General features: G+C 44.5%; 2 protein-coding genes across 6 annotated transcripts; both read right to left on the bottom strand.

The window, feature by feature from the left end:
* Positions 1-21,807: 21,807 nt before the first annotated feature.
* On the bottom strand, positions 21,808-50,688 carry gapvd1 (GTPase activating protein and VPS9 domains 1). Of its 5 annotated transcripts, none has more exons than XM_046386813.1 (28): positions 50,521-50,688; positions 45,698-45,916; positions 44,807-45,074; positions 44,122-44,694; positions 43,947-44,030; positions 43,712-43,846; positions 42,262-42,454; positions 41,621-41,701; positions 39,654-39,811; positions 39,194-39,323; positions 38,440-38,565; positions 38,147-38,320; positions 35,062-35,199; positions 33,519-33,650; positions 32,754-32,873; positions 32,327-32,404; positions 31,140-31,486; positions 30,967-31,054; positions 28,842-28,913; positions 28,608-28,736; positions 28,386-28,512; positions 28,149-28,261; positions 27,071-27,230; positions 26,738-26,925; positions 26,222-26,435; positions 25,094-25,166; positions 24,780-24,977; positions 21,808-24,516 (listed from the first exon to the last, which is right to left on the bottom strand). In XM_046386813.1, exons 2-28 carry the CDS (start codon positions 45,880-45,882, stop codon positions 24,376-24,378), a joined length of 4,425 nt encoding a protein of 1,474 aa, XP_046242769.1. In that variant the 5' UTR covers positions 45,883-45,916; positions 50,521-50,688; the 3' UTR covers positions 21,808-24,375. The 5 variants fall into 5 exon arrangements, with proteins under 5 accessions (XP_046242769.1, XP_046242768.1, XP_046242767.1 ...); XM_046386812.1 differs by having other exon boundaries at positions 33,519-33,653; positions 39,654-39,808; positions 50,521-50,687; XM_046386811.1 differs by having other exon boundaries at positions 33,519-33,653; positions 50,521-50,687.
* Positions 50,689-52,471: 1,783 nt separating this feature from the next.
* On the bottom strand, positions 52,472-60,338 carry unm_hu7912 (un-named hu7912). Its single transcript, XM_046386817.1, has 2 exons — positions 60,117-60,338; positions 52,472-57,153 (listed from the first exon to the last, which is right to left on the bottom strand). Exon 2 carries the CDS (start codon positions 57,099-57,101, stop codon positions 53,859-53,861), a length of 3,243 nt encoding a protein of 1,080 aa, XP_046242773.1. The 5' UTR covers positions 57,102-57,153; positions 60,117-60,338; the 3' UTR covers positions 52,472-53,858.
* Positions 60,339-60,948: the final 610 nt, after the last annotated feature.

A 60,948-nucleotide genomic window follows, 5' to 3' on the forward strand; every position in this document is an offset into this window, starting at 1 on the left:
GAAGGAGGGGGAGGGGGGGGAGTCAGGAGACAGATGCTTAACGACTCCCTCAAGGCCACGGCTCCGGCCCTTATCTCATCCCCAGTTTGTGCACGTTGCCATAGTAACTGACCTGAACACTTGAAAGGATGAGTAACACTATGGTATATGTATTGGCCCACAAGCTACTGAGAATTTATTGAACACGAATACCAATAAAAGCCTGACGTAATGTTGGATTAATGTGGTTATAATGCTGACTGCTTGTATCATCACACTAAGATTTGGCCTTTGAATTGATATCAGATTTTGGCTGGACGTCAGTCAGCCAGGTTCTCCACTGAATTGGTGGATCCACATTTTGCATGAAAATAATTTTTTTTTTTAAAAAAAAAAAAAACAACATAATTTTGTTAATATATATTGTGTTCTGCAGTTTTCATTTTTAGTAGATTAAAGGACCTATATGGAGGAATTTTGGTTAAAAAACATTTAAAAATGATCAAAAGAATGCGAAGACAGTGTTGATGTTGTGTCCAGGACGTCTCTGTATTGTGCAGCAGAGACATCCACTGAGGTTAGCATGCTAACCAGCTAGCCCAGGCCCTTCCTGTCTGTAGTACCACGTTGTACCTCTAGAGGCAACAGTGAGCCACACAGTGTCCACACACATAGCTGCCATGAGGACGTATTCTAATAATCCACATCAAACACTTGGTTAAGGTTAGGAAGAGACGTTTTACCTTAACATACTTGGATTTGTCACCCAAACACGGTTGGAAACTTTCGATGTCTGGTTGAAAAACTGGCAGCCGCACAATCACACCACCAACGCCTCCGCCTGGAGATGATGAAGAGTGTTACCTTCAAGTTGTTAAGTGAGAAAATGGACTAGCTCCAATAAACACCACATAAACCCTACATTACCAGGTGAGGTTCTGCCTCTTGGGCTAATAACCCGTGTGCATGAGGGAACCTGCGGTGTCTTTGTCAGCGGAGGGGTCCATTGTGTAGTCACAGACTGGGCCTTGAAGGCGAGTCCAAACTAACAAGGACTGGTTGCACTGTTGCCGGTTGCAGCAGCATGTGCACCATGGTGATCAGACAGGTGTTTTGACATCTCCCTCTCTCCTCTCAGAGAAACATCTGGCACTGCTGCCAGGCCTAATTGTAACAGTGTTTTGCAGGCTGTCAGTAACCTGGACACTAACAAGCAAAACAAAATTAAAATAATGATGCAAGTAAAGCCTTTTGGAAAACTGTTGGCCTGTCCTTCTTATTTCTGAGGGAATGACGATGTATTTGGCTTGGAATTATTTTGTTCTAATTTGACTTTCCCAAACCAGTTTGAATTGTCTGCCTGAGGAAAATCTGTTTATTGCAGATTTTTTTTCCCTTTGGTGAGAGTATTTACAGCCAATTTAGCAGGTACACCTACTCACTTTACTGCATTAACTGCCAGTCGCTTCAAAGGGAAACAACACAAACAAGACTTCCATCTGAGGCTTTTCTGATTCAACACTGTGGATTTCTTCCAATTCTTCCAGAAACAGACCAAACTCTCACTTTACGCTCCATGCCTTCGAGATATGTGCAACATTCAAACGTCTGAAAACCACCAGGGTTCGTGTTATATATTTGCTTGAGGCGAATTGTGTATTTACAATATTCCCCAAAGTGTCGCTGCTACATGGCGATTAAGTATAATTCTTTTACTAATAACAACAACTAAGAAGTCAAATACAGAGATTTGGAACATTTTAGTCTAACCAGGAGGTTAAACCTGATTCATTAAGTCATTTCTTTTCACTGTGTGAACACGTTTTGTGGCGTTTTCAGGGCTCAGTGATGGCTCAGGTAAATGAAACGCTGCCGGTTAACATGTTTGACAGTCATTACTGTATGGTGTAGAAATGACGGCACGTCAGTCAACAGGTGTTTATAGCCGACTGTAAACAAAGCTTCACTTCTGATTGACACTGAACTCGATTATGCCATAAATACTACAAACCCTGCGTGTGTGTGTGTGTGTGTGTGTGTTCTCGGACTCCTCTGACAAAGAGAGAACCAATGGTTTTATAAATGTGGACACAGGGTGCTAAGTAGAACTGTAGCAAAGGAATTAAATGAGCACAATAAAAATGGTATGAGCCATTTTACGAGTGACAAAAGATGCTTACTTTTACAGCGTCCGGAGGACAAATTCCTGTGGCAATTGTAAGGAACAATTACTTAAATAATTGGGCTTTCAAAGGAAAGATTGATTGTCTAAAAGCTGTTTTCTGTGGAGAATCCATTAGGGGAAGCCATTTTTCCTGGCTCCTTGACATAGTGTTTTTATTAATTTCTACTCGCAAAGATGCATGATTCTTTGGGTTTTCTGCTGCTCTGTCACTGGCCTGTGTGATGAACTGTGCTGCGTGGGGAAAAGTCATCAGATGAACAATTTAGATTCAACCTCTGATTTACTGTGCCTATATACATATACATTTCTCAAGCAAAATTTTCCCTTTCGACTCGGGGAAATAATAAATTCGTGCAGAGCTGTCGGATGTGAGCTGAGATGTCCTGACTGGAGGAAAAGGTGCATTACTGTTTGTTTGTTTGTTTTTTCCTGACTGCAACAGTATGGCATCTTCTTTATATTCACAAAGCTTAATTAGCACCTATTCACTACATGCTCTTCACACTGTGCGGAGAGGCGAGGGACGGGAGGCTGCTGAAGGTTATCTCCCAGACAAGCTGCTCAGAGACGCCGCAGCCTCATTCATAGTCGACCACGAGGCACGACGGGCAGGTCATGCCCCGTCATCTTAAACCTGATTTTATTCTGTCTCATTGTGAGGAATATATTTCCTCATCTAGATCCCATTTTTAGGCCTATCTGCGATAGACTCTACCCTTGACTTTAATGTAATACTGTAAGTACCCAGATGATTGATTCAGCATCTCCAGAATAGTGTGATTAGGGGCCGGGGAGGGGCGATGTTGTTAAAAACGTATCACGCTGGCGGGATGATAAGGCGTCTCCCTGAATGCTGTTAATGCGAGGGGGGCCCGTGGCCATCTTGAGTCCCCCTTCTGTTGTGCTGATGGGACGGAGCCGCTGCCATCTGCTTCCCATCCTCCCCGTTCCCCCCACCCATGGACGAGGGCCGCTCTCCGATGCCCTTTCATCCAGCACGCTCGCGTTGTCTTCCATCTCTCCTTGGAGGTCATGCGGTGCGCAAGTACAACAGCCCGAGCAGCGAGAGCGAGCGCGGGCCTTCGTCTCTGGGAGGTGATGAGATCCTGCACACAGAGGGAGGAATGATTAACAGTGAAAACAAACAAACAAACAAACACGACCACCGTGTTTACCTGCAGTAAACATGATGTTTGGAGTGGTACTGCTAATATTTAGGAAGCTGATATGAATTACTGGCCAATCCTGTTGCTCCATGCATCATCACATGACTTCCATAAACCTTGAGGCTGATAGAAGAAGTGATGGTGCGCATGGTGGAGTATTATGTAAATGTGAGGCGAGGGAAGTGTGTTCCACGCGCACACACACACAAAAAATCGCTTTATTTATGCGTCCTACATCTCAACTTCTATTTCAATCATCCCACCCCCACCCCCACGCCGCCCCGCCTCCCTCTGAGAAGGGACCCGCAGCTTTGCTCCGGGGCAGTCTGGTCCTCGTGTGACTGACACCCTCCACTGCTGCACCCCCACCAGGACGCTTCACACACAACCTGGGGGGCCCGTGTAGAATTAGCTTTAAAAGTAGGGCACAGATAATTGTCTGGACAAGAAAGAGTATCAGTGCTCTGTCATGTTCAAGTCCCTGCCACTCAGCCTCATAAGGCTAATCCTGGGGAAGCTCCTCGCGCCGTGGGGGCACAGTCGCTCCGCTTTTTGACTTATTTCTCTGCACTGGTACATACATGTTAATTCACTCCTCAGCCCACGGCAGCTGAATATAATTAATATGTATGAAAGGTGAGAAAGGGAAGAAAAGAGGTGCTTTTGATTAATTGTTCCTCTGCGTTGGCTTTGCCGTATTAATAACCAGGAGGATTACGAAGGTCAGGACTGACCTGGTAAACATTAAAATTTCATGGAACTACTACACACAGCTGACAGTAAAAAGACAGTAAGCATACACACGCAGGCTCTCACGCTGGCATGAATATAAATTACTCACACAGCGTAACACCAACCAAATCTGAAAAGTGTGCTGGGATGTCATTAATAATAAACAGGCAGGCTCCCATTTATTAGAATAGTGAAAAGTCATGTTTTCTCCAATGTGGCCTATTTTAAAAGTGCGTCCGTGGGAGCCGAGGAGGCGCTCAGTGCTGGCGTCGGAGCAGCGGGGCCCCGCTGGGAGGACGCGCAGCTCGACGCGCTGCCGGTCCTGGTGGGACAGCGCTGGGACAAGCTGCAGAGGGACTCATCTGAAGAAGCTTCGCTCTCTCGACACATTTTCTTTACACTGTGTCTCCATTCTGCTTATCGCGGAAAGATCTGGGATTTTATTAGCCATGAAAATGTTCCGTATATTTTTATGCTTTGAGCTATAAAATGTAATGAAAGGGGAACACCCCACGGTGCATAAAAATTGTTCAGATTTTAGCACGGCGGCGCCGTGGGATCCGGCTGATACAAGGCCAAAGGGTCCATTTTTATCTTTTGATTCTCGCGTTAACCTTCCATTAAAAATTATCTATGTTATCATCACCGCAGATTTAGGCTAATAAATTCCAGTTTTATGAGCCATCTTGGAGGAGAATTATCATGATGTTATAGTTTAAGTAACATATGTTCCAATTTACTGACATCCACTGGATTTGACACGGCATCAGCCATCCATTCACATCATCATCATCATTTCATGGCATGAAATTCCCCTGCAATAAGTCGCCATTTGGATTTCGGTGATCAAGCAGCACATGGAGCCAGAAATGGACAGGCTGCTGCAGAACCAGGACCAGGGCTGGTGGGGGAACGGATGGGTTTTTATACTTGTTATGGTCATGCAAAATAATGGAGAGTCTCTTTAAGTACGACAGGAGACAACCAGTCCGCTGAATCATTTTCTTTGTGAGAAATCAATTTGTCTGTAATGCTGAACCCTTGTATTCAAGCACCTTATTGAGAGGAGCCCTATTAACAAAAACTACACTGAATTTAAAAATGTAAAAATCCTTTCAGCTCCTGCTGTATCATAGAACTTTATTCCCTTTGCTGAGGTACTGGACAGCAGCAAAGGCAGAACTGTTATATTCCGTGATTCATTTTAGGAGTGGAAATTGATGGCTGATATACAACTAGAGTCAAATATTTTCCCACGTCATGGGAGATGTTTGGAGTCTCCAAGGTGTTTATTGCCAGGTTTATCCAGTGGAGGCTGACAAATGCAGATGTAAATCTAGTTTTTAAAGGTTAATGCTTTAGAGAATTCATAAAAAGGGGGCTGTGTTCATAAGTTTTCCTTTTCCTTCTGGAAAGCTGATAGACTCCTCCTCGACGCCCTTTTGAGTCTTACTTTTGAGACAAAGTTAACTGCTCTCTGATAGAACATGTCGTTATTTTCTTGTGGTATCTGGTTTGAATGAACTGTATGCTGTGTATTTAGTATCATGCACCATGCAAATAGATACACTAAATAGACAAAAGTATCCAGACTATGGGGCTGCTTCTCAGGGTTTGGGCTCGGCCCCTGACTTCCAGTGAAGGGAAATCTTAATGCTTCAGCGTGAGCCAGGCCTTTTGGTCCAACATCAGTGTGTGACCTCACAAATGCTCTACTGCATGAATGGGCACAAATTCCCACAGAAACACTCCAACATGTTGTGGAAAGCCTTCACAGAAGAGTGGAAGCTGTTAGAGCTGCGAAGCTGTCTGTGTGTTTACAATGAGATGTCATTTGGTGTGTCGGGTGTCCCAATGCTTTTGTCTATTAAAGTGCAATTCTGTATGTCGGCAAGGCAACAAATCCCCTTACCTAAACAACTCAATAGGTTGACATATATGACTGTTGGAGACAGAGCTTTATCGATACACGGTTAACACTGTGTATCAGTTGCATTTTGGTTTGGGGACCAAAACTACTTGGTTTAAGGAAAAGATCATGGCCAGGTCCAATGCATACGTTTAGATTTACACTACAAAATTACTTGGTTGGGTTTATACAAGTTTGTATACATATGTGACGTTGAAGTACACCACACTGTGTTAAGTTACTGCCTACTTTTGGTTTCACACGGGACCTGAACACTGGGCTCCTGGGTGAAAGTTCTGCGTTTGTTCGTGTGACCCAACTACCATCCCAACCTCCTTCGTCTTGGCCCTCAACAAGCGTCTTTTTCTGTGTGACTTTTGTGCCCAAAATGGCACGAGGAAATCAAAAAATGTGTTGAGGCCCGGACCACCTTCCATGCACTTTGTCGCTCTTCTACTACATCACCTGACATCCTCCTTTGCTCCTGTCATAATTACTACGGCCACTAGAGGTCACCGCCTAACAGTAAGGGTTAATACGGGTCGTACTGAGCTGCATGCACAGACAACCTATACGGCCATTTTTCAGGCCGGGCTGGTAATGGAGTGGAGAAACTTTCTTTCACAATGCATCGACGTCAGTAATACACTGTGGTACTGCAGAGGGATGAGTCATATGTCACGAAATGAAACTGCAGTGATATCACTAAGTGTCTGACACCTCTACGCGGCGCGAGTGGTCGCCTTTCAGGAGGTCAGTCGGGGGCAGATGGTGGGAGGGAGACTCTGGGACAAAAAAATTAAGCTTTTCTGGACAGCTGCTGCAATAACGTGAATAGATGTCTTCCCCTCTGCAATTAAACCCTCCCTGATTACGTCTCTCTGGCTATCGATTGGAAACTTTCACTTAATAACCACTAACATGGTCTCTTATCTTAACCTCGAGGTTCAGCCTTCAAGGACTGACTACGGAAAGATTTATGTGCACTCCCTTAGTGACTCCTGCGGGACATTGTGTCATTTCTGTGTTCCAGTGTGTGAAGAGGGCTGTTGATTTTGTGTTAAAGCACATTATTAAACACTGTGCTTTTCCAGTTTGCAGGTCAAATCCTTTTTGTGGAAGTGCGATGAAAAGGGAAGCGGGTACGAAATGTCTGCGTCTGGCTCTTTAAGTTTCTTTGATTGTCATTGATTATAAGTTAGGCAGTAAAAAAAGCTGCATTAAAATTGTATGACTTTATTTGCTCTTCAAAATATTTCCAGTTACGAAGGTCCAGTTCACTTAGAGCGCTGCTCAGACCATCGATCCCACGGCGCTAATGGAGACTCAAACACAAACACGCTCAAAAGTGTGCTTTTAACACAGAAACGCCAACAGCTCAATGGCTTCCTTGGTAAAAGAGAAATATCCTTCAGTGTTGGTTAAATTTTGACACGCCTTAAAAGGAAAACTGTGATTTGTTGCTCATTTTTGTGTTTTAGCTCTGGTCAAACTGCTGCTAATGCTAGCTAACCTGTCAGCTTCTTCACAGTCCATCAGATTGTATGAATGTTCATTCTTAGTCAGGGTTGTAGCAACGTCACCACAGGTTATCAAGGTTATCAAGATCATTAGAAATTTAAAGACTGTAACTGTACAGGTCGTAAGGAGTTAGCATAGTTACTGTACAGGCTAACCAACTGGCTAGTTAGCCTAACCTGAAGAAGAGGCAAAGACTGCGACTCTGCTGTCAGATTTAGATGTGAAGTGGAGGAAGAAACTGTGTGAGCAACGCTGAAACGTCATCAGGAATGAAATCTGTAAACCCCTCGTTGCCTCTGAAGCACAGCAAAGATGGCAGTAAAGTAAAGCTTCTCCGCACTCTCCCAGTATTCAGTGTTGGCCACATTGTTCTGATGAACAACTGATGCACAGGAAACGATGGCTTTTTGTCAGCATGAAATAAAAATAAAACTGTGACAAAAGTGTGATATTGTCAGCCCACCTACACAAACTGAGGACTCATCCAGAGGAAAATCCACCGGACTGACATCAGTGTTAGAAAACAGCACAGCGCTGACCACTTACCATGCTCTATCATGACTTATATTTCACTTGTGTTACCGATGAATGCAATTTAAACCAATATTCACTTTTAATCGTATAATACGGTGAGACGAGGAATGCAAAAATCCTCACAGGTTTTTCAAAAGCTTGCCATGAAACAATAGCAATGCATTTTGGCTCACGAGAGGAAAAAGTCACAATGCGTGTAAATGTTTCCTGGGACAGCTCCAAGCCGCTGTTTGCTCCAAAAGCAGCATTGACTTGTATAAGAAATTCACCCTTCACAGCTCACGCCTCTGAATCATACACCTGTTTGGTTTCAGGGTGCCAGTCTTCCTCACTCGCTCTCTGCTCAGCCATGTGAACACAGCGCAGGTTGTCCACCCTACTGCCCTCAGGCCTCGCAATGTGTTCACAGCCCGGCTGGCTGGCTGGCTGGCTGGCTGGGTGAGTGCATGAAGGGGAAGAGAGAAAAGCAGGGAGGGAGGGGGGGAATTAAATAAATAATAGCATGGCCTTTCTCTGGGTGAGTAAGCAAAGAGGGAAGCAGAGTTTCCAAGTGGCAGACACAGAGACCTTTTATTTTCCGGAGCTTAGAGCTCATGCTCTTTATGGTAAATACAAAGCTTAAGATGATATAGTGTGTTTGCTGAGTGCAGAAAAAGACAAACTGCACGATGAAGGAGAAGATCCACCTCAACTACGGTTTGAATTTATTAAGAAGTAAATGGACGCAAGTGCGCAGGGAATCTGAAATAAATGTGAAATCGGATTTGGGCATGTTGAACATAGCAGGGTATTATCTGTGTCTCTCAGATGGATAGATGGTTCGTTTTCTGTGCTCTCCGTCTGGTGTCTGATCTTCGGCTAACTGCTGCATTCATCAAAGGCCTGCTCAGACACACAGAGACAATAGCTAATGAGTAGAAGCTCCCAGTTGGGCTGATCTGGGCTTTGGTGCTGCAGACAATGCAACAACATCTGTGCTGCTGTGTGCTGACAGAAGCGTCCCCAGAGAGAAAGACGGAAAGGGTGGGGGGTGAGTGGTGCTGAGGTGGTGTCTTCACATGCCCTGGACATGCAATCCTCCCTCCAACCCCCCATCCAAGCCCTCTCGTCACCCATCTGCATAGGGTCTTCACACACACACACACACACACACACACACACGAAACTCTGATCCATTTCTCACCCAGGTACTCGTGCAAAACTCGAATCCCCAACTGAAGAGGCATTTGAAATGTCAAGAGTTTTGAGTTACCACTGGAAGAGGGAGAGAGATGATTTTTCCAGAGTGAGGAGGGAGGGGGAGGAGGAAACAGGTGTGGACCTCCCTGTGGATAGAGCTCCTCCAGGGGAGGGTTAGCAGTGACTGGGGCTGGATGGATGCCTCCCCACAGGGAGAGAGGTGCACATAATTCAGGGAAGATGCCGGTCTCTGCCGTATACAGAATTAGTTATGTTGAGTGGCGACAGGCCAAGCATGAACAATAAGATTCCTGTTCGTGTTCGAGCGTCACGCTGCAACGTTTAGGGGAGTATCTCACTGTAAACATGCAGGTGGAGATAGAGGAGGTCTGAAAACAGTCAGACTCACTTCCACCAAGGCCGGTGACCCATCAGGAGGACAAGGTGTACCTGGTAATTAAAATGCAATCTCTGCTGCTGTGGCCCCCCCTCCCCCTCCCGGAGTGGCTGTGGCAGCGGACTCACCCAGGAGCCTGGGGGCGAGAGGTGCCACCTGCACTGCCACACCACCTGCGCCACCACTGCCTCCCTTCATTAAGCCTGGTATTTATACGAGCGTCTGCCCCCCCAGCAGCCCTGGTCTTCATGGGCCCTGGTAAGGCAGCGCTTTATTAGAATTAATGTGGCACTTCAGAGGAGAGTGTCAGTGTGGCGCGTACCGGGGTGCCAGGAGAAAGAGTCCCCAGCTCTCCTCTGTCACATTGAATAAAGGCGCCACAGCCTGCCCCGAGCTGAGATGAGCGTGGACAGCACATGACAGAACTGTTTTCCAGGGCCAAGGGAAAGCAAAGTATTCTTTATTCAATCTGTTCTCATGTTTACAGCACGAGCTATTATATTGTACGTGAAGAGGATCGAAGCCTCGAAGAGAAAATAGCGCGAGACAGAACGTCGTGCAAAGCGTTTAACACACACACAAAAAAAACCACGGACATTCGACGAAGCTCGCCAGAGAACACGTGTGACAGCTAAAGGAAATTAATATCAAACGGCCCCTACAGTCGGAGGACTTCCTGTCGTTCTGTTTTGAATGATGTAATTGTCAACTCGATTGGGTGTGGATTTAATTCATCACAAGGATGACACCCAGCTTTCTCACATTACACGTTTGAGCCCTGCCACAAGCTTAGAGGGCAGCCAAGACTCAACTTCCTCAGACTGATGGCAGAAGTATCACATTATAAATCCAGGCACTTTGCTACAGTCGGTCATTAGAGGCCAAAAATAATCCGAAAGCATGATTTAATAAAGTTCCCACATGACTCATACGACTATCTTTGGCAGCATTGTCGCAAATTCTTTTTGCACTTCTTCACACGCCAAGAAATAAAACAAAACTGTGGCATTTAGATGCAGTTAGCGTCTGATGCCTGCATGTCGCGTTGCCACATTTAGGAGGGAGTGCGTTTCAGACGTTGTTAGCAGTGTGTTTGGTCATTTCTGCAAGGATAGATGGAAAAGGAGGGGCGGCAACACCGATGCTACTTGTAGTCAGGCAGCAGGGGAGGGCATTAAAACCTAGTTTGCATCACTCAGCGCCTCCAATTAAACACGAATAACCAGATACAAGTTCCTGTCTTCAGATGTGTTTTATGAGCTCCTGTGCAGCGGGGGAATTCTCCAGAATATACTGTATGTCTCCCCGCAGTTTGGCAATCTCTACTGCACGCCTCAGTTCATTAGTGTTAAAAATGGTAAGCATTTTAGAGCCAGATGTACTTTTTAAGTCTTATTAGCTTCAGATGATGTTGTTTAAGGGGCATATGAGGCTCCCAATTAAAGCTGTAGAAAAGTAAAACAGAAGTTTCTCCAGTGGTTTTTTTTTTTCCTGGAGTTAGATGCAACTTTTTCTAAGCCATGGGCCTCACTGTTAGCACCCTCCTTATCAAAGGCAGACATCAAACGACTCCTTGCAGCTTCTGCACGCACAGCTATATTAATCCTTGAGACAAAATCTTACAGTCTTGACTGGAAAGGAGAAACAAACAGTTCAATCACGACTTCTTGATGTTGTCCATCCTCAGGTGGCACTGGTGGAGATGTAAACAACTGTCAGCGATGGCAGCACGGTACAGTCATGAAAACAATATAATACATAACCTGATAGCATAACTTCTAGTGTGAAAATCTCATCTTTGGTAGCGCTGGGTCAAAGCTGTTTCTGGATCTCCATTTGTCAGGAAGACTTTTGGAAAGAGACTCCAAGAATCTCTTACAAAGTACGTCCACCTCCGCTCGGGCGCCGTAATCTGGTGCTGGGCCGGTTCTAATGGGTTCATCCCGAGCCACGTTGGAGGCAGGAACAGAGCCCTTTAGCGTCTCCCATCACAGGCAGGCGCGGCGAGGCCCGGGCCATGCTGCACTCCCGATCCCCTTACAGTGCTGTCACTATTCATTCACGCTCTGCCCTTCCTCCTCGCGCCACAACCTCAACAGGGGCATCGCTCATGATAGAAAACAATGAGCATGATTTGTGAACTCTCGCCGTCTTTGTAATTTCATCAGTGTAATGGGATTATATTTCAAATCACCACTCCTTTGTTCATTACACATTTAAACTCCTCTGACAGACAAAAACTTAAATAAAATGTGCATGTCAACCCTGGTTGACTTTGCCTGCTCCCGCACTTGATTAGACAAACAGCGCAGCGGGGCCGCCGAACGGGTGGAAATAATGTGCTCATTTATTCATTTTTCAGACAAGTCACAATAGATTTTTAACGACCAGTGTCTGACCTCCCTTAGGTACTTCTTGCTTAGGGGGGTTAATAAAGCTGAACGCTGTGGCGCTAAAGCACCACGGCGAGGAGCAGGCCGGGAAGACGCTTGTGATGAAATAAAGACAGGACCAAATCAAGAGTCTCCGAATGCCCGCTTCCAGGCCCAGAGAGAGGAAGAGAAAGTGGGGGGTGGTGGTGGCGGTGGCGGTGTAGGGAGGGCGAGGCTGGAGAAAGAGGCTGGTATTCCACTTAGATTCCAATTCCACAGGTCTCTGAGGGACAATTAAACCCAGTGAGGAAGAAGTACTCTCTTTCTCAATGCACTGGGGCGTGCATATTAGACGCCGCAGCCATGGAGATGCACTCACACACAGAAGAGTCTGCCAAGATTTAAACTGAGAGGCTTGTAAAGAAAAAAGCCGCCCTGAAAACTTCACACTGACATTTTAGAAGGCAGAGAGATCTCTCTGAGTAGCCCTTAAATTTAATGTCAAAGTTGTGTGCAGTCAAAGGATCCTCTCTGAGTCAACATTAGAAGAAATGTGTGTTTGGGAATTGAGAAATTGCGTAATATCCCGACTTTTAAGTTGCATGCACGCAAGCCTATTAAGTGTGCAGCCACACGGCTTTAGATGTGGTGTATCTGGGGAAAATGTCAAAAGTTTGTGCTCACCAAACACACACACACACACACACACACACACGTGCAGAGGGGAAGGGAGTGAGCCTGTGCAGATGTGCTGCCACTAGACATCCATCTTGTTTTCCCGCTCAGCTCAGTGCTCTATTTGTCTGAATCTATGTCATTTTAGCTCACTCAGGTCAACGGCAATTCAACCTCCTCTTTCGTCTGAGGCACTTCAGAATCGTAATGTGATGCATGTGGGATAGGAACCTGCTAAACACAGTCCCTGTCACTGCTCAGACATGGCTGGATATAAATGATGTACGCCCTGCGCTTGCCTTCCCCACTCGCAGCCGTCCTGTTTCCACCTGTCCATGATCACCGCTTTGTGCAAACGTCGTCTCCCACACCCTCTCAGGTGGTGTCACAGCATTAGGCTCTAATCACGGCTGCAGAAATGGCAGAATAAGAATAACTCTTAGTGATCAGGGAGAAGAAATAGTCAGAGAAAGGATTTGTTGGGAAGGCTCAGTGTTTCATGCTTTCTGTGGGCTAAGCCTCGTTTCTCTCCTCTCAGTCGGTGCAGCTCTCTGCTGGGCGCCTCTTGGGAGCGGAGAAAATTACATCCTACCTGATAATTAGCAAAGTTCAGAGCAAACTAAAATCTGCCCCACTCTCTTCGCTCCCCACCACTGGCAGCTTTCTCTTAGCAACTAATTAAGTCCGCCTCTGAGGTTTTCAGACAGCAGCGGTGCTGGATGCTGCAACAGCAGAATTAAAAAAAAAACAAAGGATGGAAATGAAGAGTTAGAGTTCATTTTTTATTATGTTTCTTCCCGTTTCATCTTTTTGCTCTGACGAATAAAATATGACAATGGTATTCCTGGAGGGAGTATTATTATTTCACACTTGGATGCGTTCTTCAAATAGAAATAACAGTGTTGGCCGCCATTACGCGCAGTAGCAACAGCAAAGCGCCCTCTGTCCATAATGTTCTTTAATTATTATAATGTCATCATCCATATCCGGCAATGTTGCATGAAAAAGGAACAGCAGAGCACACCGGGTATTAAATGCAAATCACTAATCTCCCCACAGCTGAGTGAAATCGCATCACACAGACAGCAATATTAGTGATGTTATCGTCACTGCTGCAGATCAGACCTGAGACTTCTTATGTGGTCACAGAATGGGCTTTGGTGCAGATTATCCATCTGTGCTTTAACGTGTTTGGGAAGACTATTTCTTGTTTTTTTTTCTGAGATCCAACCCATAACAGACTAAATTTAATCTATAGGATTTGTGTACAAGAGCACCAATTGTCTTTTTTCCCATGACAGCAGATTTAAACAAAAACAAAGAAAAAGACAATTTGTGTCCCTCCTAAAGATGAAACATCGTCAGTATTTCATTGGACTGATGTTTTGTTAACATAGAACCAAATTCATGATGTTTCCCTTTTTGACCATTAAAATAACAGCAAACAATAAAGATAGTGGTGTGTGTGTGTGTGTGTGTGTGTGTGTGTGTGTGTGAACCTGAGCTTGAACATTGAATCCTCCACGTGTGTTTTCAACATGGCGGCCGAATGAGAAACTTTCTCTTAATCAGTCCACTACAGAAAGTTCCAGACAACATTTCAGGTGAGAAATGAGCCATGCAGTAACACAACGTCGAGTCGTATTTGATCAGCACTGCCTAATTTTACAGTTTTTACAGTAATTTATGAGTTTAGTGAGCCTCCGACTGTAAGCAGAGCACAAAATGGTGGCCAGCTCGCCATAAGGTTTAGTTTTAGAGCTAAACATTGCACAAAATACTGAATGTTTCTGAAAGTAACTGAGATGAGATTAGACTGAGATGTTGGTGCTCTGGTTTGGTAGTGAATGTTGCATATTATTTAACCTTTAACCACAGAGTTTAAACTGAGCCACAAACGCCACTCGAACCCTGGATTCTTCTGGATGGACTCAACGTAAATCTCCCACGTTATATTTTGTGATGATTTCACAAACCGCCTTGAAACCATCATCTCAACATGTCAGCAAGGAGAACAAACAGGTAGTGAGAGCTGGCCGGAGAGGCTGTGATTCCACAGGAACAGACGCTGCTTGTAATCTGTCATAAAGCTCGAGTTAAACACTCAAATACAAGTTAGTCATTAGAGACGCTTGAGCCACTAGCAGCATAAACGCAGTCGGCCCTCCTCCATGAGGCTCTGGGGTTGCACCGAGACTGTTTGTGATGTGCAATCCATGAGAGACAGAACAAGCAGGCAGGCAGGCAGTCATTATTTTCTCCACAATTACCTGAAGTCCTTGATAACGAGCAAAAACAAAAAAAAAAAAAGCCATATAATTAGAAAAACACCAGCAACACCATTATTGTCAAGAGAACACAACAGTATAATGAAGCAATTATAAATGAGCAGCTTTGTGCTTGTCATTAATTTCTGCTTTTAAGGAAGCAGAGATGAAGCACGGCTGAGCGTCAGAAGGAGACTGAGCTGAGAGGAGGTGGTGTGAGGCTACGTGTGCGTGTGTGTGTGTGTGTGTGTGTGTGTGTGCGTGTGAGGGGCTGCACCACAGATTTGAGTCCAACCAAGTCTCAGCGTGGTGGACAAAAAAATATCCACCGGGGGACACTTTAAACACATTATAATAACCTTCTATCAGGCGAGTGCAACTAAAGCTTTCCGGTCTGAGACGTGTGTTTACGAACACGCCCGGATGAGGAAATGCTGGTTCCTCCTGAAGATCATCACACCGCGTTCAGCTTGTTTATTCTGTATCAAGTGGAAGATTGGCAAATGAAAGGTAATGAGCAAAAGTCCACGCTGGGCGAGGAGCTCGACCTTTTCACACATCATCACAGAGGCTGAGCTCTCCTTTGCATCGCTCTCACTCCACTCTGCTCTCAATTGAGAGATACTGCATTTGAAATTCATGCTTATTCTCCTTTGAAATGTATGCTGTGCTCCTCGTGCAGCTCGTGCAATTAGGTAACGTGTTGCATTTCATTAAAAAAATTTCCTCCCAGCCTCTGAGTGGATTAGAGACACGTCTTTTTTTATTAATGAGCCTTTTTCCCCTCTTTGATTTCTGCACATATTGGGATGAGTGGAGACAAGCTGAAATCCCAGTTTCCTCCTGATATGTCAGGAGCTCAGTCGCTTGCCGCTGCCTCGAGGACATCAAACGGCAGTGACGAGAAAGAGAAAGCGAAGGTGAGTGGATGAGAGGGACGGCGAGTGAAGGAAGTCACTCCACCTGGTGTGACACCGACACTCCAGCGAGCGTTGTCCACCTCACAGAGAAAGGCCATCTTATTAACACGTCCTGCAGCACACTTCATCATATTGTCTCGAGGAGGCAATTGTATGGAAGGGGCAATTAGGACGGAGAAGCTGTGAGGTTGCCATTATTTTAGAATTTAATGACCACGCAATACGGAGCTGGATGTAGAAATGAGGGCTACAATACTACAATTATGCATAATCTGGCAGATCTTAGCGCACCCCCCACTCTCCTCTTCCTCTCGCCTTGAATAAATTTACATGGAAATGCATCTCTGCCTAATTTATTCAGAAAAATTAGAATATACATTACAAATATTTCCAGAGACGACATCAGCAACATGCGGTTAGGAATTTAATGACTTATGTCTTTGTATTCATGCCTATGGATTAGGCTGAGGGGGCGCCTCCCCCAGGCAGGCTTCCTGAGAAAACAGATAAATAATTAAACACAGGTGTATATGTTGATATTTATATTCACCTTTCATTCTATAGGAAAAGAAAAGCTTTCCAGCCCACGAGCCCCACGGAGGATACACACCGAGGATGTGTGTGTGTGTGTGTGTGTGTGTGCCACTTGTAATGGCAAGATGCATGACTCTGGACACAACCCAAAAGCAGAGATTATTGACATGGATGCTCCACCATTAATAAGCCGCTGTATCCTTTGTGTTCGGGGTCGCCACCGCTGCAGTTAACTATAACTTGTCAAGGCTGCTCCAGCCGCACAAAGCGCGCCTCATGCATCTCCTGTCAGCACGCATAATTCCTGGATGCTGGCACGCCGCTGATTTCTGCATAAGTGATGCGAGCCTTCTAGTAGAGTTAGGAGCACGAGTCTTTTGCCATTGAGAGATGTTCATCATTCTTGATCTGGCTCTGTCAAGACCTGGTGTTTTAGTGCCTCTCACGATTAGGCAGAATTGACAGGCCAAGAAGGCAGTGAATAGCAAAAATGTGTGGAACTGAGGGGGTGTGGTGCAGGCTGCAGGGTGAAGTGGAGTGTGGCCGCCATTTAATCTGCAATTTATCAGTTTAGGCTGCACCATGTAACATCAGGGAGATTACATTCCGGAGAGAAGGAGCTCCATCTCTCCTCCATCTCTCCTCCACCCCCTCCTCCCCCCACCGCCTCCTCTCAGATGCCTCCTAATGCTGTCTGACGGCACAACGCGGAGGACAAAGAGGGAGGACTGTCTTTATTGTCACCATTATCGTTTCTGAAACCCTTAATTAATATATAGCATTGTGGACTCCTCAGTGTGAGTGAGCAAAGCCTAAGAGCCCTGCAGCACCTTTTAAAGAGGCTGTTTGTCATAAAGAGGAGAGTTGGGCCACATGTAACACACACACACACACACACACACACACACACAGCCATCGATGTGTGCACATGACCTCTGACAACTCTGATCACATTGGGCCAATAAATGCTTAATTGCCATTTTTCCGTTGGGCTGCTTTATTGATGTCATTTCAGAAGCGATTAATATGAGCTGTTAACTAGCTGTTGCGTTTAGCTCTAAACAAAACTGAACCGTCATATTGGCTCTTTTGACTTTTCTAACGTCGCGCAGAGACAAAATTAAACGTGTCGTTATGGTGCAACGTCAGAAGTGCAACCGGAAGTCAGGCTAAACTGAAGCTGTGGTCTCAGGTCGGTCTGTTGATGCCCTCCTTCAGCAGCAGCAGCAGCAGCAGCAGGAGGACTCAGGTGTCCTTTTGTTGTATTTACACAAACAGAATCATCAGATTAATCCAAAATATTTTCTCAACATTTGTGCTCCTCGCAGTCCTCTCCTCCGTGTCAGAAGGCAGCATTAACAGGGTCACTAACTCTATTAATATCCACTGGTGGAGTCTACCTCAGCACTGCGGTATTTATCTGTGGTTGTGGGAGGGCAGAAACAGAAATATGAAGGCGCTGGCTCACAGGAAGGAAACCCGTGGCAGCCTGATATTAAAATGGTTCAGGAGTCAAGTAGAACAAGTCAAGTAGCTCGAGGGCAAACAAAAGTGGGAGAAAAAGGAGGGAGAGAACAGGTCATTCTTAAAAGCTAATGGACTGTCAATGGTCATGTTGGACTATATCACATATTATAAAATATGTTGGATTCATGCGAAGCCTGTGCTATCAGTCACCGTCTGTCTGTTACTGAACTGTTGACCAACAATAAAAACATGTTCATTCTCCCAGCCAGAATATTTCCATTTCAAAAACTGAAATTAAAATAAAATAATAATAATGTAAAAAAAATCACATTAATAATAGGCCCGTGCTCTTTCTCCTTTAGGCTGGCTGTGTGTGGAGTCTGTGCAGCAGCTGCTGCAGCTCACAGCACTGACCACCAGGTGGCCCACAGCCTGAACGCCAGGCCGCAGTCCTGCTCCTGGACGGACACGCTTAGACAGCAACATACACTTCAGCTTCCGGTGAGGGCTTGTTGCACACACACACACGCACACACTTTGGGGCAATTTATTGCTTCATGATCACCAATAAAGCAGCCTTTGTTACGCACGCTTGTGTCCCCAGGGTTATCTTAGCAGACGTTCCCCGGAGGAGGCACCGCACGACCCGCCACGCTGATCTGCCTCTGCGGCGGCGGAGAGCTTGATCCATCCTGAGAGGCGGGACTGAACTCTCACAAGATGAAGACGTGACATCTTCGGCTTACTTGATGTCAGTGATAGGACAGCTCACTTGTAGATCGGGCAGGTTGCCAGCCGGCTCTCCGTGGGTCCTGAGTGCTGTCTCTGAACAGGGGCCAACGACACAGATGACATCCGGGGGAAGCCCCCGTCACCTGTTGCTTAAGGACAGAATAATCAAAGTGGGTCATGGTGGGACGTCGACCTCGCGGTGTGTGTGTGTGTGTGTGTGTGTGTGTGTGTGTGTGTGTGTGTGTGTGTGTGTGTGTGTGTGTGTGTGTGTTCCTCGACCTGTCAGGGCAGCAGTCAGAGCTGAGGCCTGAAATCCGCCCCGGTGACAGAGATCATCACCATCAGCAGCAGCAGATCTTGAGCCCGGATCGTGTTGACGAGGAGAGCTGAGCCAGCCAGCGACACCACCGCACCGAGCACGAGCACCGATCCCGAAAGGTTCCAACAGGAACGTTCCTCACTTTCACGTGAGCAAACATCGATTCACGCACACGCGGGTAAAACACACGCAGCCCTTCAGGCCGCTTTCCTTCCTGACGAGACACAACTTTCCTAACAATACCGCTTAATTGCAGACCTCGATGAAACACGCTCATGCTCAATCAGAGCGGGAGTTTACTGTCGAATTTATGGAAATGCACCGAAGAGGCCCGTGTTAGTTGCAGGGTACACCTGCACTTGTCAAGGTACTCAAGTACGGCGGGTAATTGGCTGTTGATTGCTGCCATTAACATGTGATGGCTAAGTGCATCTAATTCCTGTTCCATTTCCACGGTTCAATTTGATGTCACCGCCCACACACACACACACACACGCACATGCGCGCGCTCTCAGGTGATTAGCTGCACACGTGAAAATTGTTCTTTTTCTAATGATACAAGCACAATATAAGGCAGGAGTGGCAGCCTCAGAAGCGCCGCTGTAACTGACACCTTCGCCTAATTGATATCCTTTGTGGTGAGCAGTAACGGCACACGCGTGGAGGGTCTGCCTTCCCAGACCGAACCCAGTGGCTTTAGCCGCGCGGTGAAGGCGCACGTGGATGCCACAGGATGGCTGTTGTTTAATGCCGACTCTCCATGGCAACCACATAATGAAGCAGAGCTTTTCTCTTATTTCTTACGAGACACAAATCTCAAACCGTGCAGCCCTTTTGTCTGTGCAGTTTAAGCTGATATTATCACAGAAAATCACTTTCACTATTAGCATCTCTTACAGTCTCAGCACCTCGGGGCGCTCGCAGACTTCTCGGTATCCCTTTGAGTTTTAATCTCATCCTCTGCCTGCATCCTTGAGGCGATTTCATTTAAGTTTTAATATGTGTATTTGACATTTTTGTTCATTTAGACCCCATCCTCCTCCTCCTCCTCCTCCTCCTCCTGCACTTCATTTCACTGACGTGCTGCTGCCTCGTGTTGTGGTATTCTGTCCTCAGAGAAGATTTCCCGCCACCAGCAGGTGATTACTCCGACCAGGTATGATGCACCGTGCGCGCACGTGGACGCGCACAGTGCACGTGAGAGGGGGCGCGCGCTTGTTCTTCTCACTCTTTCCACACATCAAGCCAAATGCCACGAGGAACCTTCAGCAACCAATGAAAAGTATTCAGTCTGTTTATGTAGACTGAAGTGTGTTTTATGACCGCCATAATCACACTATGATACGAATACTAACACTGATAATATAAATAATAATAACAATAATTCTAACAATCGCTTGAATTTGACGAATGTCCTCTACAAAGCAAACGGATGCACTCCCAGACAGCCAGCCCCACTGGTTTTAAATGTCAAGCCGTCGTGCCCCGTGGTGTTCTTTGTCTGAGCCGCTCTCAGATCAGATCTGCACACCGTTGTCGGAAATGGCGCGTCTGCCATCTGCAGGACGCGGAGGGTGAAGCACACGGGGGATCCACGGGGCTGCTGCTGCTGCTGCTGGTCCTGGATCTGTGAACCGGAAGAAAGCTAAAATCACTGGATGCCGGGCTTTCAGTTGTGCTTTGGTTAATCGCCTCTGCTGTGACGTGGACAAAGTACTCAGATGTTGTACTTGAGTAGAAATACTACAAGTAAAAGTGGTGCATTTCAGTTTTTAGTGCTTTATGTAGCAAAAGTAGTCATTATGGAGAGTAACTGGATTATTATTATTGATGTATCGATGTGCTCTTTAATGTTGAACCTGCAAAGTAACTTAAGGTGTCAGTTACACGTGTGTGTTGGGGGGGGGGATATCTGGTGGGAAAAAGTAGCAGAAAATGGAAGCACATCAAAACTGTACTTACCAGTAGTACCTGAGTAACTTCTTAGTACTTCCCATCAGTGCCCATTACAGGTAATTGTGAATTAATTCCCATTATGATGCGACCGGAAACGTTTCTGTTGCGCTGTAAACTCCACGTGCTGCTCAGCGTTCAGTGACGCCTGCAGGACGTCAGTGATTTCCAGGGTTCCCTCACAAACAGGAAGTACCAAACCAAAGCGTGACGTCCTGTTGGAGGCCCCAGCTGGACTCATCACCTGTCACCCCGCAGCCCTGCAGGTGTGGGAGGGACCTCAGGCTCGTCTGCGAGCGACACAAACCTCCTCTTCTTCACTTGATCCTTCCGCCAGCACCTGGACGACTAACTCCCGGCGCTGATAGCTCATGTGTGAGGTCAGCTTTTCACCACTGAGGGAGCCGACAGCAGCAACGGGAAGAAGAACATCACAGCATGTGGAGCAGCAGAGTACAAAACGAAAGCAAGTCTCGTTGTATCTCAGATCAGCTCGGTGCCACATCGTCAAAAGATCCAAATCTGCAAATCTGGCCCATCCAGCCACTGGCTTATGCAACCAATTAACTTCACACACCACAATTTGAATTTAAATTAACAATCGCGAGATATCATCAGGGGACACAAAGCACCCCACGAAGAAGTTTATGATGAAGGGGAAAAAAAGAGATGAGTATTAGAGGAGGCAATCGGTGAAGTAAGGAGGGCTTTTAGATGAGGGGATATCTCCAATTACAATCCGCCGTACACTTGTCAGCAGTAATGAAATGTTTGCTGAGAGGTTGCTATTTGTGGCTGCTAGATTGGATGATGCTGCTCCACTGCCCCCACTAACAATTATATTCCACGCATAAATTTCCCCCCACAGTCTCTTCTATTGTGTGAACTGTCGGCCACGCATACCTGCAACCGTCCGAGAGGAGCCGCAGCAGGAAACCACGCTCTGCAGTGGAGCCACAGAAGAAGAATGGGAAAAAAACTTCTGCTTCTTTTATTGTTTTTAAAGAATTACATAATGCATTAATCACAGTAAAGACAAACCGGCTTTCCCCGCATGTCATTGTGCAAGCTTACAGTTCAAATTAGATGTTAGGATGTCAAACTGTTGACTCAACTGCACAGGGAGCAGAGCAGCGAAGCTTCAGGCTGGGCGCTCGAATCCCGCCAACCACAGCCGAGCCCACAGTCACGCTGCCTCGGTGCGTGGCGTTCCCACTTCACTGGGGTCACCGAGCGATCTGAGGATACGTAAGCCAGGTCCAAATAATTTCATCACATCTGTGGAATATGTATTGCCAATTAAAATGACGTCACGTAAAACTAATTAGTGTAGATGCAACCTGCAACTTGACTTTCCAGTGCATGGTTTTCTCATCACACTGACTCTGCAAGGACCTCACGGGCTGACGACGTTTGGGATGTGCAGCAGCTGCACGGAGTTAACCATCAGCAGCCTAACTTTGCTCCTGGAACAGTTTCAAACCACTGTCCAGGCCTGAAGGAACGGCGTTCCGGCGTGCGCTGCTCCCTGTCCACTTGTTCAGGAAAACACATCTGTTTTGTGCAAAATAAATCACCGTGTTCCGACACGCAGGTATCACGGACACAGAGAGAAGCTGTGCGTCCTCTTGCAGCTGCACTCACCGGCCTGTGGCGGATACTAATCCCGCCCTGCTGTCGGCCATGACTGAACGTGCAGACCATCCGAGGACTTCATGCAAGAGGAGGCAGACGGTCAAAAGCAACCGCACAATCATCTCGCACACGCGCACTGGATCAAAACCGCACTCGCGCGCTACACCGACCACCTTAGCATAAACTGCAAGTCAGTAACAAGTCAATAGTGTTGATTATTTGCTCTTCTAATCCTACTGTGTATTGTGCTGTCAGGTCACTCGCCGTGAAAAGTCAAGGATCGTCGAAAACTATGATACACGTGGCAAGTGTGTGCACAAAAGAACAAAAACCGAAGCAGAGGATTTCAAGAGAAGATGAGTTTTAGTCATTTCTGGATAATTAAAGGCATGCTTGTACTATAACTGGAAAGACACAATGACACTGGGAGATCACAGCACGCCAAAACTGGGAGAGAGAGAGAGAGAAAAGAAATATAAGTGCACATAAACACGACTCCCTTTGTTGAACCTATGAGGAGGTAGAGAGCTAATATCCAATGGTTCACTAGTCTGCCCACGTGGACACATGCGGCATCTCAGCTGTGAGATTAGAAAACGTCTTTGTGTTAATTAAGAGTGAGCGCAAAAAGCATCACAGCAGCTCAGTTTCCTACCTCCCCCCCCCCCGCACCACTTTAGTCTTTTTTTTTCTATTTTTCTTTTTTTTTTAAACCAGTGCAAAAATGATCCGGTACTCTGTGGTGCACCAATGCAGGACAGTTACTGCATACAGGCTGATGTCAGGCTCACTGGTTTCAGCTCTGAGGTAGGATCCAAGAGACCAGAGGGGATATTTGTTCAAACTCAAGTGCATTAAAGGGACCCAGCCGTGACAATCAGTGATGTGGTGAGGCGTGGTTGGTCCATTGGAGTGTGTGTGTGTGTGTGTGTGGTGTGGGGGGGTAATGCCTATGCTGGGTTAAGAAAAGAAAAAGAAACGGACCTGTACGGAGCGCCCCGCACCAAAGGCACTGTTTCCAACATAAATGCCACCACCACTGTGTGCACGAGCCGACCCCGTACGACAATCTCCCAGCAGCCCCCACCTCAAGGGCCGCTCGTCGCTAAGGTGCCTTGCTACTAGCTCAAGCTCTTCTGACAGACTAACAGCACTTGCCTCAGACATCTTGAATGGGCATGATATGCATTTTTTTTAAAAAAAATGAGATAAACAAAGCATTTAAATAGAATTCTAGAAATAAATACATTTTATTTCATATAAATATGTGGGCCCTTATGTCCAAATTGTCGCTTGTGTTTTTTTGGGAATACGATGAAGTATTGAATAAGCTGCCCTACCATTTGATATTCTAATCTCACGAGCACTGTGGCTACTGTGAACTGATCTGAGCGTCATCAGTCCCCACGTAACGACGCACTTAATGAACTCTGTATTGTAATTTAATTGGAAGCCCTTCCCTCCCACTCGCTAGGGGGGGGTGGGGGGTCACATCGGGGAAGTCTGGTCCCTTTACTGTACAGGATTTCTGTTTTAGGCTGATTTAATGTCATATTAGTAATCATGTGTATATATACAGCTCCTAATACAGACCCCAAAGTGATGATTGAACAAAACAAAGAAGAAATCGGGCTCAACATCTTGCCAATTACCCCCCCTGCCCCAGGCCGTTTTTTTACCCCCCCCCCACCACGGCTAAAACCTGGATTTGTCCACGTACGTACAGTAATATATATTTTGTAATTTTTCAATGTCTCTGGCTATGTACAAGCTATACAAATAAAGAGCAGGCTGAGGGCCAGGTTTCATAAGCTGTGCAGAGGGAGCAGTTGGTTGGGAAGTCTCCCAGTCTCCCGGCTCCTTCCCCCGCAGTCTGCCCATACAGGTGGCTGTTCTGCTTCACTTGCGATCGTCGATGGTCTTAATGAATTCCAGCGCCGCGGTGAACTGCATCCACCAATAGCACTCCTCCCCACTCAGCCGGCTGGCGTAGAAATTATTGATGTACTGAACGGTGGACAGCAGGCAGGGCGGGTTTGCCTGGAGGGGAGGAGATGTGGGGATGGGTGCACATTAGCCGCTGAAAGAAGCTCACGCAACGCCGTACAGATTACTATCATAAATATGTAAATATGTAAAGTACATCCACACAGGTTAGCAGAGAGCATTTATAGGGCCTTACATTTGCAATGGGGGAAAATTCTGCTTAGTCTTTGTTTAAAAAAAGTCAATAAGGAATCAATGCTGACAGTGAAAATCCTTGAGCTGTTCACTAAGTGTGGACAAATGAGGAACAGGCTTACCCTTATGAGGACAAAGACAAGTACAGGGACAAAGTCATCCGCTCCAGGGACAGAGTCTTCATTGGCCAGACTGAGGAGGTTCATGATGGTGGAACACATGCGCAGTATACACTGGACTTTGTCCCGTGGCGTCTTGTACGCATTGATAGTCCTGATCTCGGACTGAGCAGAGGGCCAGGGGGCCTCCTTCAGGTAAACCTGCAACCAATAAGGCATGAAGCATTATAAACAAGCTGCGAGTGCCAACGAGTCTCTTCCTCCTCTATAAATGCACACATGACAATGAAGAAAAAAAACAAAAAACATCTGAGTACCTCCGGGATTTGAAGAGCTTTGTGATTGGCCGTCACAACTTTTGAGAGCCGCTGGATGTGTTCATGGAAAAGCCTGTGTGAGACACAAATCCAATCAGCATATGTTCACAAAGTTGAACTGAAGCGTTACAACAATCCACCAGATTCCTTTGACAAATACATTAATTTAACTTCGCAGAACACAGGAGATTCAGGTGTACTGCTGTCTTGACTGGTTAGTTTGCTTGTGGTACTCTTTGACTTGGGTGGACCTGTACTAACCCTGTAAAAACACCAAAGTCACACAATAAAATAAGCAAACTAACCAATCGAGGCATCAGTAGACCACAAACTCCTTGTTCTTCAAGGTAAACTTACTGATTTTGTCAAAGGAGTCTGGTGGATTTGGTGAGAGTGATGCAACGGCTTCAGCTCCCTTTTGGAAAATGACCGACTGACACCAAGATAAAGAGTTAAAATATTCTAAATATATCACACACTTGAACTGAGGAGTCCAAAAAACGTTTTGCTACTGCCTCGTCCACAGTAGTACGCTGCTGAGCTTCCTCCTGCTGCAGGTAATACAATGACCATGGAGAAGTATCTCATACAACCCCACATCAAAATACCCGAACTATCCCTTAAAGACGGTTTCTGTGTTTCTATCTTCCTCTCTTCTTTTCTCATGTTTAATGAAGTGGCTTCAACTCTTTTAAGAAAAGTTTAAAGAAAATTATGCTACCTGCGTTGCTAGTAAATGTTAGCAGCTAAAATGAGCATTTAGCACTTAGCATCATACTTTATGTATGGTGACAGAGCTCTTTCAGTTTAATACTGTAATAAAGATTTTTCCACTTGTACAAAGATGCAGTCAACCGAACAACACAGCATATTTTCAGTGAGTGGCTTGATTTAATATTATCTGTATATAAGGACAATTCAAGTTTTTTTATTCTTTACTTTCAGCTCCAACAGAGCAGACATGACCAAAATTATTTTTGCTACAACACGAGGTCATCATCAGAAACACACCCAGTTAAACACTCCTGATTGTTCGGGTGCAGCATTAAGATCTGCCCCACATCTTCTGGATTTTAAATCTGAAATGAAAAGGACTGCTGTTGGACTGGTGTCAGCCCCGTCACTCACTGGTCTCTGAGAACGTCTCCGTCCTGGTTGGGGTAGAAGGCCAGTTTGAAGATGCGGTTCATAACGCTGCGCTCGATAGCCATCTGGGCATCCTGCAGCTGGTCCTCACTAGCATACTGCCAAATGGCATCGCGGGCCATGGCACCGTACAAGTAGCGCAGAAAATCCTCCACTGCTGCCGTCTTGTCATCCGCTGCTGTGCACCCCTGGAACGCTGGAGGAGGGCGGAGAAACAACACATGCATCACCAGCACAGGACAGAACTGCAACTTCTGCAACCCCCACCGTGCAACAATAGGACTGCTTTTGGAGGGGATGGTGTGCACAGATCACAGCCAAGTACATTCTGATGTTTACATAAAAGTAGGAATAAATCTCCACTGAAGACTAGTTTCTGTTAAGCATTGTTTTGTTTGTTTTAGGTAAGCCCAAAATATGACAAAAAGCTTTTACAGTTAATGAGTCAGTACGCTCAGCTCGGGTTTAGTTACCTGGAATGTGAAAATATAGAGATACCTTTAATGAAGTCGAGCATCTTGGACTCCATGTGCTCGAGAAGGAGCCGGACACAGACAGTGGTGAAGTAGCGGTTCGCCACCTCCTTGTCTCTCAGCACCCTCTGGAGGAGCCTCTCCAGATGGGCCTGAGAGGTCTGCAGGCCCTGACGACACCTCGTTAGATAAGCTATGTACGGTGCCCGCTTCCTAAAGGAAACACACACAAACAGTTGTATTTGATCATTGACACTGTATTGCTGGCTACATCTCTGTCTCTGATTTTAAAAAACATTTTGCACTGAACAAAAAAAGCAGAACGACATGAAAGCCTCCCCCAGGACTCCACAGTTACCTGTAATCCTCTGCGATGGCAGCCAGCAGCTTCCTGCAGGTGCGTGCGTCGAAGCGGCTGACACAGCGCGTGGTCTCCTGGATCTGGGCCATCTGGTTCTTGTCCTGAAGGTTGATGGCCTCTGCTAGCTGAACCTTCAGGAAGCAGACGATCTCATTGTCTGAGAGAGAGGACGATAAGGAGACGGCATGAGACGACGCTGCACGCAGCTAACAAAGGGACGGCTGGCTGCCGTAATCTGATCAACCTGCTGCCTCCACATGACAGTGTGACTGATGGCCACAAAGAAGGAGTCTTATGGTTTTACTGTTGACCATTTCACAGGATGTTACTTGATTCCGAATGCGATTGTCCCGCTGCAGGATGTGAAGGTGGTACCCTGCGGGACTGCTGAGAGGAAAGCTTAAAATGTGAATTTCTCTTGGGGATGAATAAAGTATCCATTCATCTAAAAGGTCTGCCTTTATTTTGTGCAGCATCAGAGTACTTGTATTTTTCTAATAAATTATCAGACAAATATTAATCTATGTGGCTACACGAGTATGTTTCATAATGTGATATTTTACTGACACCATATGGGAATTTCCTCTTTAACATTCCAACCTTGCCCCAAACGTTGGGAGGGGAGTCAGGAGGTGTAGGTGGTACAGATTTGGTGTCTTGCTTAAGGACACTTTCAGCAGATTGGAAGCTTGCCAGCATTGAGGTCTTGTACCTGACTCCCTGTGGAGAGCTGCAGCTCTCCACCTAACGTCTAGCAGATAATTTCTAAATGAATACACTCTCTGACACTTAACATGTTTTAAACGAACTGTGCTTCACGATCGGTTTGTATGTTATCACCACATCATGACAGAAGCTCTGAGAGCAGCACAAAAGCTAAATGATTTAGCATGAAATGCAGTCCCAGCTTCGACTGCAAGCAAGAGATGGACCGATATGTTGTGTTTTTCAGGGCCGACGCGGATTATCAGTAATCAGAAACACAGATAACTGATATTTGGAGCCGATATATATTATTTGCAGTAAAAATGCAAATCTTCTCTAAAAATTAGAATGTTATTATTAGACAGTCCACCTTCTGAGTCCATATGATCAGGCAGTCCGTTTCGTGTGGTTGTAGGAGCCATGATGGGCAACGCCACAGAGTCCGCAGAGCACAACGCCAACCTCAACTTCTTCTTTGCATCACTGGAAGACACAAACAAAAAAAAGATTCTAAATAACAGCAGTGACTGAGAATATCTGCTCACTCCAATCAAGTGCTTTGTTCATAAAATCTGGTTTTTGTGGTTTTGTGCAGTGAATCTCAGACCTGAAGGAGAACTTGGAGTCGTGCTGCTGAGCCGTCTGGCTGGCTGAGTCTGGGAGGTCATCTGTGGAAATGTTCTGCAGGGTGTCTTCTCTAGGAGAGTCGTGCACGCCGTCCTCAGGACAAAGATCTGTCAAAAAATACAAAAATAGGAAAATTACTCAACTTATCCCCTGCAAATGTGTGTGCCAGCCACATACGCAAGAGTGTTTCTTTGTCCCTGACCTCCTGTCCCATCGTAAGAAGCTCCACCTGCGGCTCCATCGCTCGGACTGGTCCTCTTGATGTTCCTGTACTTGTCCAGGATGTCTTCAGCTGCCTGCGTCTGACAGCTCTGCCTGGACAACGGGTCATCTGAGGAACCAACGAGACGCATTAAAATGAAACCCAGACATCTACATGTTGGTTAGGATGCATTCAGGGACACCAGCGCTGTGACTCAACCAAACAAGGACAGACCTTGTGGGACACGCTCCTGGACGACGTCGTCTTTCTCCTGCTTGTCCCTTTTCCGAAATGCTGCTATCGGAGCTGTAGAGGAGAGACACATGATTGGTGGACTGACACGACTTTCAACATCGCTGGATATGACAAGCTGATCATGAGATGTCTGACAGCCACTTTGCGAAATCTTCTGTAATTTTTCATGGTGTGAATTAAGACTGAAAATCGGTAAAGGATGTATGGTCAGAAAATACTAAACAAAGTGTTGAGCTTTTCTAAGAAAAAGCAAAAGAATGTTGAAATGGTGAATTAATCCATTGGTTCATACCAGAATATCACAAAGACCCACTGGAACTCACTGAGTGTGGGGATGCACGATTTTAGATTATCAGCTGTTTATCGGAACTCAGTTTCCCATACGTTCATTCACATTTAGTTGTTGCCAATAAACAAAATCAACATTGGCCACCACATACTAAATTTCTATTTTTGGAGCTGTGTGCCCTCCTCACACCCTGTCTTACAAACACTGCCCAGTTATGGTAACATCCGCTGAAGTATATGGTGACCCATTTTAGCAGTTTTTATCTGTAAAATAGGGGTGTGACCATACATACATTCATAACAAAGATTTTTGGTCTTTTGGCTTGCATGTGTACTGAGCGAATGCAGCACGCAGAACTTTGATGTGCAGAACTTCATTTAAACTCTGACTAACCTCAGATTTTGTTTCTTTTCCTTCTGCTTTATCGAAAACATTCCAAACCCTGTCGTCAAAACCGAGGAAGGTACCAGAGTTTTGTGTACCATTAGACCCCTACCATACACGAGGACGACGCCACCCGAGATCGATTACTGGACGATGTCCCATAGCTCTACTGCTCCTGTCTACCCTTCCCTGGTATCAGCTATGAGAAGCAGGTAATCGGTTATCTGAATCAACTGAATCTATATCGTGCATCCCTAATTATGATGTAAGTCAGCTTAATGACGCTTATCCTATTAACACGAAGGTGCTAACAGGACAACGAGAGAGACACAGAGTCTACAATATGATGACACACACTGGAAACACTGGGTGGAGCATCTACGCCGATATTCTGTATTCTCCATTCAGTAAAAATGGTAACATACTGCAGCAAAAAAGAAAGAAGGAAAGAAAGAAAACGGGTGCATGGGTGAGGAGTGTGGTCGAAACATGTCACATCACAGCTCTAAAGCTCATCTACAAAGCAGCATGGGCACGCAGCCGCCGGCTTCCGGCAGTAAAGCCAGCTCAGTGACGGCAGCATGGAAGTGTTACCTGGGACATCACTCTCAGCCGTCCAATACAGCACTGTGAGGAACACAACAGACAGGGTTGGCCTTTCACACACACGCTGCCGCTCTGCCGGGCAAACTGACTGTGCGTCACCATGCAGAGCAACAGGACAAACGCAACGGGCTCTACAGAGACTCGGCGGGGGACTTGAAGCTTCACGGCTCTCTACTTTTCCATCTGCGCACACACTGCTCCATTTTCTGAATATCAATTCAATGTTTACTTAAGAAACATCATTATCTCAAAGAGTAATAAGCAGTCATTCTGTGTGGGCACAGCTCATTATTTCCCAGACAGATGTATGAGAGATGGTTGCAGAGTAGAACTGCAACAAGAGATGTGCCATCTATCAGTGCTGATGACAGAAAGGTCCATCTAATGACCATTAGCCGCTGGCTGACAGCACTGCTGGGAGGGCTACAGCCATACAATCTACACAGCTAAAGCTCCTCTGATGACTGATTAGCTTTGAAAAGTCTATATAAATCTGCAGCCAGTGAGATGTGAGAGAAAAAGAAGTGGACACGTCTCTGGAGTAACTTCAAACACCAAGAAACATAATTTTCCAACTGGAGCGTCAGCAATGGAGTGGACAACATGGATCATCATTCTCTTTCTCACATTATAAATTGCTTTTTGCTCTGCTCTTTAAAGTGTGATATTTCCTGTCTGTTGCGATTAAGATAACTTCTTTTTTTTTAACATGTCAAAGAAAAAACACAGGAGTGCAGCAATCAAACAGATCACTTTTAAATGTTTTAAGGTCATTTTTCAAAAAAGAGAGCACGCCTGCAATGACCAAGTGTTTGGTTCCCTTACCTTTGGGAATGGCTGACACAAAACGTTTCCTCCACCATGGTCTGCTGCGATCAGACTTCTCATCGTCACTGTCTTTCCTGTCCTCAGCCTTCAGGTGGAAATTACAAGATTCACTTAGACACCAGCAGGTAGATTATTACCCACAACAGCTGGGCATCACTGTAGCTGCTTACCTCTCCTTTCAGGGAGTCCTTGCTGGGTGACGAGGACGGTCCTAAGGCGTAGGCCCCTGCGGGGTCGCGCTCTTCGACTGCTACCCGCCGATTCAGTCCGGGGTCACTTGTGGGCCGGCGGCCCGGGCACACAATGTCAGAGCTGCGGCTACGGACCAGCCTGTCAGGGAAGGAATGGCGCTGCTTGGTGTGCTCCAGCTCAGCCTGGGCCAGGCAGTGGGGCGTGAAGAGCGAGTGGCGCGTCTCCGGCCCCAGGGCGCTGGTTTCAGGGATGGGAGGATCAGGGGGAGGGTGAGGGGGCCTGGCGTAGTGCACTTTAGGCCTCACTATTGTTCCAGTGGAGGAGCCTGAGGTATTAAAAGACAGAAAATAAAAGGCAGTGGAATTTTTCCAGATGAAAATGGATCATATTTAAACATCCCCAAACACCCCTGAATGAGCAGTTTTCATCACATTCTCTTGAATATTTAAGTTACTTACTTACCAGCTCACTGCACAGCCTTCACAAAGACTTTTTCCCTCAGTGGATATTTGGGTTTAACTGTTTTAAATATTCTAATTAAATTCTACAAGTAGGTTTACACAGAGGAGGTGTTGTTCATTACCACAAAACCTCACTTGTCTTTACAGAGTAGTTGCTAAACATTTATAAAAACCAGCGGAGTAAAAAACAAACAACCTCGAAAGTGGGGGGAGAGTGCTAAAGAGAGATGTTGGTGGGAGATGAGCCCAAGGTATAGGTAGGCCACCTGTTCCAAGGGTACACGCTCTCTCCTGAAAAGCTTCCAATGGCAGGCCCGTGCCATGAGCACAGTGGGACAAGGGGACAGTGCCAAAGAGCCTGGGGTGAGGTCTCTCAACCTGTCATCCCTTCACCTTGCCACAGACACACACACACACACACAGCCATTCCTCGCTCACACTATTTCTACCTGCGCCGCAAACAAAAAGCAGGGAGATAAAAACAGCTAAGAATAATTTGGGATATTAAACGGGCCAAATGGAATGACATTTCACTTATAAGAAGTCCAATAACTGGGGTAAGGCTTATGTGAGGGGTGCAGGCTTTTGGTTAATTCCACAGAGCTCCAGCTGTTCTGTGAGCCCGCGACATTAGTGCAGGGATTTAATTGTACTCATTTCCAGTTCCCTGACTGGCTGTAGAGCGTTCGTGAAGTGTAAATTACCTTCACCAGAGGAGAGGGGATCGAACATGGCCAGTAAGGAATCGGTCTGTGATGGCGGAGATGTCAGATGGTGCGCTCCTGTTTAAAAAAAATAAATAAAAAAACACAAGAGGATACAAGACAATTAAAGACATTTACTAAATTAACCACAGATTCCCTAATGCACATTTCTGTTACTTTTACATTACTGTTTAAAATGCCAAGTTCAAAAGATAACAGCCAGGCCTCCCTGTGACTAGCCAGCCGGGAGAACAAAGAATATTTAACTCTACGTGGTAACTTTATACAAAACTAGAACTGCTGGGTGGTTTGGCTTTGTGACAGCTGGAGGTGACAGGGAGTGATAGCTGTGGCTGGTGCTGTTTAGACCAGAGAGACGATGGACTGATGGCTTAGTCTGCCTAGCTGGGATGTGACACTCTCCTACCGTGGCCTGACTCCTCCCCATCTGGACTGGTCACAGAATCTTTCCCTCCAAAGTCTGAGCTGCACTCTGACCGCAAGTCCTCGATCTTGTTGGGGATGTCTTCTGAGGTTGCACTGATGCCTGCAACAGAAAAAAAAAATGCAGTTGTGTTGACATTCGGGACAAAAGCAACTCAGCACAGTAAAACACTTCAACAGTCAAAAAACCAAACCTGCATACTCAATGTCTCTCACACAAAAGAGGATATTTTTTCTCTTTAGTCTCTACTGCATGATCTCTCTGAGCCTGTAACCCACTGGGAACTCTAAATTGGTAGCGTAAGCTCCCATGGGTCAGAGAAAGACACAGATAAGAATAATCATCAGATGCAGACTATCCATCGGTCCGATTCCCGTGGGATGCTTTCCTATGAGCCGAGCCAGGAACATCACTGCTGGCTTCTTAATCTAGGATACTACTTCATGTATGTCAACGCAGAGTGTCCACCTGAGTCCACAGACAAGACGAGCAGCTATAACCTGTGTTGTCGCACTGACCCCAGTACACTGGCTGACAGCCCCCCCCCCTCTCCAGCCACATGAACTGCTCTACACAGTCAAGCAAAGCGAGAAACTGGCAGTGTTTGTCAAGTTTCAAACTTTCAACAAGAGAGAGAAAGAGATCAAAACAGAACTAGATTCAACTGTTTCAGAGAGAGAATCCCTGGGAGAGCAGAGAAGATGTTAGGGAGAGGAGGTGGGAGGAGAGAGTTGTTTAGGTTTATACCTGAGACGACACTGAGGCCTGGCGTGCTGGGTCTCGAGCTGACCTCTCTGACCTCGGTGTCATCTGAAGTACTGCCAACCCCCGAGCAGCTCTCCAGCTCCTGCAGACGCTCCTCCTGTTTCAGGTCCGGGGCTTCTGCCAGTGGAGCCAAAAGGAGAAAAAGAAAGAAAAAGAAAAATTCTTTCTTTAGGAGGAAGCGATCTGAGACAGGGATGTGCACTTGAAGTGTGAAAAGAAACTGTACAACACTACAGCTTACTCTCTCTCTCTCCACCCCCATCTGATATGATTACTGCGGAAACCAAGTGAGCACATATGTATGAAATCAAACAAAGTATTATACATTATCATGTCTTGTAACTGCCAAACCAAACCATAAAGCTGGTACTGTCAATTCTTTGGCTACCCAATGGAGCTGTTGGGCCGAACCCAGAGGCTCCGCACTAACAGCAGTACTCATTTGCATGCTCGTTAGTAATAATGTGTTGGTGAAGTGCTCTTCAGAGTGTAGTTTTCTGCTGCCTAGCCATGAAACAAGCGCTGCACTCGAAGCGAGCCTCCGATCGTTGGTATTGCCGAGCAGAAGAGGGGCAGCAAACGGAACAAAAAGCAATCAAGACACTCATGCATGTCATCTGTGCAGTGCACGTGTTGAAGTGGTGCGCTACTTCAGTTAACATAAGGCCCAGGCTTTTCAAAGAAACGCTTAATGCTGTTGTTAAAGCACTGCTGATTTTCACAGTACACTGGTTCTCAAGTTGGAAACATAATCTCTCGTTAATAAAAGATTTGAACTGAATGTTCAATTTGCAAAAACGGACCCACAAAAATATAATCTTAGATTCATAAGGTTGTATTAGCATTTGGGTGGTTTTCCTAACAGCACAAGATATAAATACTAGTCTGATATTAAAGGACAGTTCACCCCAAAAATATGTATTTCTCCATCTAGACAGTTTTAATGTGAGTTCTGGACATATCGGCTGTAGAGACGTCTACCTTCTTTTGAAAATAATGGAACAAGATGACACTTCACTTGTGGTGCTCAAAGCGCCAAAAAATACACTTGAAAAACTCACCAGCAATGAATCTGTCCAGAAATCATGACCCAGTTACTCAAGATGATCCACGGACCGTGTTATGAGCAACAAGGTGAGAGGATAAATATGTGTTTTCATTTTGGGGTGAACTGGCCCTTTAAGTCTAGCCAAATAAAAAGTTGTGACTGAGGACAGCTGTTGTCCTCGTGCTTCCTGCTCCACCACAGGTGCAAACACACCTGGTGGTCCCTCTAAGGAAACCCTGAGCTGCCTTTTACTGGCACACGCAGATCCGCCCTGAAAGACAAGCGAGTGCACTCAAATACGACGACAGATGCACACACATATTTTTTGATACAGGATGCCGTGCGACCACACCTGGTGTCCCAACCCCCACTGCACCAAACAAACATGAAATATGCATGCAAACACACAACTGTCATGGAGATGAAGACAATAACAAAAGCTACAGAACAGGCAACAGAATGAACCTGGCTGCCTACCCGAGTCACTGGGAAGGACCTCGACGCTCCAGGCCTCGCTTGTGGTCTCTGAGATGGTGGAGCCATAGGGGTCCAGCAGCACCGAACCCGATCCGGGAAGACACAGCAGGCTGCCGAGCATGTTCTCTGCTGCTGCCCCTGAGAGCACAGAGGGACAAAGAGTTAACCTGCCTCCTCAGCTTAGAGCAGCATTTTGGTCAGGCGCAGAAAGGAAGTCACGTCTGTAGTCGCAAAGTCATCCTGAAGGCACCGTTTTGCTCTTTAGCCTCTATGTGTTGTTAAGGCACTGTGTTGATTCATATTCTGTAATTAGCGCTAATAAATTATTCAGAATGTAAATATGAGAAGCTGAGAATGCCACTACAGAAAAGACTGACATTTTTCAGTTACAAGCATGTTCATATTTAATGCTCCATTTGTCAGCATATCATATGTTATTTTCTGGGACTAGGACTGCTTTACTGAATTACAATACCTCTAGCTCCAGCTTCTTAAATGTGAGGATCTGCTTGTCATTTATGAAATTGAGTAAATGATTTCAGTCAAAAATCTGGTATCCACCTGCTCTAAATGGAAAGTGCCATGAGATACCTTTTGCTGTGATTTGGCGCTGTATAAATAAATTGAATTGCACCGACGCTAAGGTGTCTTTGGGTGTTGAACTCTCGGGAGAATATTTTAAATTTTACAGACTACCTGATTAATCATGAAAATGATCAGCAAAGTAATCGACAATAAAAATAAGCGTTAGATGCAGCCCTGGTTAATAATGGCAAACAAATAATGAACGATAATCATGGAATGTAGAGTTTTCCCATGTTTTATCTAAATTCAAACCTGCTCCATCACCGTTACACGAAGCCTTCAGGTGTGAATTTTAAACAACACTGTGGAATGTCCTGAGATAAGCAACAACACGAGGTAAACCCTTGGTGAACGTTGTGAGGAGGACAGGAGACAGTCGAGCTTCGCATACAGAGACACACAGAGAGAGCTGGAGGTCACATGTGTCTCATGCTGGGACCCACAGGCGCATATACCACACTGTGCCAAAGGTCAGGGGTTAATGGTAATATCTCACCCTTCCCTGGCCTCCGGGGGCAACGACTTTGAGCTGTTGATTAAGCCTAGCATTACTCACAACCAAATTACCGCTTCGCACATCCTCCCACAAAGTCCTCAGCTCGGTGTCCCTCCACCTCCGCTTGGGAAGCCGTGGCTTAACAAGGTGGCAGAATGCGGAGGAGGGGTGGAAGAGCTAGCAGGTGTGAGTGGGAGGTAGTGGCCAAGGCTCAAGACCAAAAATTCGACCTGAGGTAGTCGGGGCCCCCCTCGGTATGTCGTGATTCCACTTCATGGCACACGAGCGTCATGAGCACGCATGCATGCCAGCACCCAGGCAACAGTGTGCAGTGATGCTGGCGGGGGCAGGGCTCTCAGTGACGGTGGGAGAGCTCCATCCCGCTGTCCGTGTTTACAGTCTTCAAGGTAGGGGCGCAGAGTACTTGTCTTTCAGGTGGATGATTAAATGAGTGGCACAACAAGAAGTGAAACAATTAGAATTTCTGCCTCATTATCATGGTAATCTTATCAGTGGGATAATGAGGTATTAATGGATATTTAATGTGCATCTCATAACCCAATCCCTTGGAGAAAACACATAAGGAAATCGCTGTAAATTCACTTAATGATGGAAAAGTCCCCCAACGCCATATTCCGAAGAATGAAAAATGGTGGATGCAAATGAGAAGGAACCAAGGTCAATAAGACTGCAGGGACCGAGTGAATGTCAGAGAGGGAGAGAAGGATAGAGAGATGGGCAGGAAAAAGACTGAGGCAGAGGAGACGGGAACACAAGCATCTGAATAACACCAAGACTCGAGCATTCTGCCTACAGTCGGTTTCACACTGATAATCCAGGTTATCTTTACGACCTGTGTTTACAGGACAGAGTGCAGAAACCGAACTTCCCCTCCACTATCTACTGAAGATGTTTATCGTATCTATCAGCAGATTATGATTATGCACGCACATATTAGCTTCTGCTGCAGTGATAATGCTGCCTAACTTCAGGATATGCTTCCAGAGACGCGTGGAAAATAACTAACTTTGCCTTACAGTTTTCTGCACCAAGTGCCTCCACTTCACTGGTGTATCCTATCAACTGGAAGATAACTGCATACTCAGGCAAATCAGTAGCAGTAAAATGAATTTTTTCTTTTCTTTACTCTCAACTTACAGGATCAAAAAGATGAATATTACCAACTAGGTTTTTGTTCTTTAGTTGAAAAAGCATACTGACACTGATACCTGCTGTATTACGGGAGACGATGTTAGAAGTTTAATCGCTGTATGGGAAGATGTTTCAATCAAAGCCCTTTTCTTGCCTTCTGGCCCTCAACCTGTAAAGCTGACAGAATGTCACCAAACTGCTGTTACCACAGCAAACAACCAACGACTGAACGTTTGCAACCCCTACTTGCTTAATTCTGATGATGGACTGTGCCAGTGATCTTTTCTGTTGTTCAGCATGCTTGCTATAAATGGGGGTCACATATAAAGATGAGTATAAACAGTAAGGGCAATAGGCTCAAATTTGAGATATAAAAAATATTTGAATTGGGTCACTTTGAACAGCTGCGTGCACACAGCCTACATTCATAAACATATAATGCTTCCCAGCACATTTAATTCATTATCAGTTAAATCTATTATCTATCTATTTATAAGTGCTGATATGTTACATTAGAGCCCACACTGATAAACATTAAATGCAATTCATTTTCATAAATCATCCAAAAAATGCATAACAAGGTCCATACACGTCTATGAGCCTCGCCATTTGACCTGTGGCGCGTTTCATCATAGAACCTGAGCTGAGCTGCCTTGCGATGCTGTTTCACCCACATACCACAGGGTGATGACATTTCCCTACAGCTACTTAATCAACAGTCAGAGAAGGTCCCTGTGTGCAGATAATTCATCTCATAAAATGTGTCATGATCACCCAGGCTGTGAAGATCAATCACTCTGCTTACTGATGCACGGACTGAACGTCTACAAACACAACACAGCCGCCGCTCACCTGCTATTTCCTGCAGCCGATCTTCATCCATGTTGGGGTCAAAGTCGCTGCCGAGCACATCTGTGCTCCAGGTTTCACTGACCGTCTCAGAGATGTCCCGATCCTCCGTCAGACCCATCATGTCTCTGATCTCAAACTTGCGCAGTTTGTCATCCAGGTTGTCCTGAGTGGTGGCTGAAGGAGACATTCGGTGTTTGCTCATGAGTATTTTTCATTTATTTACAAAATCTCTCTGCCTGAAAAATAAACAATCAACTCAACGTTTTGGCCAACATACAGACACACACATTTACCTTGTTCATGCTCCAAAAGCTGGAGAGCCTCCACCCCGTTGCTCCCCGATGGTCCGGCTCCCAGCTCAGAGACGGACTCTCCCTCCAGGTCCAGAGATGACACAGAGTTAGAACGATTGGATGGACCTGGAAGGGAAACAAAAGCATAACTTAAAACAAACACAAGGTCATAAGGTCAGACAGGAATTCAGCCAGCTGTAGCTCAATGGCCAGCACATTGGACTGTAAATGAGTTGTACCTTCCTCTGTTACTTTTTTGTTTGTTACTTTGTGTGTGGCAAGAAACCAAAGCCAATATAGACGGTTTCATTATGACAATGATGAGTTTCTCCCAAACCAAAGGGTTAAGTGGGTACACACCTGAAAGTAGTATCCAGTACAGATAATGTACTTTTTACAAGTATCAACTGAGTAAACGTGTCAATATTAATACATGTGATGAAGAAAATTCTCTGTGGGTAGCTGGAAAAAAAACCTTCTAACCTTCTCTACTTTTTAACTTTCCCAGGACTGTGATATTACTCCGAAAATATAAAAGAAAACTATGTCAGCAATTTGTTTATCTTTATTATCAATTATTGTGCCATTTTTTTATTTTATCAACTAATTGTTCATTCTATTAAATGTCAAAAATTGGGGAAAAAGGCTCATCACAGTTTTCCTGAAGAGAGACCAAAGTGACATCTTTAAACCCAAAGACAAATCATTTATTATAACAGATGTCAAAGAAAAGCAGCTAATCCTGCGGACTGACCCTCCGAGATGCCTTCCAAGTTGTCACTGCAGAGGGAGAAGCGCAGGGTTTTGTCTGGTTTACCGTGCAACTTAGTATCGTCAGCATGGCCGTCCCCCTGAGCCCCATCAGCCATCTGCAGGTTCAAAACCTACAGAGCAGATGAGAGAGGATGCGCAAACATAAACAGAAATACATCACTGTATATTATATCATACTGTGTTTGCCAGTCACTCACTCTGGCCAGAGGCACAATCAAAGATGGCAGGAGATGAGGAGTTTATTTTATTTTTTTAAGGTAGATACAAGGTTTTTTATAAACTGCATCACACTGCAAGTACACTCAAAACACTTTAAAATCCCTGACACTGACTCTAAGAAGTCTCACTCCCCTTCGATGACAGGAGAAAATATGACACTGAATTTATCACATCATCAGCATCTCTCCCGCAAATGAGTACATTAATTCAAGTCATATTACCTCATTCTCTGACATCATCCCAGGGACAGTCTGAGGACCAGTTCCCAGTGAAATCACCAGCACCTCCTCTGGCATCAGCTCCTGCAGGGATTCTTGGGAGCTGGCCTCTGCCTCCCCCTCCTGGGCGATGTTGGTACGGCTGCGGCTACGAGCGGCTGCTGGGTGCAGGTTGGAGGGAATTAAAAGAGAGACCACAGTTATTTTCTGATCATGACATTCAGAATAACAACACATATTGCTATGTTTTAAACCTAACAATGTTGTTGTTGATGTAGGGAATATGATCAGGAACTCATATTTCAACAGCCTTTGCGAAAACAGACAGCAGAGAACTGAGATTCTCATCTGGTATGTCACACAGACGTGCTTCCTGTAGCTGCTCTTCATAAGTAATGAGAATGACTCACTACCAACAGCTAGTAACACTTTTACTTCCAAACGAGCCATAAGTTACAATGGCTTTATTGGTTTCACAAAGAATATGTCAAAATTACCTTTTGAATGTTTTCCAATTCTTTCCTCACGTAGCTTAACGCCAGTGCAACATCAAAGACGAGTTTATCTCTTCATTCTCAGGGTTAGACAATTTGTTAGACATTTAGCTGACAATAATGAAGGCTGAGCTTTCTTTTAGTGTGTAAGTAATGTTTCTGGAATCTGAAAATGGTTTTCTCATTGTGCACATTGTGAGGACAGGTACACACACAAGCACATTGAAAGCTTTGCTCATCACATGCTACATCTGCCATATTATATAAACAAAATTACTTCAACAACACTAACGTACACAAAAACTTTAACATGAAACTAAGTTCACTCTTGATATTATTTGGTACGACCTGAGCTGAAACATGGCACCCTGACCTGCTTCCACAGTGATCTGGGATTAAAACAGCAGGTGTGACATAATGAAACAGCACACAACATTCTTATCGCTCTAAAGACGGGTCTAACGTGTTTCAGCCCCGTGTTTATGTGGCCGTGGCACACGGCATTGACTCTTTAGCTCCATCCACTGGACAGATTCCAAAAACATGAAAAGAGCAAAGTTCAGGTACTGTGTCTGTACCCACTTCTCCAGTCATTTCAAGAGGATTACATAACAACACTTAATACATAATAACGCTGCGATCCAAGCACACACTGCAAATTAACAACTTAAAGAGTGCAAAAATGATGCTTGTTTCGTCACACATTCTTCCGTGACACATTCCCTTAAAGCCAATTCGTTCCCAAACACAAAGAGCCGATATAATCACTAGTTCTAACAATGAAACTGAAGCCAGCGCTGCGAAAGAAACGTCCACAGTCTCGAGTTGAGGTCCTGGCCTCCAAAGACACCAAATACATTAATAAAAAAATACAGTTTTCCATCAAACAAGAGCCATTTTGGACCCTCTTCTCGTCTCAGACTCGAGTTTTGTTGGTCTGTTGGATTGTGCTCTTACTCCACAACAGCCTGCAGCCTGCAGCTGGCTATACTCAACATGGTGCATTCAGGGCCTACTGGTAAACATACAAATGTTGTGTCTCATTCACATCCAACTATTTCTGGAACTTATTCTTGTTTACTTAGTGAAAAACAAGAATAAATATGCCCAACTGACCACAACTCAGGCACAGACCAGAAGGAGGAAAGGTGGAAGATTTTTCCTCACTCTACCTGGTAATGAAAAGCCATAATCCGCTGAATGAGGAAGCAAAAAAGGGGAAAAACTCAGAGAAGAAAATGAGTGGAAAAACATCTTTGTGCTAATAATAAGCTAAAGAGCATTGTGCGAGGCAAAGCAAACACGGTGAGGGCACATGAACAGCGGCAGTGCTGGGAAAAACTGGTGAGGCGGGGAGGCTACTGTGCAGCTAGGAGCATGGACCACATGAGTGCTATCTAACACGCCACTGAGTGAAAAGAAGAGATACACAGCTTAGGTTCTCTCCAGCTCCGACACGTCCGACAGGCTACCCACCAAAAGGGGTTACTAATGGAATGTGGGCAGACAGAGTGGTGGCTGTAGGGTCCCAGGATGTTATGGCGGCTAAGTGTTGTCCTGGTCATTCATTGGCAGCACGGGAGAAAGGAGAAGGACAAGGTGGGGAGTTGGAGAAAGAACACAGAGTTCATCTCAGAATTTAAAGTAATCTCAAGCATCAAGTCAAGATTGTGTGTATGAAACGTCATATTTCAGAGAAGCAAAGCACAAGTGGTTCATTTCTAATTACGGGGGTGTTGCTACAGCACCATTTGTCTTGAGAATGCTAATGAAGGTGGTCTATGCATCTTTTCTATCCATTCCAATTAAAATGAGTTCATTTATATTTGGTAATTTAATTGGTTGTCATTTCTGTAATTGAGCCTCAATCCAGGCCATGCTAATTATCTTTATAACAAGCTGAGAAGAAGCTCATTAGCTTCCTATAAAACACAGGCCTTTCACTAGCCATCACCACTCAACTCTTACTTGTTTATTTTGCTTCTCATTAGACAAAATATCACACTTCTCTCTTCAAGCTCTTGTTTCAAATTGTGATATTCCTGTGAAGCAAAACATCCTTTCGAACCTCCCATAACTACAAAACAGAGTGGCAGGAAGACGGGGGCTTCAGGTACCTATGGGCAGCCTGTTCTTCTTGTTGGCAGGAGTGGTAGCTGGGGAGAGCTGGGGGGTGTTGGAGGGAGTGAGCTCCAGACTGTTGCTCTTCACAGTTCGATTCTGGGGCACGTTGGCAAGCAGAGTCTCCAGAGCCATGTGCTCCTCCTCCCGAAGATGGTCCCCTGCCATCACACTGCGCACAAAGTCCACCTGTGCAGGAAGTGGTAGACTTTATACTTCAGGCCATCACAGGGTTCAGTGTTAGAAATCTACTTTCCCCAAGCCAGTTTTTACTTGCAGCAATACAGTATTCTACAGAATACTGTTTACTAGTGCTTATTGAATAAGAACAAAGACTAAAGTTAATTGTCATGTTTAATCTTACTCACCTTGTTCTCAAACTTGTGCAAAGCACATAGTTGGAGTTTTGCCCACATCCTACAACACCACCCCATTAATTTCCTGTTTTCTAAATAAATAATATTCATATGCAACTCCCAACAGAGGTGAGAAAAATGTGAGGTGGCTCACTTTGTTCATCAGCTTCAGCAAAATATTAACCGTTTGATTTACCGGCGTACCGTGCCATTTTACTTGCCCTGGGCCAGTCGGCAATCCTTAGTGTGGAGCTTAATGAATCACTTGCCAAGCCAACAGTTATTCTGAGGAAGGGTGTGAGAGACAAGTTCGCACTCGCCAACGTCTTGTTTGACATGAATCTAAACTGTTGCTAGTACAAAATGTGGGATTACACACACAAGGTATTTTGCAATGAATGGCAGAAAAGAAAGCCACACACAGCTTTCATACCTAAACAAACCATAAGGCGCTTAAGATGGCTTATGCCCCGACATAAACATCATTATGTGCTGATGTATATGTCATAGGCTGAAGTCACACTAAGGTCACAAGGTAAGTTAATACATAGGTCTCTCCTCTTGCCAAGTGATTCATCTGCAGTTCAGGCAGACTATCCAGCATATTTTCACTTACATACAGGTTTCCTTCACATACCGCTGGCACATACTGCTACTGGCTTTCAAGTAAAAGAAGCTCACTTGCGTAGTTCCCTTTTTAAAATAAGACCTACATAGTCAAGACTGAACTGCTAGTAATTTGCTTGCAAACACTACGGAATGACATAATGTGACAATAGGTGAAGGAACACAGAAAAGCTGCAATGGCATTATTAAGGCAAGAAAACCATAAACGACATTAACTGGAGGACATGTGCAGTAACCAGATATGTGCTCAAGAATGCTGTAAACTATGTCTTAAAAAACTGACCTTAAAACTGGATCAACAAAAATGAGTACACTGAGTATTTCCAGAAGAATGAAGGAGCTCCAAAATCTTATCAAATCTCCTCGTTAGTGGAAGCACTTAAGATGTATGGAAACTTTAGAATATGTTGTTCTCAAACTCCCAAACGCCCCCACAGTGGCAGAACAAAACACCTCAGCCTACCAGCACAAGCAGCTGATTATGTGTAATGTAGACCGCAGTCCTACTGAGGCCTTCGAGAAGGTTCATTGAGGACATGGGTGGGGTCTCAACTGCTCTTCCTCCGATCACCACATCCAGAAAGGCAGCAACGCAACTCTGCAGACAGAGACGACGACTAGTAAATTAACTGCATTTCAAGGAGGAAATATGCTGCACTTAGGCTGGAATTATTCAAACATCAAAAATGTCGGCACACCTTGTCAAATTTGGACAAACTGCTTTTCCGCCTTGGGTCTGCATCATCATCAGCCATGGCCAGCTGCTGCAAAAGCTGCCCAACCTATATGACATCAAGCACATAGTATCATTCTGTACTTTGAGATGATTCCTAATTGTTCAATTGTAAACAGAACACATTCTGGGTGACTGACCTGCATCAGATTGAAGCGGGCCACTTCATTGATGGGAGCGTCTGAGATGATACCATACTGCTCTGGGTTAACTATAGCTGGGCAGATGAAGCAGGTCAGCAGCAGGTCTGTACACATGGTGCGCACCTCGCCCACCTCCAGCCGCTCCACACATGACAAAGTCTTGTACATCTGTGACACAATCCAGCGGAGGCTGTGGGGAAAGCAGTAGGTGTTCTGCTTCAGGTAACCAATAAACTTGTTGACCAGAGCTACCAGCTTGGCCTCATTAGCCTCCACCGCTGCCTGCACCCGTTGTCTGTAGCCCTCAGAGCCCTTCTCTCCAAAGCGTTCCTGCTGGGCCGGAGTGAGACGCTCCGTCACCTTGGCTGGGTCGGTCTCCAGGTGGTCTTCATCTTCTACCAGCAGCTGCATGATGGGCTCATGGAGCGTTGCAGTGAGGAAGAGCTTGGCTGAGTACAGGCCCTCAGAGAAGAGCTTGAAAAGGATGCTGAAGGCACAGGTTCCACGCCGCAGCAGGCGGCGAGGATTGTCACTCTCCTTCAGCTCAAACTCTATCAGGTATCGCAACACCTGGGAGTTGGCAAGAAAGACAGTTGCATCGGATAAAACCATCTCATTTTGCTGACAGGCTATTAAATTGTGCAGCAAGTGAATAAAAACAGACACAAGTAGGACCCCTGACCTGCAGCAGGTAGCTCTCATCTTCCTGCATAATGCAATTGCCATAAAGTGAGGTGAAGACTGTATGAATGACCCCCTGGGTGTGTTCCTGGTTCAGCCTCTCTCCTGCTACCAGACAAGATGCCACCAGTCTGGGGTTCTCCCTCAGCCGGGCCAAGAACTCGCCATAGATCGTCTCCTGGAAGCCCAGAGTCTTGTAGCCATCAACAAACTGTGTGTCTTCCAGCATTTTGGCATGTTGGCAGCATTCGGCTGGAGAGGCCTCCGCACTGTACACACAGATGTTTCATTGCTAATCATTTACAGTGCGTCCTAGCTCCTAGCAGATGACTGAGACGATGGCAGCCAGTTATTTGGTAAATAACTTCTGAGTACCAATACTCAGTCCTACACATCTAACTGACTTACATCCACCTTAAGACTAGCAAGTTTTTGCATTGAATCACATTCTCGAAAATAAATGAATGGTCCGGCTCAACATACTGAATATTGTTCGCTGTCATTCATTATAACTTCTTTCTGCTCACATAAGTGCCACAAGTTGCACTAATAAATCACAGGTACGTTAACAGGAAATGTTTGCTTTCAAAACTTCCCCCTTAAACCACAAATTTTCATTTTTACATTTCTGTTGGGGCACAGCTAAAAAAAAAAAAAAAAAAAAAAAAACAGGCTTCATGTAAGTTTCAGAGGTGATGGCAGGTGTGCCTGAAAAAGAAGTGTTAGCCCCCCAACTCAAAGCGAAGCTAACCACATCCTGCATGCAGCTCTGCTCATAATGAACAGACACAAGATTCATCTTCTTGTCAATTTCAAAAGCAAATAAATATATTTCCAAAAAGGTCTGAACTACTCCTTTTAGGTCAGAGTGGATCAGCACTGTAGGTCTGACCTGGTGAGAATGAGACGATCGAGGTTGATCCTCTGCTGCTTGGCGATCCATGCAGCCCGGTACAGCCTCTCAGCTGTCTTCAGCACATCGCTGTTGAGCCTCTGGATGAGCTGCTTCTCCGATGCCACGTACAGCCGCTCCTGCTTCAGGTGGTGGGCCAGAGTGTGGATGTCTGGCTTCACCATCTTCACCAGCTCACACAGGCAGAGAGCGAAATGACTGGAGCATGAAAGGGACAAGATAGGAAGAGAATGAGGTGAATAATGTATAAGCAGTTAATATTAAACTTAAATTCACTGTTTGAGTGACAATGCATTTAATGGTAAATGTATTTAGAGGAGAAACAGGATATGGTTCCCTTTTCTGTAAACAACTGGCTGAACAAAAGCTCATACATGATGCTCGCGTCATGCAGGGAAGTCATTTACATTCCATGTGTTTCACACGCTGGCCCAATGACAACAGCAAAAGCACGCTTTTTCTCAAGCTTCAGGAGACACAACACAACAGAATATGCTAATCACTCTCCCTTCTCCAAACATCAACAGCCAAGACATACAAACCAGGCAGAGTGCATGAAATTTGAATGATTTCTTGGAGAATCCTTTGCACAAAAGCCTCTTTGTGGCTGGTTGGTAACACAGCAAACACAGATTTAGCTGTGGGGTTATGGGAGGAGAATGAGACTCGACTGCCTCAGAGTGTCACTGCTCGCAAGCTAACAGACAACCACAACATTAGAGATGAAATGCCTGACAAATCAAATTGGTTATGCAGATTTAAACACATAATGATAGGCTTTACATTGAATTCCCTTGGCAAACCAAGAAAAAAACTGCGATTACTTATCTCCAATTACTGCAATAGATTGTCATCATTTTTGCAAAACAAAAAGGCCATTTTAAAGTAGAGCAACAGTGACTGGTCTATTAATAGATTCCTTGGTCAAAAGAAAGTTTGCTTCAAACCATTTTGATAATCAATTAATCACTCATTTTTCAAGCAAAAATGTCAAACATTTGCAGGTTCCAATCTGCTGCTCACACTGTGTGTACATCAATCAGCGGTTTTCAAAGTAGGGTGCTGGGACCCCAAGGGGTTCTTGAGAAGGTTCCAGGGTGTCCCCAACAAAAAGGGGAATTACACATTTTCACTAGAATTCCATAAATAACACAATGACTGAATGAGTAGTTTGCACATGAGTATCATAAACTTTATGTGATAAAACATATAGAAGCAAAACTGGGACCCTGGGACTAGCAAAACATTTCAACTAATACTATCTGATTTGAGCATCTCAGTACAGAACATACACTCAGGTAGCACATTACCTGAAAACTGTCAGAAGGTGGCTGCACTAAAAGTAGTCACTTAGTGAGGGCTTTATGTTTTTGTCAACTGGTGATATAAAAGGCTTTTAAACAAGCAAAAAACGCACATCTTTCTTCAGTTCCTTTTATTTCAATTTACATGTTAATGAACTGACAACTTAGTGACTCACAAGTACACACACGGTGCATTTCCATGCGTACACATGCATGTTCTTGAATAAGCACATTCTTCACATACTTGGAAGGAAGTGAAAAAGCAACTAAGCTACTAAGTGGCTAGCAGAGAGAGTGACTGCCATTTGCCGTGGCCCCCTGTGCCTGCCAGCTTCAATACAATCCACTACATAAGACTACCTGGTGAGTCAGTCATGAAGCACACTGAGGAACTCTAAAGCAGAAGAGAAACCAAACAACAGACAGTGTGAGGGGAGGCACAATCTGTGATTTTGTGAGTGGTGTGAGAATGATCGTAGCTGTGGCAGGACACAATCCTGTTCACATGACAGACAAGAGGACCAACTGCAACATCAGTGTAAGCATCATAATTATAACAACAGGGTGTCATAAGAGACGAGAGGCAGGGTGAAGAATAACAGGGTTTAAAAGGCCTGGGTAAGTTCAACTACTTCAGTAATGCAATGAAAACTCTTACAATTCATTACTTTTGAAATGGAACCACAAAACAAAAGTACTATAGAGTAAAGGTATTTGGAAAAGAGCCATCTCCTCCCACGACATGATCAAACACAAACACAAACACACACACACACACACACACACGGAGTGACCAATGGAACAAAGTGCTCTTTATAAATAGTCAAAGTATTTCACTTTCAAGAGGTATTCATGGATCTGAGCCAACATCCTCTTCACACTTCCTTTTCAGATAATTTCTTACACTGCTCAGCAAGTGAATTCTGTACACCAAATACATGAGATATACGAGTGATCTTTCCCACCATCCAGCTGGAGCCTCAATACCTCTCCAGCACTGACTGAAATGTTTCCATACCATCGATTATCAAAAACTGCCAAGAAAGGAAAGCTGACATTGTTGAGTATATGGACAGGCTATTGGTGCTGGTTAGTTGGGGAAGGCGAGGGAATGACAAGCACTTCTCTTTTCTTTTCTTCATCCAGATTTAGCCTGCTAGTCACCCACTTCTCTGACCTTAAGACAACCTCTACACCGTCCACCGGCTCTGACACAAGATGCTGCAGTGATGGCAAAAAGAGAACACAAAAAACAACCAAGTCTTTCCAAACCCATGTGTCTCCACCAAATACAGAATGATGGGATGATCTGTTTTATGTGGCTCCTCCATATTCACGTGAGAAAACAGTGTTTAGGAAGGAATTTTATTCTATATGGAATAAATAAACAGTGCTTGAAATTACCATGAAACATTGTTTCCATTGATGGCCATGTGCTGAAGCTGAATGTCACAACGACACTATAAACTCAGGTATCATGGAACTTAACCCAGTTTTCCATAGGTGCTGTCACTTTATCTGCTGTCTGGAGGGCAACGTCCTACAATTTCACATTTTTCAGGGCCTCTGACGGTGGGTTGAGCCTTTTCTTGTTGCCAAAGACACTCCATCTACACTACTGAGTGAAATCGCCTCGAGTAAATTAAGAAAACATTGGATTTGCAGGGTGAAATATGAGGACACAATGGTTTACCCAAAACAAAATCCTACAGACGTACAGCAGTAGCCATGAAAAAATAAAGCAAAAAGCACAAACACACTAAAACTGCAAACAGTAGCAAGTTAGTTGTCAACTTGTAAATTAACCAAATGTTGACAATCGATTAATCTGTCATTTTTTGAGTTTCTACTCTCTGAATTCAACCTCCAACACTGATCGACATTCATCACCGTTTTCTGACCTTTAACAGACAAAACAACTAATCTAATAATCAAAAAAATAATTCATAAATCGTTAGTGGTGACCTTAAAGCACACAGACACAACACACATATGAAACCATCTCAGCAGTGCAATATCCCCCAGACTCTGACCCAGACTGACTGCAGATTCTCAGAAACAAAACAGATTTCAGTAATTCGTCACAACAGAAACTAGAGGCAGTAAAACACATGAGGAATACTGACATTGTCATCTGTATCAACTAAAATGACCACTGCAGTTGTGGTTTTCTGCGGCACTCTCAATATTGCACATCCTGAAAAGAAAAGATGAACTTAATTCTGAGTAATCAATGAGACAAGTCAAGTGATCCAGTTACAGAAAGTGTGTGATCACTTGGTCACAAGTGAACTTAAGTCATTCCACTTCCACACACCATCAATGACACCATTTCCAGGCGACCTGTAGTCATCACTACAGAGGAAAGAAAGTCCTGCTGATGGATTCTCTGCTGGATCATGACTTCACCATACAATGAAACTAACTAGCTATGATGCAATGTGACATTTGGCAGTGATACAGGATTTGGATAATTCAGGACCAGAACACTATGACACAACTTGACACAACTTGACACAACTTCAAAGTGAGAGGTAATGACTGTATATTTGGATATTTTAATCAAATGTCATTTAGGCTTTAAGTCCCATGTTCACAGAGCCTTCAGAGCTTTTATTTGCCTATTCTCTCAGACAAACAGTAAAAAGGCAAAAGCTTATAATTTGATGATATAAAACAGAAAAACAATAAGTGACAAGCAAATGCTTTAACATGATAACGTAATTAAAAAAAAGTACTTGCTGATATTAACCCAACTGACTTATTTTTGTCAGAAATATTGGACATAGAGAGATAATTTCGGTAAGGGTTAATATCCAGTATAATCATTAATGATGTTGATGATGAACTGATGATCACTGTATATATATATATCTCACGACCTTTCAAGCCTTAACGTTACACACACTTCATCTGAACGGTCATGTTAGCAGGCTACAACTTTAGACATTCCTTTCGCAGACTCCATGAGTGGGTGGGGGCACATTTGACAAAAAAGTTGTACGCTTTCAATGTCCTTGATTCGATGGTGTACCAACATTAGCCTGACATTTACATTTACACAAACAGCCAACAAATCAAGATCAGTTAGGTTAGGTTCACGCCACCGCTTGCTAGGTAAACTTTCCTCGCATTAACTTAGCATCAAACGAGCGGACTATCATATCAAATAAACCACGTAGGTAACGTAACCCAGATGTAACGCTGGGTCAGCGAACTGACACAACCCCAGACACCCAGATGCTACAGTGGTACGGGTCAAGACGAACTTGTGTTTGTACTGATTTGAAGAAGGAGCACAGAGAGCAGACTGGTGAACTGGCTAACCTAGCGTTAGCCTGCTTACGTTACCCAAGTTAAACTCGGCTAACGTTTGCTAGTCAAGCAGAGTAAGCTAACGATAAGCTAGTCGGCTACGTTAGCTTAGCTTTAGACTGCAGGGTCCCGAGAGACCAAATGTGATCAAATAAACACGCGAATATAAATTCAACAACTTACCAAACGTAATTAGGGCGTACTGGGTGTTCACGGTTTGTCTAAACACAGCTGATCAAAAGATTTCTCGAGTTGTTTGTTGGCGGTTAGCGTCTCACACTGGCTTCTGCAAGAGCGAACAGTGCTGTCATTTGCTGTCATCACGAGGAGACCTGCGCAGCCCGCATGCGCAGGGGCTTGTTAAAGGGAGTTCACACACTAACAGAAAACAGGGCTCATTCCCGCAAAATGAGAGTTGGTTGCAATTTCTAATAAATCCTACACACTGTAACCCTTTGTTATTGTATGTCCTGTCTTACAGGATAATATCTAACACTGTATTTTTATGTGCATTCAAAGATTCACAAATTAATTTTCTTTCTCAAATTGTCTGGTGATGTGCTTTGCTCTTCTCATTTGGTCTCTTGGCTTAAAGTGGGCATGCGCACAATTGTAATGTTAATATTATTAATTAATTCTAAAATATGTGGACTAAATAATATCACTGCACTGGTTATCACAGCCAAACTGTGCCTCTTTGTGTGGCCTTCTCTCAAGATAAAAGCATAATAAAGCAGAGATACTGAGAGCTGAGACATATGACGCTGGCTGCTAACCAATTAGAGCTGACAAACAATGAAATAAATGGTTCTGAGATAAAGCAGAGCAGGCCCCACATCCCACAATGCAACACTGAAAAGAACAATAGCGCTGTCTGTCTCTGGATTTTACATCTGATTGAAATCTAATTTGTCATAATAAATCATGATTTGTGAATTCTTCCTGTTTTGTGGTGTGTGTGTAGTGGTGGTGGTGGTGGTGGTGGTGTGTTGCTATGTTATTGTATTTTAAGTTTTTATTTTCGTGTACTGAAATTGTACAGTGCGTGGTTGTAATATTTTTTCAGATGTTCTCTGAAAATAAAGCTGACTTAACTTGATTTCCACACACACTGTAACTCAGTTACTGTTGTCTTCTGGATGCAGCTGCTGCACAGAGCCCACATGGGATCATTACAGGAAAATATTCATGCTTTTACAGGATGCATTTTCATTTTTTTCTCAAAATTTCTTTTGAATTAGACAAATCAAGTGGGGGCCTTCAGAAGTTGCAGTCGTTTTAGTCTGAAATTGAGTCTTTGTGTCACTATTCACTGACCACAGATCAGCAAGGGAATTTAGTTTTTAAAATAAAACCATAAAGTTGAACATCATCTTATCTTCAAATTAACACTGATATGTACAGTTTGTTCATGCTGTGACCTAACTATTGTTTTAAGTTCAACTTAAAAAATTAAACGTATTGTTTCAACAAATGCATAAATGTTAATGATGAATTTAAAATCAACTGTATGAAGACTCATATTAAGAAACATTCACAGGTAAATCATTAAAATTATTTTATCTACTTTGATTGTAATTTATTTATTCACTTTAAACCTAAGACAGCAGAATCTAGATATAAAAAATATTAATAACCAAAATAAAGACACTTAACTGAGCCAATCATAACAGGTTTAAAAAAGTAATTCATATAGTGTTCCACTAGGTGGCGCTCTAATACCATAGAACAAAGACACCTGAGGAAACGCTGTAGATCCTTGACAGCCTGACGTGAGTCAGACATGTTACAGCACATTCATAGTTAAATGGAAAACTGAGGAAATTGATATTCAAACTGGTGGTGTATCTTGTGTCTCTAAAGTTTTTTCACTTTATACTTTATATAGTATGTCTGAATTCTTCTACAGTGTAGTTCATTCCTAACTTTTAAAGGATCAAGTTTATTCCCTGAATTGTCTTGTTTGAATACTCGTGTGCGCATGTGTGTCATCCAAGCGAAAGAGTGAATTGGACAGGCAGCTTACGTCTTCAGGTTCTTGCGTATATCAATCCCATTGACGGAAACTGTAGTATTTCTCCTCCTGAAATGCCTAATAAGGAGTACAGTGGAAGGGAAATGCAAAGCCGTGAGGTTGCCTGTTAAATTCCATTTATTATATATTATATATGAGTTATAAACATCACAAAATATAAAGTTCAGGAAGGTCTTGCACAAAGATATATATAATCAAGTAAAAGAGCAACCTTAGATTAGTCAACAATGGCAACGGAAGCAGGCGTTTCATCACATCTGTGATCGGTTCTGCAGCTGTGTTAGAAACATTCTCATTCTATAATTTATGTTTTAGTGCAAACAAAGACTTTGCAGCTTGTGGCTCCAAGGGATTATTCAATATTAATAATAAAGCAGGATTCGACAGTATAGATGTTAAGGTTGCTCTTTTATTGCATATTGTTTAAGAACATACTGTGGTATCAGTTACAATAAGGTCTCAAGGTCATGATGTTGAAATTATCTAATATTTAATATATATTTTTATATATACCTCTTACATTTCTAAGCATCAAATGGTATTTCAATAACATAATAAATTTAATTATAAGCAATATTAAAATACCTGAATATAAATAACATGCTTTGAGCAAAATAACTGTTCATTTACAATGGTAGTTCAAACAAACTAAGTCAAGAGTTGTCGAGCCTTTAGAAATAGCTTAAACCTATACATTGCTTTGTGTCAAATGCATTTTTTCTTTTCGACTGAAGGCCACTTTAAAACAAAGCAATTTACATGAGAATGACATCAAGTCTTACCACTAGATGAAATAATCTCCAACCAAAATTCTTAATGTAGTGGGGAGACAAATAGATGGTTTGATTGTACTCATCTATCAAACAATAACTAATATATCAATAATAATGAAAAAAAATACCCACACGACTACAGTATACTTCAGAAATAATACTTAAGTACTAATAAACAGTTGTAGTATTACAACCACTATAACAAGTTATAATATGAATTTTTGATATAACACTTCTGGAGAAATCAATAGTGGACGACTGTTACAATATGAGACCTGGTTGTGTCTACCATTACGTAATGGCAATGAGATGAGTACTTCATAAATATTGTGTGTGCTTCATACAGTGTCTGCAGTAACTGCACAGATCATACATGTTCACATCTTTGACACCTGGATAGCTGGGTTTGTGCCTAGTCTACATGCATCTACATTAACTCTTCTGGGTGCAACAGGATCAAAACAAGCCAATGACGACATAGCCTTTAAAAGTGTGTGTATATACTCTATGTGTGCGTCTATGTGTGTGTGTGTGTGTGCGCGCGCGTGTGTGCACGCGTGGCAAAACAGTGAAATAAGAGAAAGAGAGCTTGGTCACATATATACACATACCGTATGTCCGTATCGATGTTCAATTTATCTAACCACACCATCTATTTACAGTATGTACATTTAGCGTAGCTGACATCATTTTCATTACTATTTAGTGCTATACTATATAATATCATCCAAGAGATGAGGCGTACCCACCCAGTCCAGAGTTCTTGGCTCGGATGCGGCCATGATCATGCACATAAACTGTTTCCCTGTTCTCTTATCTATTGGGTAAATTGTTGTTGGGGTGAACCTCTTGTTGCTCTCCACAAACTCACACAGCTGACTATAGATTTTGGGGTACTCGTGACGAAGGAAGACTCCTCTGGTCCTGAGCTCACGCTGGATATTGACGAAGCACACCTCTCTGGCTTTTCTTCCCTCCTCCCCCTCCTTGTCAATATCCGGTGTGCCTGGAGGCGGAGTGAGGATGAGAGTTTCCATTTCACTGTCCTTCTTGAGTACCTTTTTGTCAGGGCTTGAGGAGGCCAAGGACACCTTTGCATATTTTCGAACTGTTGGTGCTTGGACCCTCGGTGAAGGTCTGTTAGGCACTAGTTCACCAACAGCTATGGATACATTCAGAAGGAAACATTCATTAGGGTCGTATTCATTACCTGCCTGCTGCAGCTCCTTGCAGTATTCACCCAGGTTGTCCTTGAAGCCGTCCAGCTCTCTCAAAGATAAGTATGTCGGAGACATGAGGAGGCTCTCGAGTCCAACTTGCAGGAAGTTGTCAGCTGTCTCTGGATTGGCAAAACCCAGAAAGAGAACACCTCTCCCTCTAGAGAGGTAGCCAGCTTTAGCAACGCGAGAGAAGGCTTTGTGGATCTCTGAATTCTCTCTGCAGAACTTAAGAGTGTGTCGGCACACACTGTTGACACGGCCGTACAGACAGGTCTCTTTATGAGTCTCCCAGTCGTCCCTGCGACAGTTTCGCGAACAGTAAAAGGTGTAGCAACTGTGACAAGATTTGAAATACAAGCAAGCGTTGAACATGTTCTCAGTCCGTTTGCACTTCTTGTTAGCACACACCATAGTGTCATCTTCATCTGTGCTGTGGTCTGGAGAACAGTCTTCTGCACTCCTTTGTAAAGCATCACATCCACTGTCGGGATCTTTGTTTGTGTCAGGGCTGGATTTAGAAGACGGGAGCTGTGTGTTCAGACATCCTACGTTTTCAAGTCCAGAAGGTCTTCTGTCTTTGTCATCGTCTTCAATAATTAGCTGCTTCAGCTGGTCTAAAAGGTCTTCGCTTGACTTTTTGCAAGTTGGTGGTTTGTAATCAACGACCAAATCAGCTAAGAGTTTGTCCAGCTGCTCTAGACTCTGCTGGAGGGAGAAGTTGTTGTGTTTCCTGTCTTTGCTTATGTCCTCTGTGGTGGATTGCTGCTTCTGATGCGTTACTTTCTCAGATGGTGTCTTTTCACTGTCCAACATATCCCATCTGACAGAGTGCACATCACTCCGCTTGCTGTTGCCTGCGGTTAAGTCGTTGTCTGTTATGGTGATCTCAGGAGTTACAAACCAGTTCCCACTCTTGGTATTCCTCCATGGATTGCTCGAGCCCCTCTCTAATGAGTTTTCAGAGAGTGAGAGGGCAGCGTAGCGCCTTGGTGAACTTGAGAGGTTAAGTATAACAGGCTGAGAAGTGACATCAGAGGGAGCTCCATGCCTTGCTTGGTAAAACAGGTTCTCATAACTTCGTCCACGTGGCACTGACTGCTCTCTGTCATACCGAGGGTACAGGATATTGTCCCAAGACTTGGAGTGGTTTTTCACCTCTGCTCCTAGCCTATTTGTCTCCACATAGCTGTTGGTGTACCATGGGGGCATACTGAGGTCTTGCCTCACTCTTGGTGGTGTGAGCTGAGAGGACTGGTTAGAGTAACCAGATATACTTGAGCGATACCAGTCATCGGAAAAGGCCTGGGACATTCGGGGGCGCTGACGACCCTCCGTGTGATATGGCCTTGAAGGAAAGCACTGCTCCTCAGGAGAGCCGTACGGTTTGGAGTAAACCAACCTTGAGCTACTCATATGGTACGGATTGAACCGGTTGTCCTCTCCATAGTAAGATCTAGACAGAGGAGTTTGAGAAAAATATGATCCTGCCTCACTTGTAGAGTAAGGCCTACTATATACAGAGTGTGCTGGCTCTCTGTTGGAAAGGTGGTCTGTGTAATATGACCTGACAGGAAGGGTGTGCACCCATCGAGTCCTTGGATCGTACTGACTAGTCATTGTACTACCGTGACTGGTTAGGCTGGACCGATCATCCTGAAAGTAGGGCCTAGAATAGGGATGGACTGGAAACCGGACAGGGTCCTCTGTATAGAAAAACTTTGTCGGTATGTTAGGGTTTGAGTAAGCTCTTTGCTCTTGACTCAGATATGGTGCAGTTGGTGATGGCATTCTATGCATACTGTCTAGATGCTGGTAGGAGATGGGAGACATGCTGGTGGTATAGTGGTATCCTTGTCTAAAATCCCCACTGTAGCATTCGCTTGGAGTGGGCGTTGGTGAGGAGACAATCTGTCGCGGTACATACAAACCTCTACTGCTACTGGCCTGGGAGTATCTCTGCCAAAGATGCTCAGTCCGTACATTGGGAACCTGCCTAGCTGTGTGCTGCAGCACAGAAGCATCTGGTTTAATGTCCACACGACACCTGACGTGAGGGGTTATGGCTGGTTTATCAGGTTTATCCTCCTCAAAACAGTCTGAGACATACAGGGGAGAATGAGGCTGCAGTTTGATAGGATGCACATCGTTCAAAAAAGCCCTGTTTGAGGAGAAGGGTTCTCGATGTGTTTCTGAAGTCCTTAAGCTATCTGATGCAGCCTGAGGTGCATCCCTCCCCTTCTTGCCTCCTGGAGGAGACACCGAGATGGGCACAGGAGTGAGAGTGGCCTTAATTCTTGGAGCGCTTTTAGATCTTGTTCTCTTTTTAGAATCTGACCATGTAAGATGGCTGGGTTTGTCCTGGGTGGTGTGCTGCTGCTGCTGCTGCTGCTGCTGCTGCTGCTGGAACTGCCTGGTGTTGAACAGATCAGGAGACGAAAAGCGAAGGTGCCCCGGTTGATCTAGTCCGTTCCACATTAGGTCTTTGTTTAATGTCTGATGCTCAGTCCTCTTGTAAGGGTACTCCATCGAAGAAGAGAAGGACTGTGGGTCATCCAGTGACTCAATGAAGTCAAAGCTACGGCAGTGCCTTTTGTTGATGATTTCCGATTTGTCAATCATTTTCAAGTCACACTGCCCGGAGGAGTGGATAGAAACTGACGGGTCAGTCAGGGGATTCAGAGTGAAGTCCTGATAAAGCGTCGATGCCAGAATATCAGGGGGGTGCGTTCGTGTCATCTTAAAGGAACTTCAATGCCCTCCATTCAGTGTGATTCAAGATCAACACAGCCTGTGGAAAGAAACAGACAGATGAACAAATGCACTTCAGTGCGATTTAAATGTGTAGATGTGAGGAAATGTTTCACTAGAACAGTAGCTTTCAAAGCGGGGCCCAGGGACCCTCGGGGGTCCTTGATGTGGTTCCAGTGGGTCTCCACCAAAAGAGGAATCATCTATTTTCATCACAATTCCATCCATAAGTAACAGGATGACAGGATGTATGACTATGTTGGCTACGGGTTTCAAAAACTTCAGTGGTTATCTCCTCACCCCCACACCGATGGAAAGTCCGTTGAAGTTTTTAAGTCTACAAAGCACTTCTGGAGCTTCACAGCAACCAAGTGTTCCAGTATTCTCCTGATCAAATGAAGAAGCACCAAAGTTTTGTGGACTAATAAACTTCACCAGACTACCACTGACTTTTTTTGATTTTTGGGTGACCTGTTTCTTTACTGTTATTTATTCAAAAGAATCTGTAAAGGTGAATCAGATGTAGGTCAGTCAGTGCAACCACAACCTGAGCACATGATACAGATACCAACAGTGATGCTGTAGTTGCGCATTTAATGACCAAGTTAATTTCATGCTGACAGCCACAACACAAACTGAGCAATGTGACAACCAGTCATTGTTTGAGTTAATTTTTAAGAGACACTGTGAGCCAAATCAGAGTCTTTCACTGTCAACTGAATGTTTCTTTTAATAATTAGAAAATGCAAAACATATCCAGCATGATCTTATACCAAATTGCTGGAGAAAAATGATCAATTTTACATGAAATTTTTTTGAAAGATTAATCATTAAACACAGCTGGAGACAACTGTGTCAAAGCTACTTTAATATATTTTGTATCAAATATAATTTAATATTATTTTAAATAATATTATTTCAGTGTGTGTTAGTTTGGTTTGTAACACATAACCATTTTCATATTAGAGGCCTCACTATATAAATAAAATTATTATAAAAAGTGTGTTTCAGTTTCAGAAAGTGACTGCACTTATTATTTTTATTTATTTATTTATTTTTTCATTTTTTATTTTTAAAAAAAGGCAGTGCAACAAAGCATCCGTGTTTTCTGCTGTTTGAATTATTCACATCATATGAATAAATAATATGACGACAACTGCTGTTGATCTCTGCCTCATTCAGAGCACTTTTCAGGCCTTTGAATATCATCGTGGACAAAATCATTCCACTTCAACAATGGATTTATGTGTCACACACACATGGGCTTTCTTGTTGGCACCCACCCACGAGCTAACCCTGAGCTACCATCTGTTCACGGCGAAGAGGATGGACTGACCAGCCCTCTGCCTGCCATGTCTCCTCAGCACACCTGAACATCACGTCTGTTCACACACGACCAGCCTCGACAGACAAACCAGCACTGTTTTTCACTGTTTCGTTTGGCCCCCGAGAATTGTTTATTTCAGTGAGACCTGTGTGTGTGTGCGTGTGTGTGTGTGTGTGTGTGTGTGTGTGTGTGTGTGTGTGTGTTTGACCTTAATAAAACAAACTGCTACAGCAGCTACAGTTGCATACAAAGATTACTTAATTGATTTTAAAAGACTAGCCATCTAGATTTGCATGAAAATGTAGCAGGGGGTAAAACACTGCAACTGAATACCAAATACCTCATTTTTGGCAAGATGGATCACCTATTTTTAGAATATTCAGTTGTGTACACAGCATCGAGTGTTTCAGCTGTAAATTCAAAGCATCATTTGGTTTTTTCAAATTTTACAGAAAATAACGCCGACTACGTGCTGTACTTTCACCAGCTGTTTCATCACCACTGATCTCTAAGGTCTAATTTATGGCTGAATATTGTTATAATATGAAGACAATTTGGAGCTGACTCTTTGCCACCTGGGGATACTTCAGTTTAAACTACACGCCACTAAGGTGTGGGATGTAAAAGGTGAACATTCAGTGAGTGAGTTCACCACCATAACGTATCTGTCTCATAGAGTTACCCAGCTTTAAGACACTCCTGGATACAACCAATAGCGCCCACTACTGTTGTAAGAATGAACTTGCATGTGAGGATACTGTAAAAACAGACCTACACAGCTACTGTACCACTTCCAGTAGGAACGCTCTACATGCCGCAAGAGATTAAATATCTGAATAAATTATCTACAATAGGTCACTACTGACATCACTACTGACCCTCACAGGCACCTGTAGAAATATCAAGATTCTTTTCCTGTAGAGAAGTGTTGTGTTTGATCTGATTTAGGATTAAATAGATTTGTTGTTCTTCCAAACGAGCTGCCTGGACTGCATGGATTCCTTCCTCTGCTCATCTTCACGGTCTCAGGCTGTTCTTCAATAGGGGGGCTACACTTTCCAGCCCTGGTATAAAACCACATGCCACATACTGTCTCCATGGCTACAGCACACAGCAAAGAAACCATGAAACGCTGCTGGAGTTGCACACAAATTCAGCCTGAAAACGTGGACTCCTGATAAAAACGAACACCTTCAGCGTGAAGGCCGAGTTTAACTGCGTGTTGTTATGCTTCTACCTGCTGTCTGATATTAACGGAGCTCTTGTTCATCTGATGGCCAATTTCGACTGTAATCAAAACAACCTGGACATTACGGGATTGTGCCCGTTTTGCGAGGTTTTGCAGACAATAACAAACGTGATGCAGACTCTCCCGGATCCTCCCCACGGTGGCGTGCCGAGGCGCATTCAGCCTTGAAGCCTCACCAAATACTTGCTGTAACGCACTTCAGCACCCCGCTTTATTTTGGTGCTGCGGCACGGCCGGACCCCCCATCTTTTGTGGCTGACCTAATGCCTTTGAGCCCGGAACGACATCATTTGCAGAGTAAGAAAGAAAGAAAGAAAGAAGCATCGGGTTCAAAGCAGGACAGATCCCGGCGGGACGCAGAAAGCGGAGAATGACTTGGGCTAAGTTTGGAAATGTTAGGATTGAGCGAGTGCCGGAGGGGCCTTACCGCCTCGGATGCGGGGGACATGGTGAAGCAGCAGCAGCAGCAGCAGCCTGTTGTCCGTGGGTTGCAGCTTCATCCCCGCCGCACCTGCCGTGAGCCTGTCGGAGCCGCGCCGTCCTTCATGCTGCCTTACATGTTGTCGACTTCAGCCTGCGATGCTCTCACAGCCGCTTATGTCCGTGCGTGCGTGTGTGTGTTGTGTTGTGTTTGTGTGTGATGGAGGGGAAGGAGGAGGTGTGTCTGAGCCTGCGCTTGTGCGCGTGCCTCTGGAGGCGTGGTTGTGCGTGTTTTTTATGAGGAGGGAGGTGGGGGGTGTTGGAGGGAGGTGGGGAGGGTGTTCAGTCTCGGAACAGCAATGCGGTCTGTCCGTTCATCTCTGAATACGAAGCCCTGAGGACACGAGGGCATTTCCGGCTGGCTGTTTGCTCGTCCTGCAGTGTGAGGTGCTTTGTAATCAGCTTTCCTCGTCTGGAGGCAAAACACTTCTGACATTTACATTTTTAGAAAGTTTGCAGTCAGTCTGCAGCCTGCAGATTCGGGCCTCTCCTGCACTTGGCTTGTCACATCTGGTCTTCCTCCTACACTGTTGGACATGGGTTCGAAGTCTGTGCCAGCGTCATGTGATTCTGTACTTGATTGTGGTGGAAGTAGATCCGTGATGTGAGGCTGCAACTAAGAATTGTTTTCAGCATCCATTCACGTGTTGCTTATTCTCTAAAACAGTCAGAACACTGTGGTATTCGTACACTTATCATTTGTGACAAAGGAAAACATCAACTTGAACCAGCATCGACTGAAGAATCCATTAATCCACTGACCCTTGTGGCTCCAGTGT

Source organism: Scatophagus argus, chromosome 4 (genome assembly GCF_020382885.2).
Source record: "Scatophagus argus isolate fScaArg1 chromosome 4, fScaArg1.pri, whole genome shotgun sequence".
NCBI lineage: Eukaryota > Metazoa > Chordata > Actinopteri > Scatophagidae > Scatophagus > Scatophagus argus.

What these genes read in the sequence shown, in the direction of transcription:
- unm_hu7912 (XM_046386817.1), bottom strand. Translation starts at nt 57,101, where the DNA reads ATGACACGAACGCACCCCCCTGATATTCTGGCATCGACGCTTTATCAG.
- gapvd1 (XM_046386811.1), bottom strand. Translation starts at nt 45,882, where the DNA reads ATGGTGAAGCCAGACATCCACACTCTGGCCCACCACCTGAAGCAGGAG. An exon ending in TGTGTCAGCCATTCCCAAAG is followed by an intron (nt 28,914 to 30,966) that starts GTAAGGGAACCA and finishes TCTCCTCTACAG; the next exon opens with CTCCGATAGCAGCATTTCGG. An exon ending in GCCATCGCAGAGGATTACAG is followed by an intron (nt 26,926 to 27,070) that starts GTAACTGTGGAG and finishes TGTTTCCTTTAG; the next exon opens with GAAGCGGGCACCGTACATAG.